Genomic DNA, 60,948 nt, shown 5'->3' with positions numbered 1-60,948 from the left:
CTGTTAACCCACCGCTGGTCACACACAATAGTCTAAGAATATACCCAGCTCATGTGACTAACTTCCTTATGGGACTTGCTGTACAGACCTGCCAAGTCTCGCCCATTTGGGGAGGGAAGCTCATTGCCGATTACCGTTAAGGCAGTTCTTAAAGGCTCTCTCAGCACCGAAGGAATGTGCAGCGTGCCACTGAAGCGTTTTAACTCTCACGCGCATTTTTGGGAGATCTCCCTTTTCCCCAGTTCTCCTGTTTACAACAGGGCCTGGTCGTTGACTTGGCACATGGCATAAAGTTATATAGTTCCCGTACTTAGCAGGCCCACGATTTCAGAGGCTCACTGTTAAGTAGCTCTAGTCCAGGGGTAGGCAACCTATGGCACAGGTGCCAAAGGTGGCACGCGAGCTGATTTTCAGTGGCTCTCACACTGCCCGGGTCCTGGCCACCGGTCCAGGGGGCTCTGCATTTTAATTTAATTTTAAATGAAGCTTCTTAAACATTTAAAAAACCTTATTGACTTTACATACCACAATAGTGTGTTATATATTCTAAAAACATTACAATTATTACTGGCACGTGAAATCTTAAATTAGAGAGAATAAATGAAGACTCGGCACAGCACTCCTGAAAGGTTGCTGACCCCTGCTCTAGTATTTTGCAGGCGGATCGCTCTGGCATTTTGCAAACTTGCTAGTGCACGCTCTGGTCCCTTCCAAGCTCTTTTTATATTTAAACCCACCACAGGGCTTTGTGTGGCCAGCAGCATCGATCCCCTTGCTCTGCACCCCATGGCCTCCAACCCACCCTTTCAGTTTCCTTTCCTTGCACGGTCGTTAAGTTTCCTCCCCTGCAAAAACAAACCAACCCCCCTACCCCCCCACCCAAAAAAAACTACAACTCCCATGATGCAAAGGGCTCCCACCCTTCCGGCCAGTTGTAGTCCACTCATGGGTTCCTCGCCTTTGGGAGTAGCGCGTTCGCTCCCGCCTGTGAACTACAACTCCCATGAAGCCCTGGGGCGCAGAGCGCCTCCCTCCCCAGCCCCTCTCCCAACAGCTGATCGAGAAGAGCAATGGCTGCAGCGGCTGGTGATGGTGGGGGAGAGGGAGTGCATGAGGAGAGAGGCGCGCCAGGAGATGACAGGTAACAGGGCGCCCTGGGGAGCCAGGGGCTGCCCCTGGGGGCTCCTTGGGGTGCAGGAGGTGGGTGTGTCTATGGCTTGTTTGTTTCGGGGTCGGCGGCCAGGGCAAGGGTGGTAGGACTGGAGTCCACGGGCAAGGCAGGACAAGCTCCCCTGAGCTCTCCAAGGGGATGGCTTCAAGATGCATCCACTTTGCCCCTGCACGTTTCTGTGCTGGGGACTTTCTGAGGAGCCCTGGAGCGGGGTGGATCTGCCTGAGCATTAACCATCTCCCCGGCACTCCCCAGGGGCAGAATTTGCTCTAGGGCGCTTGTCCAAACTTTCCCTTGCTTCTCTGTCTTGCAAGGTGCTGTGCACCTGATAGGCCCCCTCCTCCCCAGAGCTGGCTGCATTCCAGTGGGGCAGTATGGTGAGCATTTGGAAAGTGCACTGGGATACTTCAGGGTGAAAAGTGTTTGTGTTTCCACTGCCCTGTACTGGCCTGACTCAGACCTGCTCAGCTGCCTGGGTGTCATAGGCCCTATGTTGCTAGCAGAGATTCTTCTTAGACTCGGGTATCTGGGGCTAGTACAGGAGATCTAGTTCAAACCCAGCTCTCTGCATGAAGCTCCAAATGACCGTGATGAGCCCAGTGATAACGGTGGAGTCCTCAGCGGGCTTCATGCTTTGTACAGCGGTCACCCTTCAGAACTGTACAGTTTTACATTGTAAGGATAATATGCTATGCCCTGCACTCATTAGGGAATAGTGTGGTACCCTTAATTACTTGCAAATCTCAACTGTAAATATTTAGGGGTGACCAGTGTAAGCATCACAGACTGCTCTTGCAAGGGTCATAAAATCTGCAGTTTGTTCTTCTGGGGTGAAATTCTGGCCCCCCTGAAGTCAATGGCAAAATGCCCATTGACTTCAGAGAGGTCAGGATTTCACCTGATGTTTATAAACACAACTGGAACCTTTCTGCACTTGTGAAATCTTTATCTGTTGCTATCTTTAAAACTGTGAAAACGATCTCTGGGTTGAACTCTTTCGGTGAGGAAAGATTCTACGTGGGCGTTAGTTTCACACACCTCAACCTTAGCAAAGGGTTCTAGTCTGCATACACAAAACCAAGGAATTAGTCACTTTCTTTCTTGTTGCTTTGTAAAATGGTCAACAGATTAAACTGCCGTGAGGATTAGCTTTCTGGAAAAAATTAAAGTTTAGCTGTTTGCAAATCTGTGCGCACACCCCTTCCACATATCATGCACTGCAAAAAGTGTCTTAAAATTTGCCATCTTGGAAAAGACATATGTATATTTTTTTCCTTACTCACGTAACGGAAAAATAGGTGGATGGATATTCCTCACATTTTCTTTAAAAAAAAAAAAAAATTCTTTGGGCTGAGACCATGCATGGAATATACCAGCTCTAGAGGTGAAATGTTCAGAACTCTGAGTGTCTACAAAGGGTATTTATAATAAATACTGCAAAGTAATGCTTACTACAGTGCAGTGCACCTGTGACAGCACCGTCTAGTGGTTGGAGCAAACCCCTGGGAGTCCAGAGTTCCCATGTGTTCTGCACCAAATTAGTCAGACACCTGATGTGTGACTGTGAGCAAGTCACTAAGGCCAAACCTTTCAAACTTGGGTGGTTAGGTTTTTCAGAGACGCTGAACGCACTGATTTCCAGTTGAGTCAGTGACCAACAGACCACTTACTTGGGGGGAAATGTTGCCCTTAACCTTTCGGTGCCTCAGTTTCATCAACTGTAAAATGGGGCCTATGAACGCAATGAGTTTACCAGAGGAAGGAAGTGCATTACTGAGTAATAGCCAGAGAAGCTGATGAGTAGCTGGGTTGTATAACAGTGGCTGTTTTAACCAAGTAGTAGGGTATCAGCTACACTGACCTCGTGGTTTCCTGTGTCCAAGCTGTCAGAAATGTAAAAATGAACAGATCAGAAACAGCGATGAGAACAGTGCATTATTTGTAAACTTCATTTAGCTTTGATAATCAAAGTTATTAACAGAGGATAAAAAAGTGTGTGTGTGTAATTCCACAGGGCCTGATTCTCCTCTGTTAGATCGGTGTAGAGGAATAATAATTCCATCACACTCGAGGGAGTCACTCCAATGTGAATGGGTACTGTATGTTTGTGGAGGGTCAGGCCCAAGATTTTTAAGTGGATGGGGCCCCTTTAAATGATTTGCCTTATGTAAACACTCCTTTCTGTCCAGGCTTGAGCTCTCTTCTCAGCTAACTGTAATGACTCTACATCCCCCCCCCCCCACCCGCGTGAATTTTGCATTCAAGTTGCTTAATCATTGTGGAATGGTGTTGCCATAGAAGGAAGTGGTGGTAGTGTTAATCTCTGTTGCAGTATTTAAATATTTGGACATTTACCACTAGGGGGTGCTACTGCCATCCCCTTACACTTGTCCGTAGCTACAGATTAAGGTGCTGCTGCGGGTTATCTCCTAGAGTGGAAACTTTTTAACTCTTTGGACTCTAAAGCATTTTCATCCTGTGCAACTGGTGATCTGGACTGGCTGGACCAGTGGCTCTGCCAGTGTCAGGAGTTGGGTCCTGCCTCTCACCAGGAGAATGGGACCATATCCCTGCTGATCTGATGAGCTGGCGGGGGCTGGGGAGGTCTGGGGGAAGGACCTCTGCTCCCTTTCTGTTGTTAGAGAGGCTCAGCAAGGGCAGAGGCGCATCTACCCTCCCTGTCCATCCTGCACACGCAGCTGCCAGGGCTCAGGCCGAGGGCTTCAGTTCTTGGTCCCCCTCATGAAAACAAGATCTGACCAGCCCATCAGCATGCCCTGCGCCAGTCCTGTGTTCCCCTGGAGGAGCCGGTTCCCCTGGCCTATTGAACATGCTGAAGTTGGGTGGGAACAACTTTCAAAACCGAGCTGAGAATGCCCCAGAAATACCCAAGCTCAAATCAAGCTCAGCGCCGCCAGCGTTAAATGATAAATGAGGGCTGGGGGGGGGGGGAACAGCCTCTGTCCCTGAGCTGTGCACACAGCACTGAGCAGGGCAGGACTGGTGGGCTGGTATAAGCCCTGCTTTCTATTAGCCTCATGCATCCTTATTAGGAGTTTGCACCAGTGTAACTCCGACAACGTGGTTACACTGGTGCTCGTTTCTCTAATGTAGGTAAGGCCTTAGTCTGATGGGCACCGAGCAGAGTTCGGGGGGGAGATTTCCATTACTTGCATCTGAAGAAGTGAGGTTCTTACCCACGGAAGTTTATGCTCCCAGTACTTCTGTTAGTCTCAAAGGTGCCACAGGACCCTCTGATGCTTCCTTTAGACGCTTTGATTGTTTGCTGATGTCTCTCCTCTGCACCCACCCAGGAGCAGAGGCCCCTGTGTGCAGAGACAAAGATGGGTGTCCCCCTTCATGCTTTGGCCCTGGGAGCTCCAGCGGCCAGACTGTTACACTGCAGCTGATGGGGCTGTCACGGAGAGAGCTGGGTGTGACAAGCGGCGGGGGGAGAGAGTGTTAACGCAGCCCAGGAGTCTGAGCGGGCGGCAGTCCGGCTGGCGGTTAGTCTCAGAGCCCTTCTCCCGCTGTCATTTCACCGGCTCTTTCTCAAGTGGCCTTTTCTAGTTAACACTGCATGAAAGGAAGGCCTCGAGCAGCACTTACCTACAGCAGGAGGGCCTCCCAGGCAGCGAGCCAGGGTCGTGGTCAGATAGCCTCTAGCTCAGGGGCAAGGCAACAAAGAGACTGACGTTAGGGCCAGCCGATTGGTTGATGTAAATCAGCCTCCTCCACCAAGGTCAGTGGAGCTGTGTCGATTTGCACCAGCTGAGGATCTGGCCCTGACAAGTGCATAAGGACCCAAGTGGCTCGGAGTCATGGACAGTTGTTACAGTCTGGTGGGAGGCTGTCCTTCAAATCCCGACTCTCTCCTCCCCCCCCTCCCCCCCTTTCGGGGTGTGAAAGCCACCATGCTGTCATGGAGGATCAGTGTTCATACAGGACTTGGCGTGTTCTGCCCAGCCAGCAGTATGAGCCAATGCTACATTCATAGCAGGGCCCATTATAACGGGTTCACGCACACAGGCCCTGATCCTGGAGTCGGATCTACATGGCTGGACCCCTGCTGGGGTCGTGCATGGACACGAAGGCCCGCGTGGATCCAGTTGTAAGATTGGGGTCACAGTGACCAAAACAGGAAGAGCCCTGGTTAATTTCAGCTTTGTCCTAAAAACTAAAGGAAAAATAAATGATCAGCATTTTCCCAAAATCTGCACGAATGTGCTGGAATTAAGGCAAATTGGGAAGACGTGACACTAGTGTTTATATTTAGTGCATGTCCTATTATGACACTATCTGGGCCATTTTAATAATCCGCGTACAACGCCAGAGACAGGCCATCCCCCAGTTTTATGAACACCCTTCATCTGCATTTCACCACACCCACCCAAAGGCCGTCGGGGGTCTCAGTCGTAGAACTAATAGAATATAGAACTGATGATCAGAATCTTACACTCTGTGCTCCCATCAGCCTAACCAGCTGAAAAGGGAAGTTGATAAGCATCTGAAAGTACGCGTGCTAGAGAGACCCAGGGATTGTTTAAAGAGGGTCAAGGAACAATGGGGCGAAATTAACAAGAGGACCTGTTTCAAGAACTCTTTTAAATCTACCTTCTTTGATTTTCACAACTAACCTGTTGCCAAAGCTGGATGAATCAACTGGAGATAACGTAGGTGCTTCTGACGCAAATTGCCAGCTCTGATTATTTTATTGTATTGCTATATTTAGGGGAGGGAGGGATTCAAAGCCCCGGGCCTTGGACCTCATTCTCACTTGATTGCATGAGAATCTCAGCTTGCGTTTCTTTTTAAAAGTAAGTTTCTCGCCCTCCTGGGCCACATCTACACTAGAAGCACTTTGTCAGTTCAGGGCTATCAGTATGCGATGCGAGCAAAGCTCTCCTAGTGTGAATGCAGCTATAGCGCGTGGGGTGGGCAGTGGTGTTGATCATTCCTTTCCGACTCTTCTTGAATGTCAGCAAGCTCTTTGGAAGGTAATCTGTGCCCCGAAAGTGCAGGCCTTAGAACTGCCTTCAGACTAGATTTGATTTGATGCACTCCTGTTGTGTACTGCCACTGAGCCTTTGGTCAGAGTCCGAGACGATTTGCAAAGATAGAAAATATTGTTATTGGCATACATTTAAAACAACCACAACATCGAATGAAGAAAGGCGATTTCGGCCGACTCTTACTAGCTTAGGAGCTAGATTAGACTGTGGAGCAGACTCTGTCAGGAGAATAGGTGACAGCCCTGTCATTTGGACATTGAAACAAAGACCGGAAAAAAGCTCTCTGGTGTTCGCTGTAAAGAACAATGAAGCATTGGTGGGGAGGGCTCCAACTTCTTATGTCTGTTTCTTTAATGGGAAAGAATAGAAATCGCTGGGGAAAGATTTTATTTTTAAACTTCTGAAAGGGCTTTACAGACACAGGGGAGTTTAAAATAAAATTGCAGCACGGAAAAAAGTTCTCCGTGTGTTCCTTTGAAGTTCACCCACTCTGCCGTGTGATCGGCATCATTATTTGGGGGGACGGCTCAGTATAATGGCTCGAGTTAGGGATGCATTGTCAGCTTTCCCTTTGAATTCCCTTCCCTGTGGCCGTGTGTCGCAGTTTTACTGTTATTTCAAGCAGGGGTTTGGGGCAGTTTCTTTTTGTCTGTTTCTTTACACATCCTCACTGGTCCAAGTGTTAGTGATTTGATAACGTGTTTCGGGGGAACATTCTCTTCTGTTAATCTAGCTGTCGTGCATTGGTGCTAACGTTATGTGTGCCCCATACTAGACTAGGATCCCAGTGCCCTGAAATCCCATTCACGTGCGCAGTCCTGTTTATTTCGGAGTTGGGCCTTTGTCTCCAGAGGCCAGCGCAACAGGCTGTGGAGTGTTTAAATATCAGAGCCGGTTGGAGTTCGGCGTTCAGACCCCGCAGCTTGTGTTGACCAGTCGGGGTTGTGGCTCCTGAAAATCAGACCCCTGAAGTGTCGTACCTGCCTCAGCAAAGGAAACCCGCCCAGAGACGTGCGTTACGGCCTTTAAAGGTCACTCACAAAAGTTGTCTGAATTGCACTGGTGCCTGAAGGGCCCCAAACAGGATCGAGACCCCATTGTGCTGGACAGGGCTGCTGTGTTCTTAAAGCCCGTGTGCCTGGCACACTTGCAGCAAATACTCAGTACCTGTCCCTTCAAGGGTACGGAATAGCTCCTCTGCTCCCGGGCCTTCTTTTGGCCTGCCCTTCTGCCTCTCCAAACACACCTCTCGGCCCCCTTTTTCCTCACAGCCCAGTGGGCGCCATTTTTCAAAGCCCTCAGGTCGTCAAAAGTCAAACACCGAATTCCTAGGGATGGCTGGCTGGAGGCAGCTGACACGGATGCAAAACAAAAGAAAAACTTCATTGGAAATTCTGTCCTGGGGAGCTGGGCCCCTCAGTCCAGGGGAGCAAAGCAGGACCCCAGTTCTGATCAGTGTGGCTTGTGGGGCGGCAGGGGAAGCTTATTTAATATTCGTAATCTGGATCGTAATCACTGCCCACGTAAGGGGTGAAAGTCCCCAATTATTATGGGATTTTTACCCCAAACTTGTTGTCTTTTCTCTTTGTTCAAGTAACGTCCCTTTTGCTTCGGTGACAGGTCAGCCTCACGCACACCCGTGACCTCGGAGCTTGGCCCGGTTGTGTGGCGCACAGCCTGGCAGGCTCTCTTGTGCCCAGGGAAGGTGTATACAGCTGGGTTTTAATCAGCTCGTGTGCTGCACCAGACACCTGCTGCTAAGTGGCTGAACGCTTCTATATCATAGACTCATAGAATATCAGGGTTGGAAGGGACCTCAGGAGGTCATCTAGTCCCACCCCCTGCTCAAAGCAGGGCCAATCCCAGCTAAATCATCCCAGCCAGGGCTTTGTCAAGCCGGGCCTTAAAAACCTCTAAGGAAGGAGATTCCACCACCTCCCTAGGTTACCCATTCCAGTGCTTCACCACCCTCCTGGTGAAATAGTTTTTCCTAATATCCAACCTAGACCTCCCCCACTGCAACTTGAGACCATTGCTCCTTGTTCTGTCATCTGGTACCACTGAGAACAGTCTAGATCCATCCTCTTTGGAACCCCCTTTCAGGTAGTTGAAAGCAGCTATCAAATCCCCCCCCCCCCTCATTCTTCTCTTCTACAGACAAAACAATCCCAGTTCCCTCAGCCTCTCCTCATAAGTCATGTGCTCCAGCCCCCTAATCATTTTTGTTGCCCTCCGCTGGATTCTTTCCAATTTTTCCACATCCTTCTTGTAGTGTGGGGCCCAAAACTGGACACAGTACTCCAGATGAGGCCTCACCAGTGCCGAATAGAGGGGAATGATCACGTCCCTCGATCTGCTGGCAATGCTCCTACTTATACAGCCCAAAATGTCGTTAGCCTTCTTGGCAACAAGGGCACACTGTTGACTCATATCCAGCTTCTCATCCACCATAACCCCTAGGTCCTTTTCTGCAGAACTGCTGCCTATCCACTCAGTCCCTAGTCTGTAGCAGTGCATGGGATTCTTCCATCCTACGTGCAGGACTCTGCATTTGTCCTTGCTGAACCTCATCAGATTTCTTTTGGCCCAATCCTCTAATTTGTCTAGGTCCCTCTGTATCCTATCCCTACCCTCCAGCGTATCTACCACTCCTCCCAGTTTAGTGGCATCTGCAGACTTGTTGAGGGTTCAATCCACACCATCCTCCAGATCATTAATGAAGATATTGAACAAAACCGGCCCCAGGACCGACCCTTGGGGCACTCCGCTTGATACCGGCTGCCAACTAGACATGGAGCCATTGATCACTACCCGTTGAGCCCGACGATCTAGCCAGCTTTCTATCCACCTTATAGTCCATCCAGCCCATACTTCTTTAACTTGCCGGCAAGAATACTGTGGGAGACTGTATCAAAAGCTTTGCTAAAGTCAAGGAATAACACATCCACTGTTTTCCTCTCATCCACAGACCCAGTTATCTCATCATAGAAGGCAATTAGGTTAGTCAGGCACGACTTCCCCTTGGTGAATCTATGCTGACTGTTCCTGATCACTTTCCTCTCCTCGAAGTGCTTCAAAATTGATTTCTTGAGGACCTGCTCCATGATTTTTCCGGGGACTGAGGTGAGGCTGACTGGCCTGTAGTTCCCCCGGATCCTCCTCCTTCCCTTTTTTGAAGATGGGCGCTACATTAGCCTTTTTCCAGTCATCCGGAACCTCCCCCGATCGCCATGAGTTTTCAAAGATATGGCCAATGTCTCTGCAATCACATCCACCAACTCCTTTAGCACCCTCGGATGCAGCGCATCCGGCCCCATGGACTTGTGCTCGTCCAGTTTTTCTAAATAGTCCTGAACCACTTCTTTCTCCACAGAGAGCTGGTCACCTCCTCCCCACACTGTGCTGCCCAGTGCAGCAGTCTGGGAGCTGACCTGATGCTCCTAGTCCCCCATCCCTTACCAGCTCTGCTGTACCTGCCCATCTGTGGTCCTTTGCCTAAAATCCTGCTCCCTTCACGCTTCCCCTCACTCCCTGCGTTCAGTTTGCTACGTCCCCTCTTCCTGTACTCCGCCGCTCGTTCATGCCTACCTGCCCCTTGGCACCTGCTGGCAGTCAGGTATTTCCCCAGGCCCAGCCACACGGCGCCATGCCAAGCTCCCTGCCTTTCTCCATGTACAGCCGGTTCCCGTGTTGTTCTCTCTGCTGGGAGGACGTGTTCAGCTGGGAGAGGAGCAGCGGGTGGAAAATTGCTGCCGAAGTGGCAGGGCTGGCGGAAAGCACCTGGCAGCAGGACGGCTGAGAGTGCAGAATGCAGCGGCCTCGTGCATGGGGCGAGGGGGGGGGGGGTTGTTTGCGTGGTTACCCATGGCTGGGGGTGTTGAGTTTCACAGACTTGTTTATGCCGGGGCTGGAAGCAGCTCTGGGGATATCAGGAGAGCTCCGCAGCTGCAGATCCACCTCCAGCAACCGGCTCGGCCCCGACCTGGGAGCTCTTCATAACTTCCCTGCTCAGAGCGAATTTGAATTTGTAGCCAGGAGGCTGGGGGCTCCTGGCTCCCTCCCCTGCAGAGCTGGGGTCTGCCCCAGGAATGCCAGGGCAATATTAATACCCCGGCTCAGATGAGCTGCTTAGGACAGAGAGAGTCTCCTCTGTCCCCACTGGCTCTTGTTTGGGTATTAGGCTAATATCTGATACATTCCCTAGGGGGAGGCTATGGGCTGGGCCTGCTAATCTGCTTGCTCTGATCTGTTCCAAAGGACTCTGGCTCCCCCCCAGCCCCAGCTGCAGCTCTCTTTGTCCAGACACTGCTACAATTGCTTGGATGGGGGAGTCGGTGAGACTGGCCCCTCACTTACCCCAGCAGTGGGTCATCCTCGCTGCTCCCCCCAGTGAGCCCAGACTCTGAATGTCAGCAGCAGGTGAGCGAGGCCTGTCGGGGTGAGGGGTGGGGGAAGAGGAGGTGCTACGGCTGCCTTTTTTTTTTTTTTCAAACAAAGTCCGTGCTATTAATATCAGGTAATGAACATAATCTGTAGGATAAGCGATCCTCTTCCTAGGCGCGCTGGCTCTTTCTCGCCTCCCTCTGTCTTCCTTGCCCAGCCCTTCACTAACACCCCAGCCCCCTAGGACTGCAAAGCAAACCACGCTGGGCGTCTGAAACCCTTCCTCCAACCCCACAGGCTCTCTGGGAGTAAGGAATAGCCCCACGCAGGACTACGTTGGTGTGGTTTCTCCAGTGTGCTTCATTCACATGGCAGCCCTGTTACAATGCTAATGCTAGTGCCGTGCAGGTGGCCATGTGACAGGCCAGCCAAAAAATACACACACACACTCACTCACTCTCTCTAACCTCCTGAAACTCGTCCTCCCCTTACCCCCCGCTAGAGCCTGATTCTGCTGCAGCTGGGTGGAATGAGCAGCCCCCCGATATATGCGGGTGTCGGGATATCTGGCTGCTGGGCCCTTGGGGCTGAAGGCAGGTGAGTGTCGTAGTTTGTTTGTTGTTTTTTTTAAATCCCTGTTTGCCTGTGAATGAATTCTTAGCCTCCGGATACGAAAGCACTGTGGCTGTTTGTCGGAGAGCTGGGAAATTGGAGACAGCAGCTGGGAGAGAGAGACGCTTCGCCCGGGACACAGGATGAAACCTGTGTACAACGGTTCTTCTGGGGGCAGGGTTTAGGGGGGGTGGTTGTTGGGGGGGGGGATAGCTGGGAAGAGAGTCAGGCTCAATGGTTAGGGTTGGCCTATTGCAAACAGGGGTGGGATCCCCTTTAACTCACTGGCCTTGGATCCATTCCCTTTCCTGGCTGTTAGCGGGAAGGAGGAACTGTGATTTTTTTTTTTTTCCAGAGTCGGGAGTGGTTGGGAAGTGTGTGAACTCTTTTTCCTACTGAAAATGAAATCTGCTGCCTTTTTAGCTGGCCTGACCCTCGTGGGGGGGAGGGGGGTGTCTTTTCTTTGGCCCCTCAACCCGTCTGATCCTGTCCATGGTGCCAGCTGGTCCTAAAGCTAATAGATGGCAGTTTGGCACACAGAATGCATTGGGATGGAAGGAACTAAACTTTAAAAGGGGGGCAGCCCCAGGATTACCTGAGACTAGGGGCAAAGTCTGATCTAAAATTGGAAGCATCCGTCTCCTCTCCCCCCCGTATGACAGGTAAATTGAGTGACAAAGAAAAGCTACAATATTAATCTGCACAACTAATTCCCGTCTTGCAGCAGAGAGCCTGGGGCTAACAGATCAGTCACCAACAGGAGTGCAGTTGATTTACTCTCTAGGATTAATGGACAGCTTTGTGGGACGCTGGTGAACGGATTCACACTGGTGTTTCACACTGGGAAAGGAACTGGAATTATCCCTGGGGTTTGCCCCCTCCCCTGGTCACAGCAAGTGGGATTAGGTGGGCAGGATTTAACCTGGAGTCCTGTTTGGAGGAAGGATTGTGGTTGAGAATCAGGAGGAATCTGCAGGGACAGGAGAGAATTTTGTGGGGTTGGGAGTGTTGTGATGAGCGTCCAGGGCTGTGTTGCCAGAGCGTGTCTCTGTCCTTCATCTGGTCAGGTTTAATGTTAAAAGCTGAAATAATACTTCCCTGGCTTATCCAGAATCCCCATGTCTCTGAGTGGGAGGGGATGGGGCGAAGGCTAGCAAGGAAGGAGAGGAAACTTCTCTATCTGCCCAGCAGCGAATAATAATTTCACACTATTAACACCTAGCTCTTCTCATCGCAGATCTCAAAGCGTTTGATGGGGGGGTGTCAGTATCATTCTCCCCATTTTACAGATGGGGACCATGAGGCACGGAGAGAGGAAGTGATTTGTCCAAGGTCTCCCAGCAGGAATAGAACACATGTCTCCTGAGTCCCAGTCCAGTGCACGAGCCACTAGGCTACACTACGCCGTACCCAAATACATTTGGGAGGCTGAAATGACACTTTGTTTTTAACTGGAAATTCAGTCTCCCTGTCCCACCCAATACAACATACCATGGTGGGATGTGTCGTTCCCCCGTGTACCTTAGAGAGCAGCCGAGGAAGAGGGGGGCTTACTTATCCCTGGCGCGTCTCCACTCCCCTCCTTTGGGAATAGCAATGAGAAGGACCAAGTTGGGGAGCCACTGAAGGGGGGTATCCCTGATGTATCAGAGCCTTTCTTTGAGGTCTAAGCTGAAGACCAACAAGGGAGACAGTAAAAGGATCATTCCTGGTCTCTTCCATTCTCCTGACCATTATGCTTCAGATATAGGCTGAAGTTCTGGCTTTGTTGAAGCCACTGGCAAAAGTCACGTTGACGTGGATGGAGGCAGGATTCCACCTCCAGCTGCTTTTGAAATGTTATGCCAAAGCCTGAGTCCTGCTGGTTTTCAACAGGACTTCCGCTCCGAGGTCACTTAGTTACTTTTCGGAACGTTACCCATAGAACTGTGGACACGTCACCGTGGGGAGAAATCGACGACCAAGACTGATCCCCTTTGTGTTGAGGAGGCGGCATTAACGCTGGGCTTTCATAGTCATTGGTGAGCCGATGGGCTTTCCTTTGTGCCTGTTTCAGGATCTACAAGCTGGTGATCAGTTCTGGGGAGGATTACCTTGTATTAGTTGCGTAGCAGGACCCTGTTGGGCCAGGTGCGGTACCCAGACAACAGTAGATGCCTTTAGAACTGAACGATGCTATAGTGCCCCGTAGGCTTTGAAATGCTTTCTGATGACCTGCCACGCCCCACAAAGCACCTGGAGCAATGCTAGAGTGCTCCCCTGAAACTCCCGGAGCGGGCAGTCCTTTAATACGGCCTCCTTGTTGTAATTCCAGCTTCCAGCAATGTAAGCCAAGCAACGTAGATGTCACAAGTGATCGTTCTGAATCAAATGATTTAAAATCCCTCCAGAAACTTCAAGGCCCAATTTCTTCTTCCTAGTACAAAATATAAATGTTCTTTTTGCAAATACTGATCCATATGGCCTGGGGCCGTTAACCCGTTGCTGACTGTAGCCCCCGTGCCTAAGGGGCAGGATTGTGTGTGCTATATGCCCATGCTTGTTGCTATTTCATGTTACGGCCAACCGAGATCAGGGTCCCGCTTTGATTATTTGCTCTTTGAGGCAGGGAACCATCGTTTGTTCTGTGTTTGTACAGCGCCTAGCACGCTGGGCTCCCGTTCTATGACTAGCGTTCCTAGGCGCTACTGCAAGACAAAGAATTCTAATTCTGTGTGAGTGCCGTACACACGTGGTGAGACTGTCCCTTCGGCAAACCTCTTACAATCTAAGTAGGCGAGATTGCATTATAAGTAAGGCTACGTTTTAGTCACAGGTATTTTTAATAAAAGTCATGGACAGATCACGGGGAATAAACCAATATTCACAGCCAGTGACCTGTCCATGACTTTTACTATATATCCCTAACTAACATTTGGGCCAGGGGGCTGCGGGTGCTCTGCAGGGAGGGAATTGGGGGGGGGGGGGGAGAGCCTAGGACTCCCGCGGGGGGGGGGGGGGGAGGATTGGTGGGGCTCGCAGGCTCCTTACCCGGCTCTGTGTCCCTGCTCCTAGGGGGAGGGGCGGCCAGGGGGCTCCGCACACTGCTCCCGCCACAAGCACCAGCTCCCATTGGCTGGGAACCGCAGCCAATGGGAGCTGCGAGGGCAGCGCCTGCGGGCACGGGCAGCACACGGAGCCCCCTTGCCCATCTGCCTAAGAGCTGCAGGGCCATGTCGGTGGGAGCCAGGTACTGCCCCCCCAGTAAGTGCCCCCCCACACTCCAAACCCCAGCCCTGAAGCCCCTCCTACACCCAAACTGCTGCTGCTGGCCCAGGGGCTGCCCAGCTCGGGCAGAGGTCACGGAAAATCATGGAATCTGTTGCAGACGCGCAGCCTTAATTATAAGCAGTTGGTTTTTGATGTTGTGAACTAAAAAAGAAATTGGAGCCAACGAAGAAACCTGTCTAGGAACTATATACGGGAACTGCCATTACATGGGACGAACAGGAGAGTTCTGGCGCACTATCAGAAAATTAAAGTGCAACATTAGTTTCTGTTTCATGATCTTTGTTGGGCTCCAAAACAGCTGAAACAAATAAACATGTGTTCACTTAATACCTGGATTATGGGATTGTGTTAAACTACAAGACTCCTTGGAGGCAAAAATATATAGCAAATAACAAATGAACTCTTGGAATAGGATGAAAATTCTCTGCTGGATCCAAGAAAGGTTTTCCCAAGGGACCCTTCCAGATGAGGGTTCTGCTTCTCATGAATGGAAATTTCTAAGTCATCTTTTTCCCTCGCACATTTTTATGCATCCCGTGGCAACGGAAATTAGAAAAGGTCCCAATGGCCCTCACTGGTGGAACACCACAGCTGGATAACCTGGGATTGCTGTGTGCACACAGTACTTCACAAGCTCAAGTGCTGTACCAATGTTAATCGGCACAACACCCTGGAAGGTGGGTCCGAGGTGGAGTGTGTGTTCTAGATGGGGAAATGGAGGCACAAAAAAACTGAGGTTTAGACTTTCAAAGTGTAGCCTCTAATTCTGGGCGTGGCTTGAACCCCCTGGGGTCAGATTTTCAGAGGAGCCGAGTACGTGCAACGCCAGTTGAAGTTAGTGAGAGCTGCGGGAACCCGGCACCTTTGGGAAATCAGCCCGCTGGTGTCTCGTGCTGGACATCCAAAATTAGAGGCTACCTCTGAAAGTCGGGGCCCACGGGAGCTGACTGATCCATAGGCAGAGGCAAAGCAGAACTTGAGAGATCCTGGCTCTGGTCCTAGTTTATCTGTGTAGTAGGGTGGCACCACGAGATGCGAGTCGGGGACAGGGGGTCCACTGTGCTGGGCTCCTAATGGTTTGAAAGAGTAGGAGCGGTTGTGGCGTTAGGAATCTGCGCCAATTGCAGGGGCCCCAAGGCAGCAAAAGGCCTCCTGACAACCAGATCCGACCCGCCGGGTGTCAGCTGCTCTGTCCTCAGTGCCAGCCAGGGCTCAAAATGGTGCCCTCCCTACGGCGTGATCTCGCCTATGCTGTGCGTGCGAGGTCACGGGTAGGGCCCCAGACCTGAGCTATGCAGGAGACCCCCACGGGACAAACACCGCCACTGAGGATGAGACAATCCCTGCCCTGCCAAACTCACTGAACCCCCTCCTGCCCAGAGAGCCCTGCACTGCCCAGAGCCGAGTTGAAGTTGCCCACTCGTTGCACAATGGTATCGCTGATCATTCTAGGAAAATGAGGGTGAGAAGGGCTCTGGTAGACAGGATCCCTGTGTTCTCCATTGGTAAAACTCGCTCAGACGCTTCAGCGTGCTATCAGTCCCCACCCAGAGAGCTGCGTTTGGAATGTAGATGAAACGAACATTTTTTCCTCCCCAGTAAATAACAATTGCATCTTCGTCATCTTTGCTTTTATCGAGCTGGAACGTCTTTGTCTACGCAGCAGCATCCTTCTCGGGTGTCAGCACCGCTCGGGAAATAGCGGGCGTCATTTAATTGCTGCCGCAGGGTTCCCCAAGGGAGAGCAGAACAAAGTACCCAGGCTGGCTGTCCATGCTTTTCCCACTTTCTCTGTGCGGGAAGGAGCCCTCTGAGTCGATACAATCCAGTGGACTTTCCCTGTCGGCCTCACCTGTTTGTGATCGTGCTTTTTAATTCTCTGTTATGGACGTTTCTGTGTGGGCAGATCCCTGCACCTGGATGAAACTCCATTGAAGTAAAGGAGAGGCAGGGGCTGCCCATATCATTCTCTGGTAAGATGTGATCTAAATAGAGGAAACAGAAAAGGAAGGACAGCTGTTATCTGAGGCCCAGAAAGGCTACGTGAGTCACTCAAGGTCATGCAGGGAATCCGTGATGGAGCTGGGAACTGAACCTGGATTGCTTGATTCCTGGCCCTTTGCCTTACCCACCAACCCTTTCTCCTGCTAGCAAAGATACCAAGATTTACACCTCTTCACTGTTTATTCTGCGTAGCTGCAGCAGGTGCTTTTAACATTTAAACTTTTCATTTGTACTTTAGCTGAGGGTTTTCAGACCAAACTTTGGCCAGGTGTAAAATTGTTATAAGCAGGGTGGGAAAAAAGCTTAAAAACAAAACAAAACACATAAAAACTTACCATTGGGTAACCAAGAAATATAAAAACCCCCAAGCCAGTCCCTTGGTGTTAGACTCAAGGGATCATGCTCTTCATGTTGGATCTGCAGCAGCTACCGTGCCTTGTCCACCAGAACCTGACCGCCACAATTGGGGCTGCAGTGGTCGTGCTGTTACTGTCCGGATGAAGTAGAAGATGGTTCCGTTTCTGCTCCATTCAGACTCCAGGGAGAGGTGTCAGGGGGTGGGGGGAAATTGGTGTTTGCTAGGTGGCAAAAAAAACCCTAAAGTTTGGGGGGAAAGGGCCGTCAAGCCAATAGGAAAGAAACAAACTTGTCACCACCGTCACAAACAGCTCCATGTGGGCGGCAGGTGCTTGTACACTGTGGGATTGGTGAATACCGAGAGCTCATCTCCTCTGCAGCCGGGCGAGAGTTTCACTGGGAGATGGAGGCTGGCATGTTGTTAAATGCCAGGCCAGGTAGATGATCTCTCTAATCCCTTGGCTGGTTGCCTGCCGCTGAGCCTCTCAAGCAGGGTTTGAAAGGTTACAGCCAGAGCTGGTCAGAGACCAAAAGGATTTGGAGTGAGTCCGCAGAGGGCCGGGAGCTGCTCCAACTTCCAGGAGCCGTTCAGCCTGCGTGACTCCGTTGCCCCTTTGAACTCACTTAAAGGTCATCTTGTCCGCAAACACACACCTTTTCCGCTGTCCCCAACCCCTGGTCCCCATCTTGCTTCTTAAAGAGAGTACAGCATAGAAATAGGATGGTGTTGAAATCATGCTGCGGGGGGAGCCCATGGAAATAAGTGGGTGGTCCCATCCCTCCCTCCCCCAGCACAGTGAACGGAGCAAGGCGGGATCCCCAGATTTCCTGTCCTACGCAGAGTGATTTCCTCTGCCTGGCTTTTGTGGCCTGGCCGTTTTCTTCCAGGCTTTGGCCCCTTCAGCAAATCAGCTGGGGTCAGGAAGTGGGGTGGGGGTGAAACGCTTGATGTCCAAAGCACCTCTTGGTCTCCAGTTCCTTCTGTGTCCTGCTAACAGACCTGGGCGGCCCCATGACAGGCTTGTCCTGCAGAGAACGGTGTTCCAAGACAAAAAGGAAGTGATGGCCACACCACCTCTAGCGTCCATCCTTCGGTGCCCCTCTTATGTGCTGGTTCCCCACCTGCCTAGGCCAGAAACGACCGTTGTGACCATCCGGTCTGACCACCTGGATAACTCTGGCCGTAGGACATCCCCCGGATAATTCCTCTTTGCGTCAGAGCAGATCTTTTAGAAAAACACCCAATCTTGATCTAAAAATGTTCGGTGATGCATGCCAATTCACTCTGCGAGGGTGATGGCTCTGCGGCTGGCCTCTAGGATGGGGCCCCCCAATGGAGGGGGAGCAGTGTCAGGTGTTGTGGCCTCCTTGCTCTCCCCAGGTTGCCACGTGGGAGGGGGGCCTGTAGGAGGAAGGCTGATAGGACCCCTGCCCCTTTTGTATGGTCAGAGGTCTCAGGAATAGCTTGGATCCTAGGAAGGAGACCGAGTAATAGCGCTCTCCAGGAATGAGCCAGTGGCCCTCACTTTCTCCTGTTCCCACGCCAGCTCTGGTCTTTCTCCACTGGGACCCAGGAGATGGGGGCAGGCGGTGCTAAGCCGGCTTCCCTGCCCGGGCAGCGCCTGCTGGTGCCGTCATTATCCCCTTACGTGTGCTTAAGACGGAGGAAAGCTTCCCCCCTGAGCCTCGGAAATGGAAAGCCTGAGGAGCAGGGAGGCCAGAGTCGGCCGATCTCATATAAATAATCTGTTCCATCCTGGGCACGTTGGTCTGGCAGCACCGGCTGCAGCTTATCTCCTGGCCGGGGGCCGCCTAGCACCACTCGGAGCCTCTGCCGCGGGGCTGCCAAGCACCAAAGGACCTGGCCAGGAGGTTGAATCTTCCCCCAGCTGCTGAGATGAGGAGGAGGCGCTTAGCAGCGTAGCACAGGGCACGCTCACACACCCACCTCTTGCGCTCCCCTCCCCAGCAGCCTGCGTCCCCCTCCTGCTATGAGGCCAGAAGGGCTGGAAATGCACTGGCCCCAGCCAGACCACCACTGCAAGGCAGATGGAGGAGTTAAAAATACAACCCACCACGCACCACCCTGCTGTTGGGGAAGGAGAGGGGGTCTCCTGTCTGTGCCTGGCTATTTTTGATCCCTTTATATGGGTGATTTTTCTTTATGCCCCCATGAACCCGTCTGCCTTCTCACTTGGGGGCGTGGCTGTGGTGTCTGCTGACCCGGGGGCTTGCCACGTGTTGGTCTGACGTGGATTGTAAGCTCTTCGGGGGAGGGACTGTGTTTTGTTCCATGTGTGTACAGCACCTGGCACTGGAGGGCCCTGAGCCCTGCTTGTGGGACCTCTAGGTTCTACTGCAAGGCAGAGAATAATCATTACTAAATACAGGAACACTGACTTTCCGCAGCTGAGCATACATTCCCTACCCTGAAGAGAGAGCGTCTGAATGAGCTGAGACTCAAGAGGGCAGTTCAGAGCGGGCGGGGGGGGGGGGGGGGGGGTGTGGCGAGGGGGGGGGGGGGGGGAGGGAGGAGATATTGCTTGAAGAGGTGTGTGTTAAGGAGTGGGAGCGTGTGGCCTCATATAGGCCAGGCCCGGCTAAAGAGCAGAGACGTTCTTACCCTGGCACGTGGATAACACAGAATTCACTGCTTGCTGAGGGAGCTGTCTCCATCATGGCACTTCCCAATGCTATGTGCTTGTGTAGCCCCTTCACCGGGGAGGAGCTCAGCTTTCCCCAGCAAACTTCCCCCTGCGCCCCGGGTGAGGTTCCAGCAGGCAAGTTTTTACACATGGGCAAACTGAGGCACGTAATGGTTGAGCGACTGGCCTGAGGTCACGCAAGAAGCCTGGCGCAGCCAGGAAGAGAGCCCGGGGTCTTAAGCCCCAGGTCCCTCTATCCACTAGAGACACTTTTCCTGAACAGCAGCTCCCTGCTGCTTGCACTAGTCAGGGCCAGAACTTGGGGCAACTTCCTGTTACCAAACAGCCTGTTTCCCAAGCCAGTCAGACCCAGGAGCGCCCTGTAGGCAGTGGGTTAATACAGTGCTTTGGGCAGGACCCTCCTCTGGCATCCACCCTGCGGGGTCTGTTCCATTCCACGGGCAGTGCCAAGAACCACTGCAGAATCCAGTGCGGAGATCGCACAGTGGCTGGGAGAGGAGGGTCCTCATTAACCCAGCTGTGTTCGTTCCCCTGGGCGAGTTCAGGGGAACACGGTTTATTGTTAATCCCTCTGGCCTCTTTTCAGACCAACGCGTAAGTTTCAGCCTCCCTGCATGGCTCTGAGGGGATGCCCTCACAGATCGGTGGGGCCTCACTGCGAATGTTGCCCCAGATGACCAGGTTTCTTCTTCCCGTCTCCTAGCACCAGCGGAGCGGAATCCTTAGACAGACTGTACCCTGCCGCGAGGCCCCCCCGGAAACGGACCACCAGCCAGTGCAAATCCGAGCCGCCCCTGCTGCGGACGAGCAAAAGGACGATCTACACCGCCGGGCGGCCGCCATGGTACAACGAGCACGGGACGCAGTCCAAAGAGGCCTTTGTCATCGGTAAGGCATCTGCTGGGAGCTTTCTGAGCGCAGGCCTGCGGGGCGGTAACATCCGCAGGGTGGCTTCAGAGGCTCTCTGCTGAGTGCGGGTGCGGGGTGTGTTCCTTCAAGTCGTGCCATCCCTCGCAGCTGCCATAGCAGGGATCTTGGCATGTGCTTGGCATAAGGTCCTTTGCAACAGTGCATCTCTCTGAGATGGCTCCTGCCTCCCTAGCACACTTCGCTGCCACACCAGAGACTCCAGCTTGGTTCCCAAGCTTGGGCCTCCGAGCTTCTCAGAGGGGGGGGGGGGGGGGTGTTGTGCCTCTGATTAGTCTGTCTTAACGGCTGCTCCCCTAGGGTCCTCATCTTTCTCCATGGGCAGCTGGAAGCTACAATGCTCTAGGACAGGGGTAGGCAACCTATAGCATGCGTGCCAACGGCGGCACGCGAGCTGATTTTCAGTGGCACTCACACTGCCTGGGTCCTGGCCACCGGTCCGGGGGGCTCTGCATTTTAATGTAATTTTAAATGACGCTTCTCAAACATTTTTAAAACCTTATTTACTTTACATACCACAATAGTTGAGTTCTATATTATAGACTTATAGAAAGAGACCTTCTAAAACGTTAAAATGTATGACTGGCACGCGAAACCTTACATTAGAGTGACTAAATGAAGACTCGGCACACCACTCCTGAAAAATTGCCGACCCCTGGTCTAGGAATTATTCTCTGGCCTATGTTCTACAGGAGGTCAGACTAGATGATTCCAATGGTTCTGTCTGGCTTTGGAATCTGTAAATACAGGACCACAAGGGAGTGGGGCGGGTCTGCAGTCCTACCAGTGACCCCCGCGTACGCACCCTAGAACTTGGGACCCTCCCCCCCGCCCCCGTATGTTGCGGAGTGACAGACATTGGTGCATTGGACGTATCTGTTTGTATTACGGTGGTGCCCAAAGATCCCACTGAGATAAGAGTCTGATGCCACTGGCTTCTGTGTGTACACGTAGCGAGCAATGCCCTAAAGAGCCCCACCCCTCCTCTGTCCTGGCTCTCTCTCTCTCTCAGCAACGTCCCCCTGTTTGCACCTCGTGCTTGTGGGAGGAGTTTATTTTTTACTGTCGTGTGTGCCCGATACCAGGACTCTCTCCAGGCTGGTTCGAATGCCGACTGTCCTCCTAACCCGATGATCCTCATCTGAAGAGCCTTTGCCATCCCCAGCAACTTGTAATTACAGAATCATTCGTTTGGCGTCGCAGCACTTTTAATTATGCGAACGGCAAGTAATGTGCTGTAGATTTCCAAAGGTTCCCTCCCAACGTGCCAAGTGCAGCCAGGCGAGATCCGCCAGCGTTAACCGAGGTTGGGCTGCCGGTATGTTTGCTTCATGCTACTCTCTCTGTCTCTCCCCCCATCAGGCTTGGGAGGGGGCAGTGCTTCTGGAAAGACCACCGTGGCCAGAATGATCATCGAAGCTTTAGATGTGCCCTGGGTGGTCCTGCTCTCCATGGACTCTTTCTACAAGGTGAGCTGCTGCCAGCTCCTTTGCCCAGGTCGGGCGTGTTTATCCCCTCTGGAGTCCTCTCCCCGTCCTGCTGAGCGGGGTGTGCCGGCGCACTTGGCAGAACAGGTCAGAGGGAGACAGGCGACTCCTTCGAGTGTGTGTCTGTGGCCTGGCTGCCTCAGGAGCTGGGGAGGTGCGGCGCTGGGGACCCCCCAGCCAGGGGCTCCTACTATGCACCGGGCTCCTGCTGGTCTGGGGAGGGAAAAGGACTTCCTCTTCCACGAGCCACTCCCAGGGCCAGCTCAGACCCACCTCCGGGAATCTCCCCTGGCTGCAGGAAGCTCTGCACTCCCCCATTCCTGCCCCCGTTGCTCCCCAGCCGCAGGGGGAGGGGTCACTGTCCAGGGAGCTGCTCCCCTCCCCCATCTGCCCAAGCCCGGTGCATCCAGACTCCTGGGATGGCACCGTAACCACTGGGCCGTCCTCCCTCTTCCCTAGAAAGAAAAGGGCGAGGGTCTCGTCAGCTGCAGCCCATGCACCACGATACGGGCCAGCAAGCAAAGCTGCTTCTGCCTGTCGGGGTAGGAGACCCAGGCAATCCCTGGCTCCAGGGCAATTCTTCACAGTTTGGCCGTCGTGCTGCTCTCTCGTGCGTCAGGGACGTGCGCCCGCCCACGCGCGGCACTGTCCGTAGCACGGCCCGGGTGGCTCCCGGCTGAGGCTGTGCCACTCTCTGCTTGGACAGGATGGCAATGAACCCTGCAGCGCCCCCTCCTGTCTCGGCTAGGTGCTCACCACACAGCAGCAGGAGCGGGCGGCCAGCAACGACTTTAACTTCGACCACCCCGACGCCTTCGACTTCGACTTGATCATCTCCACCCTGAAAAAACTCAAGCAAGGCAAGAGCGTAACAATCCCCATCTACGACTTCACCACCCACAGTCGGAAGAAAGAATGGGTACGAGGACACGAAGGGCCTGATGGGGCCTGGGGGTGGGGGGATGATTCGTGTGCTGGGGGCGGAGGGCTGAGATGGGAAGAGGGATAATGCACCTGCATCTTCAGACTAAAAGTCCCATCAAACACCATAGATTGAAAACCCAAGATCCCTGCCTAGGGGTCACGTTGCTGTATGGGAAGTATGGTGTCTGTTTCTGGTGCCTGGCTTGGTAGGAACCCAGCAGTGGCACTGTGCTCTCCCCAAATGGGCTGGCTTGGTATGTATAAGGGAGGGAGCGATGCTGGCATCTAGTGGCTGGCAAACAAAAGATAAAGGGTCTACTGCTACTGGCAGCAAAGGGAGTTCCCCACTAGCTCAAGTGGTAGAATCCCATGGTTTTGGAGCCGACAAAGCAGGTCTCTGGTCCCAGCCGCCCAGGGACAGGAGCAGGTGTGCGTGAGCCCCTGTCTCTCGATTCGTTACAGTAGGGAGAGCCGTAGATTATGCAACACTGACCCCGGCCGTCGATGCGAGGAATAGCATGGAGAAGGTCTGAAGGGAATTCGATCCAGACCTCCTTGCAGAGAGGATGGTATCTGCAGTCTTGAGGGAGGAGGCAGAGATTTGCTATGGAAAAGCTCTGAGTGGGTGAGATTTGGGAAGGAGAAATGAAAAAATCGTCTCTTTAGTGGAAGCAGTGCGAGTCACCCGTCTCGGGACTGGTGTTCATAAGCAATAATAGGAGAGGCCTCCTCCGTAATGGGCTTGGTCAGTCCCCAGGCAGGCTGAGTTCTTTCCTTCCTTCCTTGGCTTGAAGATCAATTGAAAAGCAGCTTCATCTCTCGCCTGGAAACATGGGAGGCCAGCTGCTGCTCCCTTGATCTGATGCATCCTCTCTCTGGGGATGGTGTCTCTGAAGGGGCTGGGCCCTCTGATATAGATCATGGGTTGGTCTTTTTCATCGCAGTTTCTACTGTAAGGGGGGTGCCCTTGTCATGTCTGGTATCCCAGCGGCACTTGTTGGGGCCCAGCAATGGTGCCTTAATTGACCCTGGAGTCCCAGGACATTCAAATCCTTCCTGTTATGCTGAACTTCATGCTCCTTTATCATCTCTCCCTCCAGTGGAGTATTTTTCTCCTCTCGTTCTCTTTCTAACTGCATTGGGTTTGACCAATTTCCCTTCTGTTTCCTCCCAGAAAACGCTGTACGGCGCCAACGTGATTATCTTTGAAGGCATCATGGCTTTTGCGGACAAGATGCTCCTGGAGGTGAGAAAGGTCCTTCAGAAGGACGCTGGGCTGCAGAGGCAAAGCCAAGAGGGTCTCACGGCTTCGTCTCGCGTCCTGGCTGGGAAAGTAGGAGCGGTAGAGGAGCATTCCTTGCTGTACGCCTCTCCATCCACACGCAGTGTAGAGAGGAAGGGAAGGTGGAATCTTCCCCCTAATGGTCTCTAATGTCTGGGGCCAGGGAGATAGATGCTTTCAGAAGATCTATTCCTGATTGCTGTGGAAGTTTATTGTAGGATCTCAAAGGGCTTCAGCTGCCAACGATTACAAAGCCAAGGTGAAGGACGTTGGGAGAAACACAAGCTAATGCTCTAACCCATCTGTAGAGATGTTGAGGCTGGTGATTTGGTACCAGGTGTAATGAGTTTAGTGGCTACAATCTAATTCCTGGTGGCAATTGTCCACTGCACAAAAACACCACTAAGTCTGGCACAGTTCTGCACTCCTAGTCTCTACACATTGCAGTCCGTTTGCTAGGATGAGCTGGTCCAGCAACTGCAAGCTTATCTGATCCTTGCCAGGGCTGCAGGTTCCTTATTTTTTATGAGCCCTAACGCAATACATGAAACATGTAACAGGAGAGGCCAAGCTGTGTACAAACCCGAATGTCTCTGCCCGCTTTCATCCAGAAGCTTTGCTTTATTGCTCAATGCGCTCTCGCGATCTGCTCGTCTGGAGCAAGAATGACATCCAGTGGTCAGCTGGGGGAATCTCACTTGGAGTTAGGGGCGTGATTCCCAGCTCACAAAGCCACACTTGCCCTAGCTCTCATCAAGTAGCCTGCTACAGGCCACGGGGCTGGGGTCGAACAGGCAGCAGAGAGTGGCAGATGGGCTAGCTAGCCTGCCCGAGAGCATACCCATGGGGGGTTGGGCAGGTTTATGGCTAGTCCAGGCCACTACTCGCTGTCGTGGTTACGCTACTATTTTTAGCGTGCCGGCTCATGGGAGCCAGCAGGAACATGTCTGCGTGAGCTGGGAATCGCACCCTTATCTCCAAGCGTGGACGTAGCCCCAGAGGGGTATTTCCTGGGGAAGATGTAGCTCGTTCTTGCTTTTCCTACTTAAAGGCAGGGCTGTGACTTTGAGCAGCCGTGGGCAACCTGCTGTGTTTGGCCCACTTCCAGCATTAGCCAGCCAGCGCCCACGAGTTACCTTCTGGCACATCCTAATAAGTCCCCACCATTGTCACTAGCCACTCTCGTCTCCTCCCCAACCTTGAGCTTGGGAAATAGCACCCCGCCCAAAGAGTGGGATCTACTAGTACACGTGAGTTTTAGCACAGACTGGGTCTCGTGGGCATGAGAATAGGTGTGTGAATTGCACCTGCCGAGGTACAGAAAGTGGCTAATTAAGGCCGCGTTGACCAAAGGCCCATAAAGCCTGGTGCCCTATCTCTGGAAATGGCCAATCCCTGACTCTTTGCAGGACGGGGATGGGGCCCTAGCGAGTCTTGCAGTGCTGTGTACGGAGGAGACAGGGAGGGTACTCAGCGGCTATGCTGATAGGATCCAATAAAAACCTGGATAGACAGAATTCCCTCCAGACCCATGACGAGCAGTGCGTGCCCGAAGCTTAACTTGGATTACCCCTTCCCCCGCCTTATTGATCCGGATGTTGGCCACAAGTGTATCCAGCCCTTTAAAAAGAGAATCAGTTGCAATATAGGACTCTCTGACCTCTTGTGGCAGTAAGTTCCACAGGCAGACTATGGACTGGGCCTTTGCCTGGAGAATGAAAAGTTGGCCCATCCTGACTGGGCTCCCGGCTCAGGAACTACACTGTCTCAGTTGACCTGGATTTCTAGTCGCTTCATGGGTCTCTCTGAAGGTGCATGGGTGGGAGGGCTATATTCAGATTTCACACCGTAGAGGCTGTCACCCGTTCATTCCACTAGGCTAGGGAAAGATTTAGGCTTGGAAGGATTCGATTTTTATCAGTAAACGTCAATTTCACCATATACACACACACACAATAAATATTCCCAGCAATGATCATTGAAATTTACAGCTAGACAAAGTAAGAAAAATGCTTCCTGAGAACTTACAAGAGTTTGATTTAAGGATATTTACCTTGTATGTTTTGACATGTGATGTTGACAGTTCATGTTTAATAGTTATAAAGCTTTCACTTTTTGAATCTCAACATCTGCTGTCATTAAATAATTAATCTGACCCCTCCATATGTTCCTGCAACTGTGAAAATTAAAATAGATAAAAATATATAAAGCTTAAAAATAAACGTCAATAGTACCTGGGAAAATTATACCAAAAAAATCAAATTCTGCCCTGGCTAAATATATTTAATATTAGTTGGGCAGGTGAAACTGTTACACAGAGTCTTCCAAGATATTTTTCTTAGTGTGCAAGCAAATGTTCAGCCTTGGGAAGACGTATCTTGAGATGTTGGTTTTTTGTTCTGCACGGTCCTGCATCGAGGAAGTGGTCCTTGGAGAGGAAGTTGTGTAAGCAGCAGTTTGAGATCGGCTCTTGAGATGGAGTTGCTCCCTGCATGCTGGCTGACCACCTCTGTTCCAGGACTGGTCTATATGTATAAGTTACACGTATACTCAGATGCCACATCTTTGATACCAGTGGGAAGCTGAGCTGCAAGGCCCTGACATCAGCTGTTGCTCAGCAGAGGGCTGACGCTGGTGTCAGAAGAAGGGTGACAATAGGTATAAAATTTCCCTCCCCCATTGATGGGTCTTTGAACCAAACTTCTCGTGCCTGTACCCATTACCGGCTCTGGCTGTATGGGCCCCTTTTCGGTGGCAGACCCTCGCTACCAGGTAAATTACAATCTCCCGCCGATGGTCCCGTTGAGCTGTAGGGGAAACGCATGCTAGAAGAGGAGATTGTGATGGATTCCCTTCTGCTGGGTGAGGCCGGAGCTGGGGGGGACTGTTCCTCTGTCATGATGGTGCAGGCTTGTGCAGCAGGACTCCAAGCGCTACCCTGACATATCTTAGTTCCCCTGCTGTGATTTCCAAGGCTGCTTGGACCCCGGTGACTTCCCAGTGGGTGATTTCCAGCTCCCTTCAAGGGGCTTGAACTTGGCCCTCAGCTCTGTGACAGCAACAGGGGGATCGGGGATCTGCTAATAGCAGAGGGAGAGCTCCCCTTCCTCTCGCTGGCTTGACTGGGCAGGTCTCCACTTGCGGCTTCCCCGCCCTGATAACCCCCCATGAGTGACACTCCACCCGCGCTGTGTGCGCATTCCGTCTCCTTTCAGCTTCTTGACATGAAGATATTTGTCGACACGGACTCGGACATCCGGCTGGTGCGCCGCCTGCGCAGGGACATCGGCGAGCGCGGCCGGGACATCGAGGGGGTCATCAAGCAGTACAACAAGTTTGTCAAGCCCGCCTTCGACCAGTACATCCAGCCCACCATGCGGCTGGCCGACATCGTTGTGCCCCGAGGTACCCAGCACGGCTCGCTTCCCGCCGGCCTCTTTCCTCCTTCGTTACGTTGGTGCGCTGAGAAATCCCGTGGCTTGTTGTCCCTTAGCAGAGCAGTACGAACGCCAACTCCCGCACCTCCTCCCTCTGCTGTCGCCTCTGGCTATTCCCTTCTGCCCTCCAGCTGGCATTGATGCCAACTGCACACTGAATGACCCTGCTGCCCATCCCTGTAGCCCCTGCTCTTGATGGCTCCCAATCAAGATTAATTGGCCTGGTAACTCCCTGTGAGCATGTGTTGGCACCAGGGTGAGCTGGCTGGCTGTGCCAAACTCGTGCCAAGGAGCTAACAGGGCTGCTGTGTGGTGGGTGGTTTTTGGTTACGTCGGTGGGTCTGCCTCAGTTCACCCCAGCTGACGCCCTGGGCCTGCCGCTAGCTGAACCGGCAGGGAGCAGAGTTACCGGTTTGGGTCCGGGAAGGCAGGGACCCAGCGTTCCCGTGTTTCAGAATCGCAGGCCCCAGAGAGGTGGTGCTGACGTGACGCTGAGTCCCTGTAACTCGCCCTGTCTCTCTCTCGTTCTTGGCGCACTGAAGGTAGCGGGAACACCGTGGCCATTGACCTGATCGTCCAGCATGTCCACAGCCAGCTGGAAGAGGTAAGAGCTGCGCTGGGAAGCGCCAGTTCAGGGAGGTGGCAATACGGGTGCTTAGCGCCTGGGTAGAGCCGGGGCAGTGGCGTGGCTAGTGACACCATCCAGCACCTAGCCGGGGTATCGTTTGGCTTGGGATTTGCTCCCTCTGCTGCTCTGCATGTGAGAGCAGCGGGGCGATGATCGAGATTCCTGACCTCTCCTCAACCGGGCGAGTCTTCCTCCCTCTGCCCCTCCGCACTGGCCTTACCGCTGGGCAGAGCAAGCCGTGCATCCCCGTGCCCGCTGCTGCCAGGCCTGCCTCTGTATGGTGGCATGCTACAAGCTGAAGGCAGAGGGCTGCAGCCTGGATGCTGGAGCTTTGCACAAGGGTGCTGGGGGCCCGCAGAGCTGCATGGCACCTCTCCCTGCGTTCTCTGGGCTGTGCCCTGCCCTGGCCCTGGGCTCGGCACATCCCAGTGCTTCCTTCCGTGCCTGCAGCCCCTTGAACCTGCCTGTCCCTTACTGGGCGCTCTTGGATAATAGCAACTTCTTGCTGGGAACTGAGAGTTTGCCAGTAAGCGGAATCCACTGTACATGCCTCCTCCCCGGTACAGTTTTCCTAACCGCAGGCCTAGGAAACTCAGCAGCCCCTGGGAGTTAAGCACAAACCAGGCCCTGACTTCTCCCGCCAGTGCATTGCTCTGGCCCCTTCTCTTCCACCAGTTCCTGCCCTCCAATCACGCGCAGCCCTTGGGTTTCCGGCTCTGAACAACTCTCGGAACAGGCCAGTTTTTCAAATCCAATTCAGACACCCCCCACCTTGGTCGAAGCCTCGCGAAAACAGCTGAGATCTGCCCCCCCCCCCAGGAGCTGAGACCTTTCACCAGCATCCAGCCCAAATGCCATGATTCAGTCTCACACCGGAGCACTCGTGTGAACCGGCTCCAAGTCGGATCCAGATTCCGACTTCCACATCCTCAGCCATCTCTAGTTTTCACAAATCTTGACTCCCTTAATTGGAGTGTAACAGCTCTGGGGGGTGGGTTACGTCTGAGCACTCGAGGGGGTGTCAGATCAGCGTACGAGGTTGTGTGCCGTACGCTGCGTGCTGCAGTTCCTAGCTTCCCTGGGAAGATTAAGGGCAGACTGGTGATTTCAGCGCCACAACACTTAGGTTCTTATATAGCTTTTGTATGTTAACTCGGGGATATGCTGGGGGCAGGGGAGGGGTCTCTTTGCACTTTGATTTTTGGCATTGGAATCTGTTTGCTTTTCAAGATAGCTACGCTCCAGAAGGGCACATGCGCACAGAAGTCAGATGCACTTGGAAATAAAGTTCTCCACTCCAATTGGCCTTTCTAAGCTTCCACTCGGCTACAGCCAACTTGCTGCCTGGAAGCCCAGTGCATGAGACTGCATGCAATACCACACAAGCCAGCAAGTCCCTATAGGAGACACTGCTCCTATATGTTAGCACTTGCTTAGAGTGCGCCCCTCCAAAAATGTCTCCTCTCCTAGTTAAAAGGAGGTCCCTATATTTTGCTGCAAACGGCCCTATTTGTAGAGTTGAAATAATGGCAGGTCTAGAGGTTGTGAAATCAAGATTTCATCTTGCTACCCGGCCAGAGGGGCTGTTTTCTTGTATAAGTATGAAACGCTCATGTCATATCAGAAGAAGAACTGGTATCTACAGCAAGATGGAAATTGGTTTTGCAGTCTCTGAACTGACTCATAGCTGGGGTCCGAGACCTGGCCGGTTTCCATGGAGATGAGATAGCTGCTGCTTACGGGAACAGGCCTCAGGAAAAGCAAATTAGAGCAAAACTTTCTTTCAGATAAACCTCACAGTGGGTGAGAAATGCGGGTCCTTCCCAGACGGCTGTTTGGGGAGAACCTGTGAATGCTGAGTTTTGAGGGGGGGGGTTTACTGGGGGGTGGAGGGAGAAAGACTAAACGTGAAAGCAGGAAAATATTCCTATTTTTCCTTTTTTTTTTTTTTTTTTGTCTCTAAATGCCCGTGGGCTTGACAATGCTTAATGCCGGTTGCATTGTGTCTTTGTGTTACTGCTGCAGCGTGAACTCAGTGTCAGGTAAGACCCTCATGACTCTGTCCTGTCTGCGTGACCTGAGGCATTTCCAGTGCCAGGCACTGCTTGGGCTGCACTGTCTGTATCAGACTCCAGTAGCTTCCTCATTGAGCTCAGACCTGTAGAGTTCATCTCACCCTTTAGACTCAGGTGCAGCCAGGAGGGCAATATTTTAAGCTCTGGGCATATATAGTAAGTGAAGGGACCTGCAGTTTCTATGGCCAACATCTGACCTGACCACATACCCAATCCAACTCCCACTGACGCTGGATCCAGGCCTAACGTATTCTTCGGTGAATCCGAGACGTTCACAAGGCTGCCGACTTGCAGAATGGGAAAGCGTTTGGTATTTTTCACCAGATTTTTTTCAACTAATGTGAAAAGTGGTTTGGAGACCTCTTCATCTGAGCCGGGGCCGCTGGAAAAGCATAGGAGAACCAGGGCCTTGTGTTCCAAATTTAAACTGAGCCTCGCCCCGTTTAAACGAAGTTCCTTGAGAATTGCGGCAGCCCTGGGGAGCGAGAGACTAAGGCACAGGGGGAATAGCACCCAAAGGGAACTCGACTGAGTCTGAGTGGTAACATACACATTTTGATCCAGGAGGACAAGTTCTCTGGGAATAACTTCAGGACCCACCAAATAATATAGTGGGAGATACGATTACTAAGTAGCTCCAGGTGTATATACAGAGTAGACACCTATTTAGTTACAATATCAGCGTGTAGATGGTGCTTCTGCTTTTTCCCTTCCATTAGGCATTCAGCGAAGATTTCAGCTATTTTTGTGGGAGGCGAAAAGATGCATTTCTAAAAATGCGTTTCCACTTAGATGTATATCTTTGTTTAAAGAGACACGTAACTCAGGTAGGCCTGAAGTTTACATTTGGCATAAAAAAGCTTTTACAAACCCTCGGATGAATAGAAAAGCTTCTGTTTTTTCCCAAACCTAGTTATTTTCAAGCAAGTAAATTGGTTGGTTAAAATTTCACTTTTAACAATCTCGGGGCCTAATGTGGCAAACATCTCTACGCGTGAGTAACTTTACTCCTACGGGTAACTGTGCTCGTGTACGTAAGTGTTTGGAGGTTCGAGGCTGAAGGCGGCATATAGTGACACAACCATGAACATTTTTCTGTTACAAATGTGTAATTTGAAAAGTGGTTTGGAGACCTCTTCATTTTCTGTTACAAATGTATAACTTGTAACAGGCTAATTTTTTCCCCCAAGCTGATATTGTTCTGAAATCCAAAAAGTACCACGCATAGTCTTGATTTTGCCTTTTTTTCCAGGCCTCTTGAAAATCTACAAATTAATAAAACGGTGCTGATTTTGTAATGGAGAGTTTAGTGCTGTAGCACTTTAATTGCACAAATAACTACAACCACAACACTTGGGTAACCTCAGAATTCTTATCATGTATTTCAATCAAGGCTTCCTTTTTGGTAAAAGTCTGAAAAAAATGAAGGTCGGGAGCTGGAAGATGCCTGCAAACATTGGTTTAAACTGATGAAACCCAAAGGTTTTTATTAAGTCAGCTGTCTCCAGCACCCTGTCCACCCAGGGACAGATGTGTGTTAGGTAGCAGATCAGGGCTGATAGATGGGGACGTGCAAAAACAGTGAAACGTGCCTGAAAAAAATGGGGCTTTTCAACTAACTGAACTCCCCAGCCTCAGTTCTCAATGGCTTATAATGAATACCAAAATCCCTCATTCTAATGTCGGTGCCTTTCAAATGCTGTGTTGGTGAAGCTATGCATAATCTGTAACTGGTAGAGAAAAACCCAGATGTCGGATCTGGGCCCAGGCTAACCTACCTTCCACACAAACTGTAGGTAAATTTGGGTAGGAATCCAGATCCCAACTCCATCGCTTTGGCCCCTTTCTAGCACTTTGTCAATGGAACTTTTTAAGTATTATGGAGGTGAGCTGATTCTAAGCCCAGTGTGTAATGACTGGGTAACTTACAAGGATGAACTGTTGATACATCTAACTGGATGTTAACAGGGTTAGTTGCTGATGCATCCAAATTCTCACTCATTTAAAGAAAATTGTAATAATCGCTGGACATTCGACTTCTCAGTTTCACACCTGGAGGTGTGTTTCCTGTCTGAAATTGCAACCCACTGAGCCATCCGTGTGCAGACACCGTACACCCACGCATGCAGTTCCCATTAACACCAGTAGGAACAGACATGTACACTTCCTTGGCGGAGCAGACCCCGGAGTCTGCTTGCTTGCGTTGAAGTGTGATGCTTTCGGTGATGCCTTTATCCATTGTTTTCCCTTCCGCCATGCTGTTTGAGAACTGGACTTGCTTCTAAAAACGGGTGTTCTCGAAGATGATTTCACCGTTGCCAATCGATACTTCCCCTCCCCAGGTCTAGATCACCTCCATGTGCCCTTTGCCAGTTGTGTCTTTAAATACCAAGCCGTGGCACGGTGTAGTAGTCCTTGTTTGAAATGTCAGCCGTTAAAAGCCAGCTGCCGTACGTGTTTGAAATGCCTTACCTACATTAGCTTCTTTGTAGCTGGCTGTCTCTTGTCTGCTTCCTGTCTGATTGCATGTACAACAAAGAGCGGGTGGTGTTCACCGTGCCTTTCTGAGAGACGGTCACCCCCATATTTCTTTTGCTTTCATTTCTTCCCCTCCCCCCCCTTTGAAGCTTTCGTTCTGGGGAGGGAAATAAGTTTCCAAAGTGAGACATTTTCTCGACCTGCTCACGGCTGCTTGGCTGAATGTTCCATTGCTGGCCAGCCACAGCGAAGGGGGGAGAGGAAATTCTGCTCACCTGCTTCACCCGCAGGATGGCTGAGAGCCAAGCCAGCAAAGAGGGACAAACTCCTGCAGGTCCCCCCCCTCCCCCAAGGCCTGGCCAGTCCTCCGTTCTCAAGCACAGGGTCGAGCGAGAGTGTGAGCTCTTGTCCCTGCAAGCTGCTGAGCTGTTCTCGCTGCCCCGTTTGCGATCCCCTTGTGTGCCGAGTTCTGTTCAGCGGGCCGGATTGTGAGTGCCTCTCCGAGGAACGTCAAATGCTCTTGCCGTGCGTGTGCAAATGTGGAATGTACTCGACTCAACTCCCATCCCGCTGGGAGAGGAGCTTGGGCTGTGGAGTTGGGTTCTGAGTTGTGACTGTCCCAAAGTCGGGCAGCCACTTCAGGCCCATCTCTGCACAAGATGTTCTTGTCTGGCCCAGGCCAAATCTTTAACTGGGCCTCTCGCAAGAGGCACCTGCGACCCAAGTGTGAGTGCTTGTGTCCCCTCGTGGGCCTGGTAAGCAGGTCGGTGGGCACATCTTGTGCCTGTTTGCATGTGCCAACAGCGACAGGCTGTGTGTCCTCCCCCTGCGTTCCCAGTTCCTGGGATCTTGGAGTAAACAAAGGCTTCTCTCTCTGATTGTGGGAATGCACCGAGTCCTGGATGCGGGGTCTGGTCTCTCCTCCATGCAGAGGAGTCAGGGGATGCCAACGCCTGTTAGCGTCAGTGGGAGCAAGGTGTGCAAGTCTTGGAGGGCACAACAGACTCCTGCCAGTCCGGCTTTTGTGGCATCACGCTTCTCTGCCAAGGCAGCGGCTGGGACTGGGGCCTCGCTCCATTGAATGCACAAGGGACGTAACGCTGTCATTTTCCCCCCGTGCTAGGTTGGTGTGAGTGCTGTGGGGGGGCCCCTTGGAGACTGTCCAGCAGAGGGCAGCACATCTAAGACAATCTGTTAAGCAAACACAGGTTCAGTGAAAAAGACGCTTGCTGAAGGATCTCTCCCTGATGGCTCAGGTGTTGATCGAATCCAACTGTTACCGTTTGAAGTTAATACGGATCATGGCTCTCCCCCGCCTCTCCCCGGTCCTTTGACTAATTAAAATGCTTTCTCCTTTTTTTCCCTCCCCTTTAAACCCTTGTTGTATTTCCTGCTTTGTCTCTCCCTGAACGTCCCTCCCATCTGGTGAACAGAGGAAGCTACGCTGGGATATGTGAGGAGCACTTGCAGTGTTTTGAGTTTGATACTAACCATGGGAGCTGCAGGGTGACGGGGGATGAGCTAGGGCTGCATGCTGAACATGGGGGTGCACAGAGAGGGAGCATGTGCAGGTTCCTACAAGGGTGATGTTCTTTAAGCTGAACTGAAAGGAAACCTCCCCCCCCCCCCCCCGAACCTCCTGAGAATTAGAGTATGGGGCTATCGGTCTTGGGTACCTATATGGCCACATCGCCATAGTATCTGGGCACCTCACAGTCATTAATATATTTCTCTTTAGAACACCCTTGGGAGGCCGGGCAGTGCTATTATCCCCATTGTACAGATGGGGACCTGAGGCACAGAGAGGCTAAGTGACTTGCCCATGGTCTTGCAGAAAGTCTGTGGCAGAGCAGGGACTTGACTCTCTCCCCCACCCCCCAAGTCTTAGGGTATTGCTCCAACCACTGAACCATCCTTCCCCCCTGCTGAACCTGGAGAATTCCCCAGAGCATGAGGTGTCTAGTCCCACCATTGCTTTGGGGGATTGTTTGCCATGAGCTCCACAGCAACTAATGCCTGGTCTGACTCTCACCCCACAGAGTGGTATAGGCTGCATGCACCCAAGGGGTTCCTCTGCTGTCACAGCCTGGAAAGCAAAGTGCAAGCATTTCAGGAACAAATGGAAACGTTGGTGACAAGATAACAGTTTCTCCTGGGCCTGTTCACAGCTCGGTGGTGTAGGAGGGGTGTTCCTGGTTGTGTTATGCCTACTTGTGGCATCCGAGGACTGTGTCTTGGTGTTTTGTGTAGGTGCTGGAGAAGACAACCTGGGCTGATCCTCTCTGGTGTGGCACACACTGATGTACCACAGTGTGCGTGGGGGCGGAGAGCGGGAGGGTGGCAGTGACTAGCACTTGGATCGGATACAAGGGCTTGGGCAGCAGAGAGCCGTGACCTCGGAGGGCCTTTGCAACCCACACAGGGCCGTTCGGTTTGTGGCTTGTGACAGTGCTGACCACACGCCTCGCTTTAAGGCCTGGGTCCCAATGAGTCTGCAAATGCCGAGTTGAGGCCAGCGCACCATCCTCGGGGGGCAGAGCCTTAAGGTGCAGTTCCCTGGCGTGTGGCACGTAGGTCCTGCAGCTGGCAGGGTTATTGGTGAATCCTCTGCCAGGCCTAACAACAAAAAAGTGGGCTGCTCCGCACGGGAGCCGTTACCGCTGGCCCTTGTCCAGCAGTTTTGCCAGCCTTGAGCGCTGTCTTTCAGCAGAGAGGCGAAGCTAAGGTCCTGACCCCGGGGGAGTTGTCTGAGGAGCCCATGGGACTCTTCCCGGGGATCGAGGTCGCTTGTCCTAGTGGCCTCTTCAAATTCCACCTCTGGGAGCTTTCCAACCGCAGGGCACCTACAGTGGATGGATCTGCTGCCCTTATCTGCCATTTCTGGGCCCTGCCACAGAACTGCCTCATTCCCTCCGGGCGGCGGGTGCATAGAGCCCTGTATTTCGGGTCAGGCTGTGACGCGCTTTGAGATCCAGGGGCTGTCTAAAGGCAGGGCACCGTTATCCCTGCCCCAGCGGTGCTGTGGGGGCGGCAGCCCGTTCTCTTGGGGGGGGAGGCATGCCCGTTGCTCTTGTTTTGTGACATAGAATGTTGGCTCCAGCTGGTTTGTTTGATGATTTCTCCTTTTTTGGTTTGTTTTTTATCCCTCTCGACCCCCCCCCCCCCACACACACACACATATACCATTCTCCCCCTCTCAGGCCAGTGTGGGCCAAGTCAAAACCTGTTTGTGGGCCCGATCCTGCAGCCATTCCCCATGGGACATGGATGCAGGATTGGGTCCTTCCGAAGAGTGAGGGCCTCTAGCGAGGCCGGGGTGGGACAGCCTCCCTCAGATCGCCCCGCGGAAGCCTGGAGCAGCAGCACGAGGAGGGGACTTGCAGGAGCCTCTTGCTGGTGGTGAAGCCTCGCGGTGGGCATGGGGAAGGGTGGGACACAAACAGGGTGCCAGGGAGACTAACATGGTGTTCTTCCTTGCTAACCGAGTGCAGCTTGTTTGGCTGACCACCCGCCCCCGAGGTTTTGAGGGGTTCGTCTTGTTTCAGAGCACAAGTGATGCCGGGGTGGCATTTTGGAGAACGCTCTTGCAAAGCCTCCCCCTAGAACTGAGTGCACCCCATGCACCCCCTTTCTAAAGGGGAGCACAGTTTTCCTGCACACTGGGTCTCTCCGCCCTTGGTGGGGGTGTATTCACACACACACACACACACACACACACACACACCTCTCTCTCTCTCTCTTCTGAACCTATTACAGCCTTTCTCCGTAATCAGCTGATGCAGCAGGGTGGATCCCTGCATGCCCACACGTGCAGCATGTTCACAGGCAGTCTACAGCCCTGGTGTCATGAGCGCAGAGAGCATCTGTTTCCATAAAGAAACATCTCTTTGGTTTTTAACAATCAAAACAGGAGCTCGTGGAATAAGCACAAACCCCTCAAACGCTCAACGGGCTTTGCTTGCGTCTTGATTTGCATTTGTTTTAGCCGAGGCCAGAGGATGACTGGGTAGATGGAGGAATCTGGTCGCCATGCCCCTCCTTCTCAATCCCTACCTAGTCATCTTCCTCCTCCTGGCTTGCTTGTGTGAGTTGCATTAATTAACCAGGGTGGTTCTCTACTAAATCTTTACCTGGCTGGTGCTTTTATCTTTTCCTTCCTGCAATATATTTCTGAACCAGTTGCCGTCATTTTTGTGTGTGACCCAATGCACAGCTGTCTGAGTCCAGCGTTCCTCACGTGCAAGGCTGATTGGTTCATCCTTTCCAGCCAGAGACGTGCTTTTACTACGTCTTTCAGACACGGAGAGGCGGGCTAATGGGAACCCATTATCAATGGCATTTCCTTGATCCAGGAATAGGCATTGCGCCCAGCAATGTTAATTGATTTGTCATCCAGAGATGAGTCACGCCAGCCGCCAGCCCTGTCCAGCTATGAAGCGTCTTGAGGCTATTCCTAATTTTGTAACCATGAGACTGTCTCTGAATGGACCAGAGCTCCCACACCAAACCCCTTGAGATGCACGACTGTTCTAGGAAGGGTGCCGTTAATCTCAGGGGATCAAAGTGTCAGCCAGTGCATGGGAGTGGGACACCCTGACCAAGTACCCTGTTTCTCATGACGTGCCAGAAAATATTTGCTCTGGGAAGCACCTTTTATGGGGTCAAATTTGAGATACTTTACTCCTGAGTGGTTGCCATAGCTTTCCCTTCCTCATTGATTGACTGAGGGATCCATCCAGTGAATTAGAGCAAAGGAAGCAAATGAGACCCATGAGCAGCAGGAGTGTGATATGTTTTATGGAGAAGCTTCATCTCTCCTGACACAACTGGTCAGTGACAGTAACTGGCACATCCTGGATGGTAAATATGTTGGTGCAGCCAGTTGGAACCTTAACATCCCAGCTGTGGGCTGGTGGGATGCGAAGGCTTCGGGATTCTAGACGTGGCTTCTCATTAGTGTCGTTAACGACCTCTTTGTTACCTTGGGTGTCTTCCTCCCCCACCCGGGCTGCAGGCCTTGGGTGCTGCCCTTAGGGTTTGGCTGGATGACTGCTTATGTGCGTGAACGAGCGCTCACCTAGCTGTGGTGTTGTGTTGGTCTCCAGGGCAGCGCTGGCCTCTGCCCACCAGTGCCATCCCCTTCCTCGGACCCTCAGCGTGCTGAAGAGTACCCCGCAAGTGCGCGGCATGCACACCATCATCCGGTAAGCGCGCCACCTCGCATTTGGAATGGCTGAGGCTAAGGGCCTGGGGGCCTTTAGCATCATCCAACCTTGGTCTGGGCGTTTGACATCTCCCACTCGTAGGGCCCCCCAAGAGATAAAATCCTGCCCCTGGCCAGTTCTCACCCGCTTCCTAGAATCATCCATTTGAAATAGGGTAATGTCAACCCGTATGAGCGTCTGCATGTTCGGTGCCCTGTACAGCCGTGAACAGCTGTTCCTACCACCACCCCAAGAGCTGGGTACCGTCCCTGCTGTACAGACACAAACGGAGGCATAGAGAGGTAGGAGACCTGCCCAAAGCCCCACAGCAAGAGCGCGGCAGAGTTAGGATTAGAACCCAGGAGATCTGGGCCAGGGCGATTGCTCCACCTTGGAGCGCCCCTTTGCAAAAGTGCCTATGTCCCAGCAACAAAACTACAACCTGGGGTGGGGCAGGATGACCCAATATCGCGCAGTTCCCGGTAAAGGGGCCTGGAGAGGGTCAAGGTCCTCGGCTGCATCTACCTGGGAGGAGGCTGAGAAACTTGCCCTGTGTATCTGGTCCACCTTTTCCATCCTATGCGACCCGGCCTCGCCCTTCAGGCAGCCTCTGACCCACAGTCAGCGTCTCCTGGAGAGTTCTCGGTGACGGACGTGCCTTTCTCCCCTCCCCGTTAGCGACAAGGAGACCAGCCGCGACGAGTTCATTTTCTACTCCAAGAGGCTGATGCGGCTGCTGATCGAGCACGCGCTGTCGTTTCTGCCTTTCCGGGTATGTACAGGGAACGAGGGGATGGAGGGGAAAGCCCGTTGTTCTCTCCTTTCTGATCCAAGTCTGGGAGGACAAGGGGAGGTCTGCGTTTGCCCCTGGAGCCTTCCCTGCTTCTCTCTGACTTGCCCTCTCGTGGAAAAGGCTAAAAATAAATGATTCCCCTAGGTCAGACAGAGATGGGACCCTATTCTGTTGTATACCACACTCATCCCCGTAGTGTCTAGACACCTTCCAGCAGTGTGACTGACAGCTGTCACGTGGTTTGTTCTCACCTCCTCCCCAGGAAGGAAAGGGTATGCAGGGGCATGTTTTGTGTTAGCAGTGGGTGGGTGGGTGTGATAGATAGATAGATAGATAGATTGATATACACACACACACACGCACGCACTGTCTCTGTCTCTCTCTCGCCTGTATGTGATAGAAGGCAGATCAAAGAAATGCACCTTGCCCTTGGCACGGAAGGTGGGGAGGGAGGGTTGGGATGGTCCTTCGTTTCCAGGGGGGGGTCATTCCATGGTCTTGGACCTCGCCCCCCCCCCCCCCCCCCCCCCCCCCAAAAAAAAGCTGCGTCTCCACCGTCGCTGCTGCTGTGGGGTGGGTAATTGTATAGCACAGGGGCGCGTCCGTCGCTCGGCTTTGGGAGCAGAGTGCAGGTGCAGCCAGGTTTCTAAGGCAGCTGGGCCTCTCTGCACCTGAGTAAGGGGCCTTCTCTGGCTTGCACGGCTGGTGTCCACGGCTCAAGCACCTCCCCTGATCCCCTGGCTCCATGACTGTGTCCGTGGTTCACCAGCCTGTGGCTTTTGTGCCCTGGCGGTCTGAGCCCGTGTTAAAGCTTGCGCTGTGATCTCTCTAGAGCTGCACTGTCCAGACCCCTCAGGGAGAGGACTACGAAGGGAGATCCTACAGTGGGAAGCAGGTAAGGGGAAGGGAAAGGCTGGATTCAGTTGCACTCAGTGGGGCCAGATCCTACGCCCATTGAAGTCAACGGGAAGACTCCCCCGGACTTAATGGGCCTTTGATCAGGCCCCTCGTCAGCATCTGGACTAGCTGGGTCTGCTCCAGGGGGCTGGCGGGCTGGCTGCTGGGCTGTAGAGACCACGGGATCCTGCAGCCTACAGCTTAATGTACAGCAGTGACTAGTCAGGTCAGGCCCTTAAGTAGCACTACCGAGGTGTGTGCGCGCCTGTGGGTGCTCCGCATCGCTCCTCTTCTCATCCTCCCTGTCGGGGAAGCAGCTGTGTCTGGGTGGCTGCTGTGAGGAGCTAGCTGCTTAACCCTGTCACTGCTGGAGGAGATGCGGCTGTGCATGGCTCAGTCCCATTGCTGGCCTGGGCAAACAGGAGCAGGGACCAGGCCTGGGGGCTGCGTTCTGCGCACAGCTCTTAAACTGACCTCAGGTAAGGCCCGTGACCCCATTGATCAGGTGGGGCTAATGATCTTACCTGCTGCTGTGAAGCGCTTTGAGGCCTCTGGCTCCAAAATTGCTGTAGATCCGTGCTAGGGCTAGTTCCTTTGGAGACCAGAGACCAGGAGCATTTGAGGGGCCCCGCATGGCCGCTTCATCCCCGCTCTCTGTGGCAGATCACAGGTGTGTCTATCCTGAGAGCAGGCGAGACCATGGAGCCGGCGCTCCGAGCCGTGTGCAAGGACGTCCGAATCGGCACCATCCTCATCCAGACCAACAGCAACACTGGAGAGCCAGAGGTAAAGGCCGAGGGCGCCTTGCGACCCGGGACCATTCGCCGCAGCACTCCCTGTCGCCGGGATCCCTAACGCTGCCGCGTGCCGAGTAATTACAATCAGTTCGTTCATTCCTGCTGGCCACAGCCGGTCTCGTCGGGAGGTGGCCGGTTGGTAGCTGGCTTTCATATTTAATGAGCATTCGTCGGTCACTGAGGCCCAAAATGTCTGACTTCAAGTGAAGGCTTTCACGGTCGTCTGTGCAAAACTGCGTATGTAGTTGCACGTGCAGTGACCAGCTAGACGTCTAGCCAGCGGCACGTACACCGGCCACCGCTGAGTGTGGCAGGAAGGTAACCAGGCGTGCCAGTGAGGCACTGAAACGTGCACCTGTTGGTGCACTCGCCATTCAAGAAAATTGGGCCGAGGTCGTTGGGGCTTTTTAAATGCATGTGTTCAAGCAGCAGCCCACTGCTGCGGTGCGTGCCCGGCTAGCCTTTTAGCAGCAGCTGCCTCGTAAACAAAGGGTCCGGTAATAGGCCGGCAGCCGGTACCCGATTCAGCCCAGTAATCCTGCCAGCAACGGGGTAAGTGGGCACTGCTGACGCCCTGCGGCAGGTGGCGCATGCCCCGCCCAGCTAAGGGAGGGGTGAGCAGAGCTGTTCTGAGGGTGAGCAGAGCTTTTCCCAAATCTCTCTCGGGTCTGTCCCTCGCCCAGCTCCACTACCTGAGGTTGCCGAAGGACATTAGTGAAGATCACGTGATCTTGATGGACTGCACGGTCTCCACGGGCGCGGCGGCCATGATGGCCGTGAGAGTGCTGCTGGTAAGGAAGGATGGCGGGGGCCTGTCTCCGTTCAGACAGGGAAACCCCGGAGCAGTCCTGGGGGTGCTGGGAACTTGGGGAGGCGGTGGGTCCAGCCCAGCTCTCTGATGCAGAATCCTGGGGTCCAAGTAAACTAAGCTAACGCCGGCACCGTTAAACTTGGGCCCCGCAGTGAAAAGAGGAAGGAGGCCGGCTGGCGTCGTGCAAGCCGCAGTGACCTTCGCGGCCAGACACTCATAGTCACCCTCCACTGGGGGACAAGCCCTGCAGGAACTGAATTCACGTCCAACGCAAGCCAGCTCCTTCCCGAGACTTGGTTCCCAGTGTCCCCAGCCCAGCAGGGAGATCAGGTCCTGGGGTGCCAGGAGACGAGGCTCTGAGAAGGAGATGAGGAAGGGGGCTGCTCTCAGTCCCTGGGGGCAGGGGCCCAATCACAGTGTTGGCCCTTTGGGGTGGGAGGCCAAGGGTCTCTCCAAGTCAGGGCTGGGGCGTATTGGGGCTGGGGGAGGAGGGGCATACAGACCCTTGCACCGCCGCGGTCTGTGCATAAGGAGGAGGGGACTCTCCAGAGTGGTGTCATGGCCCCTCCCCCGCCTTCACACCGCAACTCTCTCATAGGATCACGACGTCCCCGAGGACAAAATCTTCCTTCTCTCTCTGCTGATGGCGGAGATGGGCGTCCACTCGGTGGCCTATGCCTTCCCCCAGGTGAAGATAATCACAACGGCTGTGGACAAGAAGGTGAACAACCTTTTCCGGATCATCCCCGGCATCGGTGAGTACCCGCCAGGAACAGGCTCCGGAACCTGCCTGGGGTGGGTTGGCTGGTCAGGAGCGCCTGGCCAGCCCCAGGAAGGTGAGGGGAGCTCGCCCTGCCCTGCAGAGCCTTGTTACAAAAGCATGCAGCCTTTAACCAAGGACAGGCTCGCCTCCTCTTCCCCAGACAGCGCACGGGAACCCCAGCCCCTCCAGAGTCCGCTGTGGGCAAAGTCGACAAGGAGAAGACAGCAGGGACAGCATTAGCCGTAGGGTTAGCCAGCTTGGGTCTAAGAGGTTGGCATTGCAGAGCTGGACAGGGGAGTGGCTGATCCCTGGTCCGTGGCAGGCCGGGGCGATTGCCCAGCTCTCGAGGAGGGCGTTCTCTGACGAGCGCCGTGCCTGCTGGAGCAGAAGGGAAGGGCTGCTGGCAGCGATCGCCCAACAGGGTGTGACGAAAAGAAGGGGAAATAAAGCAGGTTGCTCTGATCCCACCGCTGTCTCCTCATTCAGCATGTCTTCTCCACCTTCGATTTGCAAGTGACAGAAACTGACGCCCCCTGCCCTGTGGGCGCTGGTTGGCCTTCCCGTGCCCATGTGGGAGAGCAGAGCACGTGGGCGGCCCAGCAGCCCCTCTGTTCTTGCACGCTGTCCCGGGGGGGGGAGGGGGGTCTCCCACGGGGTGTCAGAGCAATCGTCCGTGTTCTTTGGGAAGCGGGTGTAGTTCCCACTCGGCTGGGTTAAGGGTAGGGTGACCAGATGTCCCGATTTTATAGGGACAGTCCCGATTTTGGGGTCTTTTTCTTATATAGGCTCCTATTACCTCCCACCCCGTCCCGATTTTTCACACTTGCTGTCTGGTCACCCTAGTTAAGGGTGTCCGGCATTCCAGCAGCACCGATCTCCGTGTGTAACTTCACATTGACGCCTTGTGTGTGCGTGTCTCTCTCTCCCTGCCCCTTGCCCCCGTGCCCTAGGGAATTTTGGAGATCGCTACTTCGGGACTGACGCCCCGCCTGACTGGAGTGACGACACCCTGGACACTTAGCAAACCCCCCGCCTGCCCTGGGTCAGAAGACGAGACCCCACCCTGGAGCCGAGGCGGCTTTGCGACCGCACCTTACTCTTCTGTTGTACATTTCCAAAGAGATTTCCCCTAGGGCATAAATATTTTTTCAGCTGTTGCGTTTGAAGTCTAGGGCCTATTTTTTCAAAAGGAAGAAATGCAAATCCTAGCAGACTGTATGTGCACAGGCACGTGTCCTACTTTAGAGCCGAGTTAATTTATTTTAATTTAAATATTTGCCTATGTAACTTATGTTAGATTTTATAATGAACAAAATAAAGATTTTCTCCAGTTTTCTTGCAGCATCGCTGTTGGTGGTTAGACCCAACCCCCAGTGCTGGTATCTGGGTCTAATCCCCGTGCCGCTCCCAGATAAACCCAGGAGGAGCTGTAAATATGAGCTTTATCACCCTGAATCTGGCGCCGGGGTTGAAAATGCTCCGATCCCTTCTCCACCGTCGCCAGTCTGTCCTGGGACACGGTACAGCAACTAGGAGGGCACAGGCCTGCGTGGGGATGGGACAAGTAGCAGCATGTCCTGCTAGACGCTCTGAAAGGCAAGGGCAGGCCAGGGCTGAGGCCGCAGGCGCTGTCCTGCTGTCCCAGCGAGAGGAAGGAGGAGCACTGGGGGAGCCGTGAGTTGCGCTGTATCCTTGTCTTCCTATCACTCCATGGCGAACAGCCGTGTGTGGGGGGACGGATGTTTGCAGCATAGGCCATTGCTGCTGTTTCACTGGGTACTTGCCGCTCTGGCCAGCGCTCAGAAGCAACTCCTGCCTGCATGACTGGCTCCCACTCCAGGGGCTGCCTGTTCCCAGCAGCAGGAGGGCTAAAGGCACAACCTCGCTGTGGGAACACAGAGCCCAAGGCAGGAAGGAGAACGCGGCTCGCGTTGCAGCCAGGCTGAGAGCAGCCGAGTGCGGACACACTGGCCCCATGGTTCTTGATCTCCCTGGATGGGGCCTGCTCTCTGTCCCCCCTCCTCGGGCTTGTCCTGCTGACTCAGAGCTGTCACACAGCAGGGGGGTCGGGTTTTGTAACCTCCCGGGAACGGGTTCCTGCCAAAATGAAGGGATTGTGACAGGAAACCTGCCCAGCTGAACAGCCGGTGCTAGTTTCCTGCAGCATTTCAGAGCAGCCTCCAGTATTTTCCCCTCCTCAGGGCCAGGTTCATCGTAAGGCCAGGGCTGCTGGCAGCAGGAGCAGGAGAGATTCAATCAGTCCAGCCCTGCTGCTCTGCAGGGAAAGGGCCAGCTCCCCGGCACAGGGGCGCACCCCGTGAGCTCACAGCTGAGGCTGGAATGTACTTATTGGAAGGGCTGAGCGAAGGTCGTGTGGGCAGGAAGCTGCGAGGGTGGCGTGGGGGCAGCGGGGTGGAAATCAGTGAGGGGTTTGGGCTCAGAATAGCTCCACTCACTAGTGTGGCTTCTTGCGCAAATCCTCAACTAATGAAAACAAACGCAGCCCCGCACGCGGCGAACGCAGGATCTCGACACTTGAAAGCGGTGCAGGGAGGCAGTGCCGACACCTGATAAGCTCGCACTAAAAATACCTCCAAGCGTAGGTGGCCCGAAAGCTCGTAAGCACCCATGCCGTGAAAGAGAGTGAGTTTCCGTGGCTGAGTGAGTGACCCCCAGCGCTAGCGGCAGGGCCAAAGGGGGAGCAGCAAGGCAAGCCGCTGCAGGTGTGAGCCAGCGAGTGCTAGTCCTGGGCCAGGGCTTCCCCTCCAAGCCCTGCACTATACCTAAAATGTAGGTCAACCTAGCAGAGGTGCTGAGTTCCTGGGGAGGGGCGGCTTGACCTCTGCTCTGCCCCAAGCCATGCCCCATTCAACTCCTTCCCTCAAGCCCCTGCTCCGCCTCTTCCTGCCCTGCCCCACTCCTCCCCATCCCCTCCTGCATGCCGCTGAACAGCTGATTGCGGCGGGTGGGAGATGCTGGGGGGCGGAGGGGAGGAGCTGATCTGTGGGGCTCCGCTGGGTGCTGGGCACCCACTATTTTTTTTTCTGTGGGTGCTCCAGCCGCAGAGCCCCATGACATCCGCACCGATGCTAGCTACGTCCTGGGAGGGAGTTCACCCCCTGGAGAGAGGTCGTTAAGCTGCCATAAGCCCCAATCTAGACACTGCTAGGTCACCAGAAGAACGCTTCCGTCAACCTTGCCCCTGCCCTGCAGAGCGGTGACTTAACTCCAGCACCGGACAATCCGCTTAGCTGGGCATAGGCCTTGTACTTACTGTGCTGCAGGCTACGGGGGGAGGTGAATGGGCCGGCTGGAAAGGCAGCTCGGGCACATGCAGACACAGGTCTCGCTACGCCAGCGAAGGGCCGAGCTTGGCCCTGTAGGCTGGGGGATGGGAGCAGCGTGGCTGGCTGCGTCCTTAGGAACTCCATGCTCCCCCTCGCAAGGGAAACCAAAGCCCCTCGGATTTGAAAGCCACACAAGTGGGAATTGAGGGTGCCCCGATAGCCCAGAGCCAAGCAAAAAGCATGACCTACCCCCCTGCCCTTGTGCAGCACCGGGGTGGGGGGAGGGGGAGAGAGAGGGTGTGATAATGAAGCTGACTCAAAGCAGGCTAGCAGTTGCCCTTCCCCTACCGCACCTCTGCCCCTGCAGCATTCAGTGCATCCCTGCATTCGTGGCGTACGTGACAAAGGGCTGGCACAGGACCACACGTCCTGGGCCCCCACAAAACAGGCCGTGAAGGTGTAACAAGCAGGCAGCCCCTAGACTGCAAGGCAGGCTGTGGTCTGGGGTGGAAGAGGAGGACACTGGCTGGGAGGCTGAGGGTTCACTGACAGTCACCCTAACCAAACCGCTGACAATTCGCCTAGGCGCCCCTCCCCCTGTACGGAGCAGCACCTTCCCCAGATCGGGAAGATGGAAAACAGCCTGTCTCCCGCCTCGTTCCTTGCAGCCTGCCATGGTTTGCGGGCAGCCAAGCGCAGCCCAGAGGGGCAGCGTCGTGCAGCCTTTGCGGTGCCGCGGGAAGAGCTGACGTGCGGTAAGATGACAGAGGCTCCTCGGGAGGAGGCTGCAGCCTGCAGAGACTCAGGCAGAGTTTTACAAAACTCCTCTGTTCCCCGGCACATCAGCCAGGACACCAGGGACCTCCAGCTGCTAGGAAATAACAGCCTTGTAGTTACTCCAATGACTAGCGCAATGCGCGCAGCCTAGGCTCCCACCCGCCACTGAACTCACTGGGTGTTCTGTGCCTGAATATCTTTGAGGCTCTGGGCCAGGGGTGTGTATGAAGAGAACAATAAGAAGGCAGCGGTGTGGCCCAATGGATGATGCACTGGACTTGATTCCCTGTGCCAGGAGGTACTTTGTAACCTTCTGCAAGTCACTTTGCTCCTCTGTGCCTCAGTTTCCCCACTTTGCAGATGATGAGCCATTGCTGCCTGAGTAAAGTACTGCAAGAACCAAAGAAACCTTGAATTTTTGCAGTGAGACGGAGGCCTTTAGGAGTATGTTTATGTAATGCTGACAGACCCCAGTCGTCGGCAGGCAGGATCGAACCTGGGAACCTCTGGCGCTAAATGCACGAGAGTCTCTGCTGCATGAGCTAAAAGCCAGCGGGCTGTTCGCTAAGAGCAGACTCACTAATCTCTCTGTAAGTGGTGTCGGGGCCACTCGGTGAGCCGGAGCACCACCTCCAGGAGGGGTGGGGGTTACATCTACACCACAAAGACAATCCCACCCCACTGAGTCTCAGCGCCCGGCTCCGTTGACTCGGGCTTGAGGGGCTGAAGAGCGCAACGGAGATGTTTCCAGCTGGGCTGGAGCCGGGGCTGATTTTAGCCCAGCAGCGCGAGCCTGAGTCAGTTGCCTTGGGCGCCGCGACTCGGTGCCGTGGGTTTTTCTTTGCAGTGGCGCGTTTGGAAAAGGGATGCAGGCTGCTAAGGCACGTTGGCCAACCTTGCCCTGCCTTACTAAGAGGTGTAGCCCTCCTCTAGCCCGCAGCCCAAGGGCGCTCCCAGTTTGGAGCTGTCGCGCCTACAGACACCCCCGGCACGCCGGCGGCAGGGGAACCATTGCCCCATTTGGTGAACAGCAACTCTGCCCAACTGGCAGCTGCGAGACCCCCCCCCAGCTGCTCACTGGCCAATTGTTCATTTAAAATAAAAGGGGCTGGAGGCCCAGGCTGCAGCCGCAAGAGTTTTGCTGTCCTGCAGCAGCTGCACCATTGTGCAATTAGGAGTCACAGCGACCCAAGCTGCAATGCGCCCGCCTGCTTGCAGAGCCAGCACTTAGCACCGCCATAGCAGGCTCTCTGGGCTAGCTCTCAACCTGCTGCCAGTTATGTGAGTGCGTTGTAAGAGTGCAGCCTGGAGCTCGTTCGTTAATACGAAGAGCGCCATCTGCTGGCACGCACGAACACGTAGCGTTGCCTATGAGTTAGGGCCATCAATAAAGTTGTTGTACATGGCAAATGCCGCGCTTCTCTTGCCTGGGCAGGCATTGTCCCCGCTTTACATGGGTAAACTGAGGCACAATGTGTTTCGACGGCTTGCACACGGTCACGCAAACTAAACTCAGCTGGGGTGGGTAGATATGATTGGTCAAACCAATCACATGGTGGGTCTTCTGGGCACAGATTGGGTAACCAGAAGCCCATCTGGCGCAAGCTTTTATGGCATATGAATTGAACATGTGTTTTCCAGAGCTAGTCATATAAGTGGCTTGAAATGTGCTTTGAAACGGGGTGGAGATTTGAAACAGGCCAAACACTGCAGGCTCCTGAGGGCCAGGCCAATGGGAATCCAGCCCAAAATTCAAGGGGGGGCGGGGGGGACTGTCATTTTTAATCACAATATTCCTGTCCCCAGATTGTTGCTGATTGGACGGTACATAGGGACCTGCCCTAGCAGTCACCATTGGCCAGGCCTTTCCACCTCATCCTGGCACAACAGGGATTGCTTTTAACTAGCCGGGCAAGCGTAATTTGTCCTGCGGGAGCTGCCACCAAGCCAGCTGAGCTCAGACAGGGGACTGGGAGTTGAAAGGCTGCTACCTAGCGCAAAGTTAGCCAGGTGAGCAGAGCTGCCCCTGCCAAGGTGGCAAGAGGCCAGAAACGTTCACCAAATAGACAGCCTTTTGGAGTCCTGGAATTGTCTCCTTCTCCTGCGTTTGGCCCAGGAGTGGTGAAGATTTCCCCGGGCGACAGGGCCGGATCCAGGCACCAGCCTGGCAAGCAGGTGCTTGGGGCGGCCGCTCCGGAGAGGGGCGGCACGTCCAGGTGTTCGGCGGCAATTCGGCGGACGGTCCCTCACTCCCGCTGGGAGCAAAGGACCACCCGCCGAATTGCCGCCGCAGATCGCGATCGCGGCTTTTTTTTTTTTGGCTGCTTGGAGCGGCCAAAACCCTGGAGCCGGCCCTGCCGGGAAAGCCGTCTCCAAATCTTCAGCGCCCAGAGCCACAAAGGTATTTAGGGTCCTAACAAGCAGCGCAAGCTGTGAGAACTAGGCACCTAACGACCATTAAGGAGCTGGTCCCATGGGTCTGGCTGCAGATTTTGTGACTGCCTTTGCCCCTTTGACCGTTCTACCCCCTCCCGCGCCTGCTCCCAAATTGTATCGGGTGTCACATATTTGGTTGCTGAGGGGACCAGTGGTTTGGCCTATATTTGGAGCTCGGCCTGTATTAGAGGGCTGACACTAGTCTAGAAACCAACTCTTAGGCCTGCTCTGCACGTAAAAAGTTTTACAGTCCTAACTCGTGCACTGGTACCGCGCCTCGTGTGCCCGCAAGCGGAGCCGGCTGCATGTGCTTTACGCAGCTGGTTGGCTGTGGAGGAAGAGCTCTGCTGGCGTAAAACGCCTTCATAGCGCTCTAACTGCCAGCCCACTAGGCAGGTCCTACCACTTTAGGTTAAAGCTGTACCCCGTTCCAGTGTAGACAAGCCCTTAGTGAGGCGTGCAAGAGAGTACACACACCTTTCTCCAAAGGACAAAGCAGGAGCTACCAGCATCACTGGACACCCTGTAGGCGTTGGACAAGGACGCCATTTCACTTGGCTTCCTTTATAGGGTAAGTGATGAGGCCTCAGCGATGGAACCAGTTTCCTTCTCGCTTCTGCAGTGGTGTGTGACTTCCTCGCTGGGTATGTCTACACTGCAATGTAACCCTGTGTGTGAGCCCAGGCTCAAGCTTAACCCCGCTTTGTGTCTACACCACAACTGTGCTAACCCAGGGATTGGTGCTAGGGTCTCAGGACCCCACAGGCCTCCAGTTAAACTAGGACCCAGGGGCCAAGCCCCATGGCTTTGCAGCGTAGACACAGCCCCGCTTGACTCGGGTCCTGGGAGTTAGCCAGAAGTATCCCACAATTCCACGGGACAATTCCTTAGACCTCTCTATCCCAACAATATGCAAGCCACTCTGTTGAAAAAGGAAGCCAGCCACCCCCTTTTCTAATAGCAGCAGCTCAGTTTAGCATAAACCCATTCTCTTCTGAGCACTCATCTGCATGCACACTATCAAAGAGCCTCCTGGGCTTGTAACCCAGAGCGAACCCATCCAGCCTTTTGCAAAGCGAGCGGCTTCCTGGTACCATGCAGTTTTCCCACAGTGCCCCACACTCCTAGATCTACAGTGGCCACATTTCGGGCAGGGTGGCACTGGGGACTCTGGGACATGGTTAATTTTACTCGGGTCTGAGCACTGAAGTGTGGCTATCGGATACCTAGGGTCAAGCCCAGGTTAGAAAAGTCTGACCACAGGGTTAAACTACACTGTAGACGCTCAAGCCCAGGCACGGGTCAGCTGACACGAGTCCCAGTAACCCTGGCGTTACCGTGCAGTGTAGACATGCCCTCCCTTCCTCCTGGCCTCACCAAGGTGGACAGCGCCCTGAGCAGAGGGGAGTCAGGGTGGCAGTGATGCCAGGGGAGGAAGGTACAGCTTAGCAGGGCTGGGGTGGTTCATAAGGATGCAGAGGCGGTGACTTCCTGAGGCTTAGGCTGGCGTTTTCAAAGCTGATGCAGGGAGGCAGGTGCCCGACGCCTACTGGATATAGGCACCTAACTACACTCCTTGGAAATGCCTGGCCTTGACCTTTTTAAAAAAACTGTAGCTAGGAACTCACCTACCAGGCCTTGCTCCCAGGGAGGGGGCGGGGGCTCTGCTCAATCAGGGAAGCAGCCAAGGTAGCGTTCCCCAAGTTGTTTTGGCGTCAGCTAAGAGAGGTGCTTGGAGACGCCCACACCTTGTGTCGGGACCAGGGGGACGTTGGACTTGCCCCCAGCTCCCCAGTGAACTCTCACACCTCTCTGTCCTCTTCCACATGTAGGCCTATGAGTCAACCGAGGCGTGTCCTGGGCCAATGTACCCCAGCTATGAACACACCCCCCCACACACCCCCCCCCGAGGAGCGCGCCGCAAAGTCACAACACAAAGTGGCCTGGAACCCTCAGGGAACCGAGCTCAAGTGGACAGTCTGCAAATAATCCCCTTTTTTTCCCCATGGCTAGCCCCAGCCCTAGGCAGAGCTCAGGGGAATCTGTGTTCCACTTATGTGAGTCCCTCCTCAGTCAGCCAGAGAGCGCATGCCCCCTTCCTTCCAGCGGGCCAGCACATGGCCTCCATGTGGGCCCTATCCCAGGCAGAGCCCTTCAGGGAACCCTGCCCTGAATACCACACGCAGCACGCCCACTGCTCAGGCACCAGCAGCTCCATGCAAAAGGCCTGCTGTCAGCATGCCACACAGTGCCGTTCATTTGCTGGCACAGCGAGGGCAGGGCAGCGATACCGCCCTGAAACCATTGCTGCCAGGAGCCTTCTCATTGTGCACTTCCCCGCCCTTCCTTTTTCAGCCTTTCAAGCGCAACTTTCTATTGTTTACAGCAAACTTCTGGCGGCAACGCCACCACATCGGAAAAACTGCGTGGGAGGCTGCGTTAACCCTCTGTCTCTGCTCGCTGGCCAGACGGCAGCACGCACACACCCACCCAGCAGTGACCAGAAAGGCTGAGATACTGACAGGCTAAGGCAGCAAAAACAACAACCAACAGCAACGCGGCTGTGCTGAGATCTCAATCTTACAGAGCCCCACAGACCCCTTGCTTCCTTAAATAGCCTTAGAGAAAGCGCTGTGTCAAATGAACGGCTTTTAACAGCAGGGGGGAGCATGGCAAGGCAGTTGGGGCTGGTCCCAGGCCAGTCTTTTCATCTTTAACGCTTTAAATGGGCTCCCCAGATTAGAAATCCCTGTGCCTGCCAGTCCCAGATTGCCCTGCATAGTAAGATTGTTCCAACACCCCCTAAGAGGCTGGGGAGAAATGCCCTGCTCTGACCTGAAGCCTGGTCTCCTAGGTCAGGTTTGCCCACTTCCCATTGCTCCCCTAGAGATCCTTGCTGATACTAGCATGTAACGCTTGATGCCCCTGCCCTGGGTCACTCAGCGCCACACACTGGGTATGTAGCTGTTTAGAGACAACAGTCGCAAGAGAGTAAACGTCACCCTCCCCCATCTCATGGAAGCAGCAGCCCGTTGAGCCTGGGGGTCCCCTGGTTAATGCAAGGAACAAGCTTTATATCGTCTTCCCCCTACCCCTCAATCTTCAATACTGAATACGGCACAACTGTGCATTAATCATCTTTATTATTATAACGACAGTCTGCAAAGTGTGCTGAGCACGCTGCAGCCAAGCTGAAAGCCAAAGCCCCTGCACCAAAGACCTTACAGTGCAATCTGTCCTTATGTCTGAGGGGGGAGGGCTGCCCTGTCCCCGGACTGCAGGGTGAAAGTTGTCACTGTGAGATGGAGGGAGGGACATTTGAAAAGCTAGTGCTGGCACCTTTTGGAGCAGTGGACAGTGCCTGGAATGGTGATGAGAAGTGTCAGGATATATTGAATCAGCGGTCCTCCTAAACCTGAGGTGTGTATTAAAGAAAACAGTTGTAGTGACAAACAGGCTTCCACACAGCTCCTGTTCCAGCTTTGTCTTCCTTGTTTACCAGGGACCGCATCCTACTTATTTGGTACTGAAAAAGCACCCAGAGACATCTAGTGGCTGAACAACACACTGCAAGGAAATATAGTATTACAAGGTAAAAGGTTGTCAGGCAGTAGTCTCTTGCTGGCCAGCAACGGCCTGCCCAGTGATTATTGTAGGCCAAGACATCACCGCCTCCCACTACTATATTAAATAAAGGAGGTTGCAAAAAATAATCCCCTGAAAAAACGGTGATACTCCTGGGAATGAGAAAAGCATTTACCAAAGTGAAACTACTGCCCTACTTAAGCACTGAGGAAATGTTACACTATTGCTTCCCTTTCTCCCATCCTCCTTTTCACCTTCCACCCATTGATTACATTAATCCAAAGCATCTCCAAAGCCCTTGATTTATTCCCATCACTTACTATTAAAAAACCCATCAGGCAGGGTTCAGGATAACTGCTCCTGCGGCCTCCCCGCTCTATGTCCCTGAGCAGGAGACCCCTCCCACCCCAGTAGCTTCTGCAAACTCAACCGAAGACCAGGAACTTCTTGTCTGACTTCCTGCCCAACACCAGGAGATAACCAAACCACAAGTAGCCTGACCAGCAACCTACGGACTTGAACCTGGGCCCCTCGCAACTAAAAATAGACAAGAGCAGTAAAAATTAAATATCTGCTTGACTATGACAGACAAAGTCGCTCACTCATTTCAAGCAGTACACGCTGGAAAGCAGAGCTTTCAGATGGTAGTTTCTCAGATACAGAGCAGGAGACAGGGCCCTCTTAAACATGTGCAGCACTAGCTTATTAGTAGACTGTAGGCACCAAGCTGGGACATCTCCACTGCACGGCTTGTAGCCCACTGGTGTGTGGATGGAAGCTCGGACGGGCACAGAGATTTTTTATAAACTCTCAGCTCAGACCAGTAAATTCATTTTCCTTTTGACCTTTCAAACCATGTGTTTTCTACTTCTTCAGGGAGAGACCCACAACTTTTAGCCTGAAACATGAAGGTTCTGTACTGTATTCATCTGAGAACTTGGGCAATTTACTTCAAAATTGCACGATTCTGAGGAAACAGACTGGATTTTTCCCCTTGGATGCATGGATCTGAAACAGAGCAACGTGGCAAAGTCGTCCTGTCCCGGGAATCCGCTGGCCCATAATTTCACAGGATGCAAATGTAGCCAATTAAAATTACTGCCTCCCTCCTGCTTACTGCACACAGTGAAACATGTCTGAAGCAGCCACCGAACAGATCGGCAGTAAAAACGGTCACCTAGCAGCGATGGGTCTTTAACTAGAAGTTGATATAAAATTGTAGTGGAAAATGTGGGGATATTTTTAAAATGTCTAAGAGGAGGGGTGTAGTGCAGTGATCACTGTGTGACATGTTTACATACACAACAAGGTTAGATAAGATGCAAGATACTGAATGACTGGAAACTATGATTCACCGATACCGAAAATTAAATTAATATTGTCTGTCATTTAGTTTCCCCGGATTGGGATCACTCACCTGGCAAACATTTACATAAGCCAAAGAAAGTGGAAAGAGTTTGTTCTCCCCGTCTCTCAGTGGCACTTTACCAGGAGAATTAATTTGGATAAAAAACATTTACAATGAGAAGAATAAAAAACCAGTAAAATCATTCAATAAAATAATCAAGAGTCAACAATTGTCATGCGTCACCCCAGAGATGGCTACAATTCAGCGAAGAAGTGTTTCAGGCTGTCACTTTGTAAAACAGTTGCTTTGGGATCTTTCAAGATATAAGACAATCATCTTGGGCTGGATGAAAAAAAAAACCTTGAATTGTCCAAATGTCAATGAATTCTTTCTGCAGGGGAAGATCACATTGGACCATCAAACCACATAGTTCCAACTTTGTGCTGGAATTATTTAATTTTAAAAAATCCACACGGGGTGGGAAATGGGTGAGCGAGACATACATATTAATTACATTGGGGGAGCTGCAGGAATTTAGTTAAAACAATTAGATACAGGATATTATTAGCCACACATTTAATATATTTGCTGACAGTATAGCCAGTTCAAGTGCATCCAAGTTCCTTTCTAGACATTATTTTTTAGTGGGTTGTAAAGCTCATTAACTCATAACATTTTGATCGACATTAAGATTTTACCACATTTCCCCCCTCCTCCCCCCACCTCCCCCCTCCCAAGGATGGGGTTTTTTTTCTTTAAAAAAAGAAGTTATCGGGCAAATAAAAACAGTTTTCAAATTCTAGTTAGGATTTTTTTTAAAAAGAATCGTGCAATATAAAATTATTTTAATAGTCCCATTTTGCTGTGCCTTAGTCCATAAAGGTAACACGAGTGTCTTGAGAATTACACACACACACACACACAAGAAATAAGAAATAATTTGGCTGATTTTATTATCTATATACCACCCACATCATTCTCCAGGGTTGCAGGCAGGTTCAGACACCCCAAGCTGAAGTCCAGGTTGACGCACCTACACTATCGGTCCGTGAGCTAGCGAGATTAAAGTTAGCTCAGGTACGTCTTCCCATGCTGCAATTACACCTCCCATTGCCGTGTAAGACATTCCCTTCCTGTACCAGGCATGCTAGACCGTGACAATGATATGGGTCTTTATGGCATGTTGTGTCCATGATCTGTCTATTATGGGAGTGTTGCCTGCTAAGGTTAGGATCATAATGGCTTTGAGAGAGGAATAATAGTTCTCTGAAAGGGCCTCATAAGCTTATATACTGTATGCAAAGCAGGATCTAGAGGCAAATAGGGTGAGTTCAAACTGGAAGGAGAAAGCTAAAATACTAAATATTATTTTACCATATTTTTCTGCCTTTGGAGGAGAAAAGGCATCCAAATATACACCTATTATTCCCCAGCCCTTTCTTCATCTCCGTCCGTCTGTAATTACTGCTACAAACAGTGAGTTTAGTGTGAAATGTAATGTAAGGTGTTAACTTTGAACACCCACCATTACCAAGCCCTTTGAAGCCAGGCAGTGCCAGTGTCACTAATGGACGAGAAAAGCCATACGATTGCTTTTGCAAAAACAGCCTGCTCTAAGTTGGCCTTGATTATAGCCAATGATTCATTTCTGTGGGTCGTCCCCCCCCACAAATTGCCCTGGGGCAAGTGGCAAATGATTTGTGATCTGGCTTAGAAAAACGGTACACTGTCGAGTGCAGATCCTGGATGTTTGCAGTGAAAACGACTGTCCTCTCGCCTGGGGACGCAGCCTCGTGGTTCAAGGTGTTTTTTCATAATAATTTAACGCTTGCAAGGCACTTTGCCTGAAGAGCTTAAACCACCGTGTCCACCCCGGCCCAAGCAATGGCTTTCAGGAGCTCCAGGTCAGAATGTGCGAAGCGGATAAAGAGCTTGCAGGATGCACCCTAGAAACTGGGACTATACTGAATATTCTGGGCCAGATTCCGGCACATTTCTTGGCGGGGGGGGGGGGGGGATGTAATCGCCTCCTCTAAATATACACTACACAATGAGAGGCAACGTGCACCCACATCCCTGTTGTGAGGAGCCCCCCACTTTCTCTTAGAATAGCCTCTGTGAGCTGTTGTGCGAAGTAGCTCCCCTTGAAATGTGGGGCATTCACCAGGGATAACACTCTGCACGTCTCTAGTGCAGTGATTCTCAACCAGGGGTTCAGGGCCCCTGGGGGGGGCCACAAGCAGGTTTCAGGGGCTCGGCCAGCCAGAGCTGGCGTTAGACTGGCTGGGGTCCAGGCTGAAGCCGTGCTGTGTGGTGCCGAAGCCTGGGGGCCCAAGCCATGACGCCTAAGCAACTGAGTTACCCCAGGTAATTCCCCAGCTTGCTGTCCCCTAACACTGGCTCTGGCTTTTATATGCAGAAAAACACTTGTTGTGGCACCGGTGGGCCAGGGAGTTTTCATAGCATGTCGGGGGGGGGAGCGGGCTGAGAAGGAAAAATGTCGAGAACCCCATGTCTAGTGCCTTGCAGCCAAGGATCTCAAAGCACTTTGCAAACAATTCTCTCAAATAGGGCCTGTCAATACTGGGGCTATTTGCAAACCCACCATGCAGAGGCTGCCTGGGCATTGCACTAGTGCCGCCTAGTCCAGTTTGAAAGGCGTATACTGATGTAGTGATAGCGTCAGTGCAGACAGGGGCTAAGGCTCCCAGCCCCTTTCTCCCTGTCGGGTGGGTATTATCCCCATTCTAAAGAAGGGGAAATTGAGGCAGGAAGAGGTGACTTATCCAGGGTGTCGGTTGTAGAGTCAGGAATAGAACAGAGGTAACCGAACAGTTCTTTAACCAGAAGATCACTTCTCTTCCCCATTAACACGTGGCCCTCACAGCTCAACTCCTCGGCCACACTGTGGCCTTCGGTAGCTTCTACGGCAGCGAATTTGCACAGCAGCATTTCCACAAGGTTTCACAGGAGCCAGAAAAAGGCAGGTAACTTTCCCCTCCTCCCGCTGCCCCATGTTTGCCCGCTCACAGCCATGCACATCACCAGCTGGAACATGGCCCAGGCACGGCGACACTAGTCAGGCAAGGAGCAACCAGCTTCTTGATCTGGGAGCCAATGTGCTCCAAGAAGCAATGAGCTCTAATGTGTCCAAGACAGGCTTGGTTCTACTCCTGATGCTGCTATGGGCTAAGTCAAGCATCTCTCAGACCATGGGCACATCACAGATCTTCTCCGAACCACAGCGTCCCCGTCTTTTCAACAGGCTAACACTAGGCAATCTCCTTCGTAAAGTGCTTTCAATTCTGCCGTGGCAAAGTGCTCCGTGAGAGCTCAGTACGGATATGTTTGGAGAGCCTTCTATATTAGCCGTATCTTTTATTGCATCCCGTCTTTCACCTCTGCCCTCATTTGCTTTTCATTCACTTCATTCACTTCTCATTGCACAGCCCATTCTTTGGGCATGGCCATGCCAGATCTACTGCCCCTTAGTAAGGAAAATAAAACGGTGCCCTGCAGAGTCAATACCGCCCTGGGTGAGGGCGCTGGGTTCTAATCTGGCTCATGCATTGTCAGAAGGATTATTAGCTAAATCCCATTTGCAGAGCCTTGGTACCTTGAAGGTCAATGAGCTGGATACTGGAACCAAACCTCAGTTGGGTCAGAGGTTCCTGGTGCAGATGCAGGAGCTCTCTTGACTTTCAGACCCCAGGCTGAGTTTGCAGAGCTGGCATCTAGACAAATGCATATTTCTGCTTGTAAACTGAGCAAATTTTACCTGGTTTCCGAGTGGGGACGTACAGAGAACCTCCTAATGCCATTTTCACAGAGTCTCTTCTACCTGTGGAAGTTTCCATTCTAACAAATGCCCCAGTGACCTAGTATCATGTAGAAATTAAACACAGGGAACCATGATGCAGACTCAGATTTTCCCTGTTCCTGGGGGCACCAGACCTCTGATCTTATCACTAAGGAACCCCCCTTTTAAGTCTATTTGAAAAGCTGAATGGCTTGGAAATGTTCCATTCCTTAATTTCTAGTAAGCTTAAAGAACCTCTTCATTGTAAGCCTTTTTTTTCTTCTTCTTCTTCTTCTTTGAGCGCTTTTGCCGCCTCGTCTGTCCAGTGGTGTAATGGAAATTTTACCACAGACGTACGCGATGAACAAACAGGAAGCCCGTAGAATGTGTGGCAATTTGCTACTAGCTGGCTCAACTCAGCCTAGTGCCGAGGAGGGCCATAAAAGCAGGAGTGGGGGAGGCAGTGGAGGAGTGAATGTGAGAGGCGGGGAACTGAGCCTGGGGCTGGGGAAGCCAAAGAAGAGAGACCAGAAACCAGCAGCTCTCCTCCCAGAAGAAGCCACAGTTTCACAGGTAAGACGAACACTGCTCTGCACCTACTTTTTCCCCCCTCTTTGCAGAGGTAATTTCTAAGTATTTGGAGTCCTACAATGTATTTAAATGTCAAACCATTTTTATGCAATGGCTCGTTGCTGAGCTGGAAGTCAGTTAGGAATTTGCAAATGTTTCATCCATGCTTTATAAATAGATTAAAGCTTCAAATTGCTGCTGCAAAGGATATGGGAGAGAAAGGCACAGGACGTATTCTAATTGATTAAATCTATCCTTGCCTTTTGGCCTTAACAAACCAGGGCATGGGCGCTAAATCAGTCTATAGAGCTTCATGCCTTTAAAAAAATTGTTGATCCCAGATTTGAAATAAAAAGTAGGAGTGCCCGTCAGGGTAAGCGCATGTTACAACTTCGCAATTCTCTTCACCCCGGGGAGCCAAATGTTGCTTTCATTTATGGTCTGAATCCTGAGTAACTCCACAGAAATCAGTCGAGTTATTTTGGATTCACATTGCGGGAGCTGAGAGGAGAATTTGGTTCAATGCATAGTAGAGAGTGTGAAAATAATAGGACCTGGGAAACTAACAGGTAAAACAAGTTAAGGAATTGAGTATAGACAGCAGGTTCCATTATGCATTTTTCTAATGAGTTACTGGCCCTATTGGGTTTTTCATGAAGTATTATCAGCCATACAAAAGAAAAAAAATCTCTCTTCTGAGGTGTTTCAAATAATTCACTTTTTAAGTCTGCAAAACTTAACTAAGCATTTCCCCCGATTATGACAAAGTGCCCTACAATTAGACTGTAAACTGAACAAATCCAAGACAGCATGTCTGTGTACTGGCCCAGGTATAACTCGGTGTTATACCCAGTTAAGGAAGTGAAAAGAGCCTTTTTGAAAGTGTGCCGGTGAATGGATGGGTGACCTCTTCCTAAATACGCAGGAGCTTTTGTGAGGCTGAATTTCAAACTCCAAGGAACCCTTCTAGAAATACACTGCAGCACTCGGTAGCAGCAACCCAGATCCCCATGGTTTACAGGAGTGCTACTGTTTGGACCACTACTGTGCTGTTAAATCTGTGATAAGGAAACCCCCAAATTCTGCTCCTTTATCCACACTTAATGCTGCACAAGCTTGCACCAAAGTTTGCAATTACTGGCTCAGCCCCACAAGGTGGTTGGTGGGCTCTCCGGCCCTGATCCAGCAAAGACCTTGCTTAACTTTAAGCATGAGAGTATAAATAGTCCTGTTTGACCTCAGTGCGCACATGCTTAGCACACGAGCCAGCTGGAGAGTTTGATCTCTATACAAGCGGATCTTCGGCTGCTGCTCTAAGTTGTTCTTAAGCACTGCCTGACACATCGCCGCTGCAGAAATTAGCACGCCGGTTTTATGATGTGCATTCAGATATAGGCACAGAAATAGGAAGAAGCGTCTACTTCTATCTAGGCCAGATAACCATTAGTGCAATCCATATATATCTATGTCACCCACCCAGAGGGAGAGTACGTCTCTGTGTGAGCCGTAATGCACACACCTTTATGTAAAGCCATAACACATGACAGAGCACGTCGTTAATATGTAGTAAAAACCACACAGGAGACATCGTGGGTCAGAATTTCAAAGAGTCAGGCACACGCCACTACCACAGTGGGAACTGGGTTCTGCAGTGCTCCCATTGACGGTGTTGGCAAACCTCCCATTGACTTAAAATAGCACCAGATTACCCTCCAGCCCTGCTCGCCTTCGGTAGAAATATCTGGCCCTGCAAGTCCATCCTGTGTGGGACAGAGCCCTTGCTGGCCTCCGTTTGGATTAAAAATACCAGCCTACCATTCCACTGTCTGCTCGCACATGGTGGGGAGCTCTGGCTTGCCCTGTCCGTGGCCCGGCTTGGAGAACCTCATGCTAACCATGCCACTGCATCCTAACTTTCTGGGCTGACTTCCCACCCTGAACCTCGGCTGGTGTCTAGCTTCTAACCCAGTACCTTGTCCTGGAAATCTGTAAGGCATATTTACTGCATTTAGAAATGTACATCGGCACACGTTGCTAGAGCACCTAGGTAGCTCCAGCGTTAAAAGCCAGTGGTCACAAAGTAACTATTGCCCTTCTAAAGAGAACGTTCATTAATAGCACGCGCCATCCTCAGTAGCTATTAACAAGACAACACAAAGCCTTCCTCTCCCCAGCCTACATGTGCGTGTGTGACATACCTGCCTGCACCTGAGTTTTGCAGACGCAAGCACATGTGCTGTGCAAATTTCTTGCAGGTGCAATGATGGGTGCAAATTCTAGGGGCTTGCCCGTATTGCAAAGTTGCATCCGGTTTAACTTCAGGTCAGAATTTAAACCCATTGATTTAAACCAGTGCCCAGCAATTTGTGGACTCTGAGTTTGGTTTAAAAGCGGCTTTCTTTGGTTTAACCTTAGTCAATTGAGAACAGGCTCAACCAAAATAAGTCGTTTTTAAACCAGAATAAGAGCGTCTATACAGCGGTTTGCCCTGGGCTCACTAAATCAGTTTCAAAAGCACTTGAAGTTAGCCAGTTACAGTTTTCCCCTGTTTGACCAGCGCAGGCACGGATGCATTTGCACCTATGGGTGAGGGCCCCAGCCGGCCATGTTTGCCAAAATCCCCAGTGCACAAGTGGTCAAAGTGCTGGAAGGCCTGCAATTGCAATCACACAAACACCTGGCTGGAGCCCACGCCAACCTGCCATATGCCTATTCAGTGCTCTGCCTTGCACGCCCATGCTGGGAGCTGCCAAGCCCCTCCTGCAATCCCTGGACCCCGCAGCATTCTGCATTCTGGGCAGGGTTGAAATGAGCCCAGCTGAAGGAGAGGTAGGCCGTGCTGAGGTGCCATTCCCCGGCCCAGGGCTGAACCCCCATATTAAGACAGGGAGAAAAGGAACCTGGGGTCACAGTCCGTAACGCCGGGGGTACTAATACCGCATGTGCAGCCATGCGTGGGAGATGCTCTCCAACAGCACACGGTCCTATCGGGGAAGCCTGCGGACGCGTGGTCACTTGCTGGACTGGAGTGTGCCACCCTGCTAGGCATCAGGGCAGCACTTGGGCTCCGGCGAGCACTTGCTGCCCGGGCTGGGAGCATCATGGAGCCAACGGTCGCCGTCTCAATGGAGGAGGCGGACGTGTCACTGCTCTTGACTCCGTCGGCTC

General features: G+C 52.7%; 1 protein-coding gene across 4 annotated transcripts; it reads left to right on the top strand.

Annotated features, from left to right (window-relative positions):
* Positions 1-1,004: 1,004 nt before the first annotated feature.
* Positions 1,005-43,313, top strand: UCKL1 (uridine-cytidine kinase 1 like 1). Of its 4 annotated transcripts, none has more exons than XM_034787185.1 (16): positions 1,005-1,141; positions 11,069-11,163; positions 20,179-20,363; positions 21,765-21,871; positions 22,638-22,808; positions 23,988-24,059; positions 27,311-27,500; positions 28,075-28,136; positions 34,147-34,166; positions 37,819-37,917; positions 38,596-38,689; positions 39,543-39,605; positions 40,271-40,393; positions 41,088-41,195; positions 41,814-41,970; positions 42,929-43,313. In XM_034787185.1, the coding sequence occupies exons 2-16, from the start codon at positions 11,096-11,098 to the stop codon at positions 42,997-42,999; spliced, it is 1,590 nt and encodes a 529-aa protein (XP_034643076.1). In that variant the 5' UTR covers positions 1,005-1,141; positions 11,069-11,095; the 3' UTR covers positions 43,000-43,313. The 4 variants fall into 4 exon arrangements, with proteins under 4 accessions (XP_034643076.1, XP_034643077.1, XP_034643074.1 ...); XM_034787186.1 differs by lacking the exon at positions 34,147-34,166 and adding an exon at positions 30,186-30,202; XM_034787183.1 differs by lacking the exon at positions 11,069-11,163 and having other exon boundaries at positions 1,016-1,141.
* Positions 43,314-60,948: the final 17,635 nt, after the last annotated feature.

The sequence above is a fragment of the Trachemys scripta genome, chromosome 12 (genome assembly GCF_013100865.1).
Source record: "Trachemys scripta elegans isolate TJP31775 chromosome 12, CAS_Tse_1.0, whole genome shotgun sequence".
NCBI classification, from domain to species: domain Eukaryota; kingdom Metazoa; phylum Chordata; order Testudines; family Emydidae; genus Trachemys; species Trachemys scripta.
The sequence above is the reverse complement of the archived record's forward strand: the minus strand, read 5'-3'. Positions and strand labels throughout refer to the sequence as shown.

Bases quoted from the DNA above. Each gene is read 5' to 3' on its own strand.
- UCKL1 (XM_034787183.1), top strand. From the start codon at position 1,071: ATGGCTGCAGCGGCTGGTGATGGTGGGGGAGAGGGAGTGCATGAGGAG. The intron at 22,809-23,987 runs GTACGAGGACAC...GTTTCCTCCCAG, and splicing joins ACAGTCGGAAGAAAGAATGG to AAAACGCTGTACGGCGCCAA. The intron at 40,394-41,087 runs GTAAAGGCCGAG...TCCCTCGCCCAG, and splicing joins GCAACACTGGAGAGCCAGAG to CTCCACTACCTGAGGTTGCC.